Source organism: Mustela erminea, chromosome 7 (assembly GCF_009829155.1).
Source record: "Mustela erminea isolate mMusErm1 chromosome 7, mMusErm1.Pri, whole genome shotgun sequence".
Classification (NCBI taxonomy): domain Eukaryota; kingdom Metazoa; phylum Chordata; class Mammalia; order Carnivora; family Mustelidae; genus Mustela; species Mustela erminea.
In genome coordinates, this window is record NC_045620.1 from 27338767 (window position 1) to 27408849 (window position 70083).

The 70083-nt window shown below is 52.1% G+C and overlaps 1 protein-coding gene and 1 long non-coding RNA gene across 3 annotated transcripts; one reads left to right on the forward strand and one right to left on the reverse strand.

Moving 5' to 3' along the window:
- The first annotated feature begins 4902 nt into the window (after nucleotides 1-4902).
- LOC116595133 lies at nucleotides 4903-8068 on the forward strand. Its single transcript, XR_004287530.1, has 2 exons — nucleotides 4903-6320; nucleotides 6363-8068. It is a non-coding gene; the product is annotated as an uncharacterized LOC116595133 (long non-coding RNA).
- A 5605-nt stretch (nucleotides 8069-13673) lies between these two features.
- Nucleotides 13674-55582, reverse strand: ANGPT4 (angiopoietin 4). Of its 2 annotated transcripts, XM_032351134.1 has the most exons (9): nucleotides 54721-55579; nucleotides 31913-32068; nucleotides 30332-30453; nucleotides 27437-27669; nucleotides 25052-25167; nucleotides 22566-22667; nucleotides 20923-21089; nucleotides 16481-16611; nucleotides 13674-15667 (listed from the first exon to the last, which is right to left on the reverse strand). In XM_032351134.1, the coding sequence occupies exons 1-9, from the start codon at nucleotides 55027-55029 to the stop codon at nucleotides 15507-15509; spliced, it is 1497 nt and encodes a 498-aa protein (XP_032207025.1). In that variant the 5' UTR covers nucleotides 55030-55579; the 3' UTR covers nucleotides 13674-15506. The 2 variants fall into 2 exon arrangements, with proteins under 2 accessions (XP_032207025.1, XP_032207026.1); XM_032351135.1 differs by lacking the exon at nucleotides 16481-16611 and having other exon boundaries at nucleotides 15552-15667; nucleotides 54721-55582.
- Between the last annotated feature and the right edge of the window lie 14501 nt (nucleotides 55583-70083).

The following is a 70083-nucleotide window of genomic DNA, read 5'->3' on the forward strand; positions in this document are numbered from 1 at the left end:
TTCATGAGATGCAGGTCAGAGACCAAGTTGAGTGCCTCAAAAAACTGTCAGCTGGTTTTACCATCCTCACTGTTGTTCCAAGTGCCTGCTGGAAAGGGCGGCAGGCTAGACACCCCAGGGCGAGGGAAGTTTGGTTTCCTTGGAGACAAACGTTTGTGGGCTGGGCCAGGCCTACATATATTTCTGGTCAAAGCTAGTTTTTTCCACCCAACTCTCTGGCCCTGCACCATCTAAAACCAAGCCCCAGGTATCACAATGCTTCTAAACACTAAACCCACAGGCAAGTTTTGGGAAACAAAAATGTGCATTCATTTCTGTTTGCAGTTCTGGGAACTACCCCCTAGTTTTCTCTAGAGGGATGGCAGTAGCTTTGTGCAAATGCCTGGAGGTGGGAATGTGTGTCATAGGCACAAATGGGTGGCGACAGCGATGTCCCTACTGGCCACATTTGAATTATGCCTGCTGTCCTCTGCACAGACTCGCTGGTGGGAACAGACACCTGCCTGCAGGCTGGACAGCCAGGGTCTCTCCTGGGAAGTTGATACTTGAATGGAGGTCACATAGGCAGAGGGTGGTTGGAGATGTGTTGTCCCTGGCCAGTACCCTAGAGAGGACAGCCATAGGCTCTGTCACTGAGTCCTCTGCGCATGCCTGAGTCCTCATGCTTGGGCTTTGTTCTTTCCCCATCCGGGGGACCCCTTCCCATAAATCTATGGCTGGTCTTCTTGCTTAGTCCCTGTCTGGTGTTTGTCACCCAACTCCCCTTTGCCAATGTGGTGTTGGGGGATGGTGGGGATAGAGCCTTGTTGGGGGTTGAGGGCAGACTGTGAGATGGAGCAGTTACCCTTCTGGTCTGTGAAGGCAGTTTGGGGCGCTTCTGTGCAGAAAGAGCACTGGACTCAGAGTCTGTTTCTGCACATGTGACTTTAGGCCAATCACTTAGCCTCCCCATATGGTCCAGTGGGATGGTACCGGGGAGGGGGGAGAATCTCCATCAGCGGATGGGGAAACTGAGGACCAGAGAGAGGGAGGCTTTATTTAAAGCCACGCAGCAGGTTTGGGACAGACCCTGGAGAGCTCCTGAGTCCCCTAGGTCCTGGCCCTGCGGGGGAGGAGTGGAGTGGGCAGGAGTAGTCTCTAATTACCAGCAGAACCTGTTTCCCCCAGACGAACCTCAGGCCCACCAGCAAGTCACAGATCAGATTCCTTTCCCAATTAATGGTCCCATTTGGCTCCGCAGTACCATCAACATCCCATTTGGGCCCTGAGCAAACTGATTCCAGAGAGGGGCTTGTCCAAGGTCACAGCACAAGTTCATAGCAGAGCAAGTCTGAGCCAGATATGAAACGCCCATGCTTTTTGCTCTAAATCAGTGTTTTCCAAGCTGATGAATGGGGATGTTTGGGGATGGTGGTTAATGAGTTCTTCAGAAGGATTTTTAAATGGTTTGATTTCATTTTGGTGATAACCCTAGAAGGTGAACTCAAACAGCTCATGCATCACCTGCATGACCCCAGGTGAGTCCTGCTGGAGACGGTGCTTAGGATCACACTGGACCACACAACTATGTTTCCTGAGCACTAATTAGGGGCCAGGCACTGTGCTTGGCACTTTTCACAGAGTGTTCATTTAATCCTCGCAACAACTCTCTAAGATAGGAACAATTAACATCCCCATTTCACAGATCAGGACGTTGATGCACAGAAAGGTGAAGTAACTTGCAACGAAGTCAACAGCGAGCAGGGGGTACAGCCAAAATTTGAACTCAGGCTGACTCCAGAGCCTGAGATCTTGACTCCTGTGCTCTCCCACTGTCACCAGCTCTGAGGGATGAGAAGAGGGCAGGAGTGGCTTTGATATGCTAGGACGAGTTTCTGCCAAGTGAAGGACAGGTGATGCAGACGTAGAGGGTGGGAAGGAATTTTCGCCGTGGGTGAAGTAGAGCCCAGTGGTGGGAGAATAATGTCATTAGGACACGGAGTTGGGCAGAAGCGTGTGAGCAACCGACAGAAATGGCAGCTGGATCGAGTGTCCCACATTCTCACTGCTAGTGGCAATTCAGGTTTAGCAAAACAACATCATCCCTATCACCAAATTAATGTTGTTACATTGATGCCATGGCAGCATCCATGCCTCGGTAGTTAGGGCCACAAGCTTCAGAGTTATGGCTTTTGAGGTCAGATCCATCTTCCTCCTTGCTTGGTTCTCAGATCACTGGCAAGTCACTGATTTCTCTCAAGTTCATTTTTTTCTCATCTCTAAATGGAATTCTAATAGCACCCAAAAGGCTGCCAGTTGCCTATGGAATTCCCTTCTTTCCTTAATCTTTGGTGATCAAGCCCTGATTTTATTGTGGTTGCAATGTATGCAGTTAGAAGACTCCATCCTCAATCTCTCTTGCAGCTACTGGTGGCCAATGTGTAGAAGTTGTTAGGTGGGATTTCTGGGAAATATCCTTGGAAGACACAGATGCAGCTGGGATGAAAGCCGATTTGCCCTTCTTTCTGCTTCTTCCTACATGGGACTTGGGCATTATGTCTGGAGCCCCAGTAGCCATTTTGGGTCAATAACTGATCTTGAGGATGAAGCCATAAAGTAAGAATGAAGCAACACAAAACTAGCAGGAAGATGAAATGTTGATGATACCATACAGACTGTACCAGCCCTGGCCTGGATTGATCTTTCAGACTTATTTTTTTTAAATATGCTTTTAATTTTTTTACAACAGCTGTTGATTCACAGAATTGTCACAAAGATAGTGCAACGTTTTTATATAACCCACATCCAGTTGTCTACCTTATTAACATCTTGGTTATTATTATATTATATATATTATATATTATCATATATATTATAATATTAACATACTGGTATGGTACACGTGTCGCAATTAGCAAACCAATACTGTTACATTACTATTAACTAAAAACAATCTATACTTCATTCAGATTTCCTCAGGTTTTCCTAAATGTCCTTTTCCCATTTTAGGATCCCATCCAAGATCCCAAATCACATTTAGTTGTCATGTTTTCTTCGACTTCTCATGGCTGTGACAGTTTCTCAGATTTTTTCGTTTTTGTTTTTCATGACCTAAACAGTTTTGCAGAGGACTGGTCAGATATGTTGTGCCTGACTTGTCTGAAGATTTTATGATTAGACCAGGGGAATATATTTTTCGAGGAAGACCACAGAGATAAAGCGGCTCTTCTCACGTTCCCTCCAGGATAGATACTGGCAATGTGACTTATCCATATAGATCCGAACTTTGATCACTGTCAGATTCTCTACTGTCAAGTTACTCTTTTTTCTTTCTTCCCATGCTGTGCTATTTGGAATCAGGTCACTATATACCACCCACACTTAAGGCGTGGGGACTTATTTTCCCAGTCCTGAAGGGTAGACCATCTTACATAAATTACTTGGAGCTCTTCAGCACAAGAGATTTATTTCTCCTGTCTTATCTGTCTGTCTGTCTATCCATATATCCATCCACTGATTTACTCAATCATTTATTTGATATATTTGATTTGATAAATATTGTATTTGAATATATCCATATTCCAGAAAGGACTCATGGATATTTATATTATTCTTTAAGTTATAACTCAATACAACTTTATATTTTCATTCAAATTGTTCCAACTTTGGTCATTGAGCTTTTCCTGATTGGCTTCCCAGACTATTTTCATTTCTTTCTTTCTTTTTTTTTTTTTTTTTAAGATTTTATTTATTTATTTTACAGAGAGAGAGAGAGATCACAAGTAGGCAGAGAGGCAGGCAGGGGCTGGGGTGGGGTGGGGAAGAAGGCTCCCTGCTGAGCAGAAAGCCTGATGTGGGACTTGATCCCAGGAACTTGAGATCATGACCTGAGTGGAAGGCAGAAGCTTAACCCACTGAGCCACCCCAGCGCCCATCCCCAGACTTTTTGACACGAAAGAAAAACAAACTGAGGTGGGTCTTTTGCAGTCATGATCTCAACTTCCTCCCATTCCTGTATGCTCACCCTTTGCAATGTGATTTTGCAGTTTTCCTCATCAAGACCCGAGTCCCTGGAATCTGGGCTGAGCTGCGTGACTTGTTTTGGTCAATGGGGAAAAGCCAAAGCTTGGAAAGGCCTTGTGCCTGGGGCTTGCTGCCCTAGGGGCTCTGAGACCACCATGGGGGCAGCCCTCCAGCCTGGGGAGATAGAGGGTGTGTGGCCCACTTACCTCCACTGCCCTTGCCCACAGCAGTGGGAGGGAGGCCTTTCACCACAGCTGATAGCAGATGGGAAATGAACTCAGACACAAGCTGTTCCCACTGAGCCCCGTCCAAACTGCTAGGCCGAGGAGTCAGGAACAAAGCCCAGGTTAGTTTAAGCCTGCACATGGTTGGGGGGGAGGGGCACCCACACAAGCCACTTTCTTTCTAAGTCTATGTTGTTTGAGTTTTCTGTTATGTGATGTTGAACCTAATCCTACAGGGACACAAAGTTGATTTCATGGGAGGTGATGGTGAAAGTTGAATGAGTGAGACAGGTCAGTACATAGAACTGCTTGAGTTGATTAATAATAATAATAAAAAAATAACTAATTTTATAGTGTGTTATTATTTAATTTGTAGTTTTATCCCCAAATTTTAGTTTTTTAAGAACCGTGTTCAGATTTCTTCTTCCTTTTTCAAAATTTTAAAAAGATTTACTTATTCATTTTACAGAGAGAGACACAGCAAGAGAGGGACCACAAGCAGGGGGAGTTGGAGAGGGAGAAGCAGGCTTCCTGCCAAGCAGAGGGCCCCATGTGGGGCTCAATCCCAGGCCCCTGGAATCATGACCGGAGCCAAAGGCAGATGCTTAACAACTGAGCCATCCAGATGCCCCTCTTCTTTTCTTTAAGTAGGCTCCACGCCCAGTGTGGGGCTTGAACTCATGACCCTGAGATCGAGTCACGCGCTCTACTGACTGAGCCAGCCAGGTGCCCCTAGTTGTTTGGGAACCACAAGAAGCCCATCTTTATGCATATATACAAACAGTGTTTTTTTGTCCATGCCCTCCAGCCTGAGACCACCAGGAGCGCTGGGAGTCAGACAAGCTGGGCTGATGACTCATTGCATTGGGAGAGAACGCACACCCGAGGGGAACTCTGTGGCATCTCAGTGAGATGCTGTTGGAAAAGGCTTATTATAGGATCTGGGCTTGTGTTGGATGATCTAGAGGAGAGTTTAAGGAAGTAGGTTTTCCTCTAGGTTGTGTGCTGTCAGGAAGCGGGAGTAGTTCCACAGATAGGCTCTTGATAAGCCTGCTCTGCGCAGAAGGCGGACTGGAGCAGGGCAAAGACTCTGAGTGAGTCCTGCAGGGGCCGGGGCACTGGACCAGCCAGGGTGGCAGTCTGTGCCATCATTTTGGTGGCTTGGAAGTTGTTGAGTTTTGTCTTTGTTCAGCCAGATTACAGAGCGTCTTGCTTTTGTCTTGGCTTATCAGGCACAGAACACCTTGTCTTGGTTCGGTTCAGTAGGACATCATCTGTTACCTATGAGTATCCGGCTCCGCCAGTCACATCCAAGCCAGCTCCCCGGATACTGGGACTGCTCTCTCTTTCCTACTTGAAATCAATGCTGGTAGGTCCAGGAGGATTCCTTCTCCCTAAAGATCTCCAGCGATTACTCACCTTGGAGCCACAGGCTCATTCCTGCTCCAATCGGGCAGGCATCTTTAGGTAATATTTTGCCAAAAGTGTTTCCTTTCCCATTTATGTATTCTATTAACAATATCTTAATCTCACTTTCGGTATTGATTATACATAAATGGATTCTATTAGTAACAAGATATGATGATACTAATATTTATCAAGCATTTGCTATGTACCAGGTGCTGTTCTAAGCATCTTATATGTCTTAACTCAAGGATTCTTAACTTGCGGTCCTTCTGGGGTCCATAAATGCCACTTATCTTCATTCATCTATAATTAAATTCAGCATTTCCTTCAATATGAATGCAGGATACAAGCACAGAGTGTCAGCAGTGCTTGGAACTTGGCCACCATTAGAAACCATAGCTACTTGCGTATCCCGCCACAGTAGTTAAGAGTATCTCCAAGTATTGTTGGCACTCATCATTACTTTGCCATTACAGTACTTATGAATCTTAGACGATGAGAGCTTGTTATTTAAGTTTTCACCAAAAAACATGATAATACCATATCACATATCACATACCATATCACAGCTATGTTCTTAAAACTATTTTGAGTACCATGTTTCTAATGAATATAATTGGTTTCCTTCAGAATTCAATGTATTTTATTTCAAGCAGTTGAAAGCCGCTTTCTGAGAAGGGCTCCATGGTTTTACTGGACACCAAAGGGATCCACGGCAGGACACACAAGGAGAACCCTATGCATTGATTCACTCCTCCAGTGACCCCACAGACAGGTCTCATCATCAGCTCGTTAATGGAGGAAACATGAGGCAAGGGAAGGTGTGTAGTGTGCCCAAGATCACACAGATATTGAGTGGTTGTGCTTATTAAATCTGCCGGCTCTTTGCACAGCCTATGGGCTGCTGTGGGGTTGTTCTCTGTATTATGCATGTGTGTGTGATTATCCTGAGGCTGGTGTCAGGCATATGGGCCTGTGGATCTCCATTTCTGCATGTGGGTGTGTGTAATGCGTATGTGTAGCAAAGGGAACCATTCTGGGCCTCCTGACTCCTGGGATTACTTTGAGGAACCACATCCCCATATCATAACTTCATCCTCATATCCGGCTGAAGGGCTGGGCTGAGGAAAGCTCAGGGGCCAGGCTGGGCGTGAGGTGGGCAGCAGGTGAAGCGGGGGTAGGAGGGCCAGCATCGTTTCAGGCTTTGGCCTCTGGCCTGAACCTACTCTTGTGACCTGGGACAGCTTGGGGGCAGGGAATCTGGAGGAAAGAGGATGCAGGTCCCAGAGTGAGACCTTCTGCCCAGGGACATGTGAGTCGAGAACACCTGAGACCATGGTTCTTGTGCCAGGCTGCCTGGTGGGGGTGCTGTGGGCAGCTGGAAGGGAAAGCCACCTTCAGGTAAGGCCCCTGGGCTCTCAGCACTCCACTGCAGCACCCCTTCCCTTCAGAGCCCAGACGTGCGGGTTTTCCCAGGATCAAGGAGTTGTGTGACACTAGCTGGGTGTCCCACCACTTAAGTCCATTCTGACACCCTCCCTCCCTTCAGTTTCAAGTTCAAGTTGTCATCAGATTTGAAAAATCGCTGAAGCAGCTCCCAGAACTCAGGGAAACGGTTTATTTCCTAGATCACCTGTCTGTCATAAAGGGATCCGACTTAGGAATGTGGAAAAGATGCGTGGGGCAAGGTAGGTGGGAAGGGCCCAGAGCTTCCGTGTCCCCTGGGGTGTGTTCCTCAGCCTGCTGTTCCACGTGCTCACCAACCCCGCGGCTCTCAAAGCCCAGCCTCTGGGGTTTGAATGGAGGCTTTTTTATATAAGCACAATCGATGAATTCATTGGCCAAAGAGTCTACCTTCAGTTCCTTGCTGCTGCCCATGGTCCCGGGGGTGCGGGTGGGGTGGGGCCCGAAAGTCTGAGGCTGGTTGGGTCCCCTGACAACCAGTCCCCAGCCATGGGGCTTTCCGAGAGACTCACCTCATGAACAAACACTCAGGTGAGGAAAAGGAAATTCCTTTCACCTTCAGGGCTGGGAGCGTTTTCAGGAACCAATGACAAACCACCAAACCATGATGAAGGCTACTTTCCTGGATCTTATCACTCAGGGAATTCCAAGCATTTAGGAACTGTGTGCCAGGAATGGAGATGAAGACCGAACCGGGGTGTTTCTTATGACAGATCATAACGTCGCAGGAACCTAGGAAAGCCTGCCACCCACACAGGGAATTTGCGGTCCCCAGCCTGAAGGCAATTAGTCCCCAGAAAGGTCTTTGGATGTGGGCCATCGGAGTCACAGAGCGGAGGGCTCCTCCTACCCTGTGGGCCTTGGGACGGGGAGTCACAAAGAAGAGTCCCTTTGATCGCAACTCTGGCCGGTTGTGTGCCTCCCCAAGGTGAAGTGACAGCAGTAAACATAACACATTTTTGTCCCCTGGATTACTTGTGGTCATTATTTGCTAATCCTCATATCTGTGTCATGTTGGATCAATTATTACAGTTTTGTGAGATGCTTTACAAGGAGCGGGGGCAGCATGGAAAAATCACAGTGAGTCACTTTACTTCATTTTCTCGTTTAGAGAACAGGGACAGGGGCGCCTGGGTGGCTTAGTTGGTTAAGCGTCTGACTCTTGGTGTTGGCTCTGGTCATGATCTCAGGGTCCTGAGATCGAGCCCCACATCGGGCTCTGTACTCAGTAAGGAATCTGCTTGTCCTTTTCCCTCTGTTCTGCCCCCCCCCCACCAAATACATAAATAAAATCTTTAAAGAACATGGACAATTACGTGGTAAGCTGTGAGGACTAAATGAAGTATTGCATTTTCTCAATTCTAAATGGTAGCCTCCCTGTCTGGTGGATGCTGTGTCTGAGGAACTTTGGACAGGAAGAGAAAACAGTAGCTTGCCTCTTATCTAGTGTTTAATTCAGTAACTTTTCTTGCTTTATTGAAGTAAAATTGACATGTGATAAACTGCCCATATTTAAAGTGAATCATTTGAGAAGTTTTAACATATATGTGTACCTGTGAAGCCACGCCCATGGTCAAGGTAATGAGCCTGTGCATCCCCCATAAATGCTTCCACATGAATAACTTAGAGGGAAGTGTTGTCTCAAAGCAGGAGCTCTGGAAGCTCTCATTTGTCTGAGTTTTTTTTTTTTAAGATTTATTTATTGGGGGTGCCTGGGTGACTCAGTCATTAAGTGTCTGCCTTTGGCTCAGGTCATGATCCCAGGGCCTTTGCATGTGCTATCACCTCTGCCTGGAACCGTTTTTTTTCCTCTTCACCTAACTCTTCTACATCCTATAAGGATGCCTTCCCCAGCTAGTTGCTGCCTTTGCTCCAATAGTACCATATAGTTCCCCTCTCACATTCATTGTACTTTAGGTGGTTTGGTTAATTTGTATTGAATTTCTGTCTCTTTCTACCCACTCCAGACTATAAGCACCTGAGGACAAGTGTTGGTCTGTCTTGTTCCTGGCCATGTCCCCATTGCCTGGCACAGCTGCTGGCACATAGAAGCAAATACTGAATGAGGGAAGGGGCCATCTTATTTGAATCTCATGACAACCCCATGAAGCAAGCAGAGAGAGTTGGGCTGCTCACTCCCTCTTTACAGATGAGGAGAGGGGGGTCCAGAGAGAGAAGGGGTTGGTCCAGTCTTCTCATTTGTAGACACAGCCAGACCTGGGCAGCTGTGGTCCTAACGCCTCTCCCAGACACCAATGGGCCGGTAGAGGCGGAGGGAAGAGACCTCGGCCAGCCGGGAGGTTTCCAGTCTCCCCAGATTAAAGTGGCCTGTTCCTGTCCCTCCCCTGCCCAGGCCACAGGGGGCAGGTCTAGGAGGTCGACAAGGAAGAAAGCTAAGTCCTACTCGGAAAAGCTTTGGGGCCAGTGAGCCTGTGGCCATGTGTTCTGAAGCCGGGACAGGGAAATCAGGAAGTCAGAAGCAGGAAGGAAGGTCCTATCCCTGCCCTGGGGGTGGGGGTGGGGTGGACGTCAGGCAGGGACAGCAGAACTTTATTTTCCTGTGTGAGCTTCAAGCACTGGCAGCTTGGCAACTGCTTATGCATTTATTTATTTTCCTTGAACCCTGGTCACTGGGAACACGAGACCCAGGTGAAGCAACCCCTATAGCCGGGGATTTGGGTCCTGACCCACCTCGGTAAATTCTTCCTGTGTGACTTTGGCCAAGTGACTTCACCTCTCTGGGTCTCAGTTTCCCCATTGGGAAAGGGGAGAGATGATAATAGTACCTATCCCGTAAGGTCATTAAGGGGCTTCCGTGGAGAGTTTAAGGGAAGCTCTTCATGGGGTGGCTGGCACAGAGAAATAATTGGAGACAATTTGTAGAGCGTTTACTATGTACAGGTTCTCTGCTGGGTGCCTGGCAATTTACTAAGCCGTCACAGGGATTTTGGAGGCTCTTAAGTTATCCTTGTAAGGACCCAGAAGTGGACTTGGCCCAGCTCTTGGCAGAACCAGAGGGTTGAACCAATACATTGTGTTACCTACAAATAGTAGCCACTGCATCCCGGGCCCGGAATTCTGTGCCACGGGGATGTGAAAGTCCAGTGGAAATGGACCATCCTCTAGGACTACTGATGGCTGCCTGGCACCCAAAAGGAATTCCTCAGGCCCAAAGCCTCTGAATTCCAGTGTAAGAACAGAGCAGAGGTGGAGCTGAAGAAATACTTGAGATGGACGGTGAAGAGCCCTGATCGCAGGCTAAGCACCCGGTACTGGGGAGCCACTGAAGGTTTCAGGCAGGGGAAATGACATGACTATAGGCCAGGAGGGAGCAAACCTGGAGAGGGAGCCCTTAGGGAGACTGCTGGGATATTCTGAGCCAAAGATGAGTCTGGAGTAAAGAGGGTAAGTGCTGGAGGGGAAGCGGTGCTGGACGGCCTGTTTCCCTTCCTGCCAGGTATGAAATGGCAACTTTGGCTGCAGCTGCCCTGGCTGGAGAGGGAAGCTCAGGTTGAGGATGGCAGAGCTGCCCACCAGCCATGGACTGCTTAGCTCCAGACTTTACAGAGAAGAAAAATACTTAACCTGCTGAGTTTTGGGGTCCTCTTGGTACAGCAGCTTAGCTTAGACCCTAAGTCACTGTGCAAGTATAGGCAAAGCACTGTATTTCTCTGAGCCTCTGTTTCCACATTTATAAAATGGGGTAATACTAGAACCCATTAGGATTCAGAGGTGGTGCATGTAAACTAGCACAGAGGAGGCAGACAGTGCCCCATGTTCCCACCCAAGCCCCATTGTTGACCACGTGGAGGAGGCACTTCCAACCTCCCATTCAGTGCAAGGGTAAGTCCCTTACTTTCTTTTCCTCCTTTGGACTCCCTCACTGGCACCCAGCGCAGGGCAGTGCACACAATAAGGCCTTTGACTCAGTTTTATACAATAACAGGATCTGGATGGCTTTCAGACGGAGGTGCTCCCTCTCCTGTATTTTACAGAGAAACTGAGGTTTAGTGAGGGGCAGGAACTTGCTTCCAGTCCATAATGACTCAGGCAGAGTGGTGATCAGATTCAGTCCCTGGCAGGCATTGGAATGGGGAGTGATCTCTGATGTAGGTGCTGGGCAGGCACACTGTTCCACCCCTTTCCCCCTTGCTCACTGTGACTGCAGTCACACTGGCCCCCTTATAGTTCCCCGTGATCACCTCAGGGCCTTTGCACCTGCTGTTCCTCCTAATGAACCCACCCTTCCCTGGCTTCCTCACTATATAGTCCTCCAGTTAGGTACTATCTTTTCAGAGAGGACTTCGCCTGATCACCTGAAGTTGGACCTTCTGTAATCGGTCTCTACTTCCTGTTTGTTCTCTTTATTTGCAATATATTGTCAATTTAGTTTTATAAATTAAAAAAAAAATTGGATTGGGCCAGCCTCTCTCTCTGGCCTGTTAAGTTCTGTGAGTATAGGACTGTCTTGTTGGCTCTGTCCCTATCACTTAGCTTAGCCTTGACCCAGACAGATCCTCAGCATATGTGAATGAGTGCATGCATGCATGACTGACTGCACAAGAGAATGTTCCAGGCCTGGATGTCCACCATCATCTGGAATCCACATGATTTCCCTGTGAACCAGCCCCCAGTGCCCCCAGTGTGCAGAGAGGGAAAGGGAGGCTCTGAGTGTCCTCACGGAGTAGTGCAGAAATGTGTCGGGTGTTAAAGGCCATTGGACTTCCCTGACCTCAGAACACACGAGAACCTCTGTTGTGCAACCTCACGTTCATCTAACGCAGGAAAGTAACACATTTATGCTGGGTGTGGCCTGGACCAGCCTCCATTCTCCGAAATGCTGCCCTTCGGAAAATGCTGCTTCTGCTCTTGCCAAGGCAATGCGGTTAGTTTTCAGAAGCATCTTTAAATGGAAGTTGTGAAGGCTTGCATGGACATCAAGGTGGAGGGAAATCTTGAAAATGGACTCAAATCCCCCCAGCCAGCGTGACAGACCATCCTGATGCTGGCTGTTCCCCTACTCCCTGCAAAGGGCCACCTTTGACCTTGGCCGTGGCTCTGGAGTGTGCACAGTGACTCTCTCCCTCAGTGTGGAAGCTGCTTTTGCTGGGGACATGCAGAGACCTTAGGAACAATGTGATCGAGTGCCAGTGGTAAAGGCAGACTGGTCTTGGAGAGCTTTCCAGAATTTTCCTTCAGTCCTTGAGATAAGGAGAGGGGACCCTACTCCAGAACTTTTGTGGTTGGTGCCAAGATGTCCCAGAGAGGCCTGGACAAGCGAGGCAGCTCATAGATACAAGTGCACTGGAGGTGGTGATTGGCTGTGCCACCTTGGCTGAAAGCCTTTCCCTCTCTGAGCTCTGGGCAGACTGCTGGGCTGGTGTAGGGAGAGGTGAAAAGGATTCTGCATAGAAACCTGCAGAGTCACGTATCCCAGAAGCCAGGTCCTACATGCAGGGGCCCAGAAGAGATCCAGCCAGGGCCAAGGCCACACCAACCATGCCCCTACAGGGACATTGTGCCACCCAGAGTCCTTCCACTGGTCTTGTCCGCAGCTGCTGTAGGTCAGCATCACTGTCAGGGGCTTACAGAGGTCAGGAGCTGCTCTGTCCTAATTGCACGGATTGGAAACATAGGCTCAGGGCGGGAGAGGAACTCTGTTTCAGGGACACAGCCAGGACAGCAAACCAGGGTCTGACATCCCTAGACAGGCCACAGCTGTGTCCTTGATAGTTTGAGGCAACCCTGGGATGAGCTGAAGCTTGGGGGCGAGGAGGATGGGAGAGGGTGCAGAGATGGAGAGAAGGGAAATGGGAGGCAGAGAGATGGAAGGAGGAAAAGTGACTGCCAGCCTGGAAATAGTGCCTGCAAACTGCTAGTCCATGTGACTTGGGTGGGATTGACCCCAGCCCTGTTCCAGGCATGATCAGGTGGCCCAGGTCTGGTCAATCAGATGCCCAGTGATAAATGCAGAGATGGGCACAGGAGGACCAGTCCCAGCTGGAGAAAATCATGCCTTTGCCAGAATCACGGAGACAGGGGAACTCTCTGCCTTAGGGATGCTCACCTCGGAGGATGTGAGCCTAGGGCTGCTGGAGCCACCTGTCAGGCGAGTAAAGTCAACATGGTGGATGCAGGGCTGAGAGGTGAAGACAGGTATGGGTTGAGCCCCTGGATCTAACCGTGCCTGAACCCATCCCTGGACTTCCTGGTATGTGAGTCAATCCGTTCCTTAGGATCAGTTCCTTTCTATCTCCTGGGCTAGAAAGTCCTGGCATGGAGGAGGAAGGGAGGTAGGAAGGAAGCATGAATGTTTAACAACAGGCATCTGAGGATAACCCAAATCAGCTTCTCAGCCTTTTGTAGAAAATGAGCACAGACCAGGATTTGGGACTCAGCCCATCCAGAGGGGTCTGTCTCTGGGGCTCGCAGCTCTGCCTTCATCTCCTCTCCAGCACTCAACTGGCCCATACATAAATGCAAACGTAAGTGCCACGGATTCAAAAACAAATGCTCACCTTACTTGGGTTTGGAAGAAGGGGGGCATGCACTTAGGGGTGAATTTCCTCACCCCACTTTCCTCTTTGGGAACTAAACTTTATTAGGCACCTGCTTGTGCCGAGCCCTGTTACAAAGCTGACATACACAGTTTCATCGCCTCCTGCCACGGCCCAGCCAGGAGGGAGCATCATTTCCATTTCACAGACAAGGCAACTGAGGCCTTGAGAGGCTGAGCCACGGGCCTCAAGTCGAGGAGCTGGAGCAGGTCTGTCCAATTCCAGAGCCCCACCCACAGCACGACCGGGCACACAGTAGACGCTAAATAAAAGCCTGGCTAGCAAATGGTGTGCGAGGCCACGTGGGCCTTCTGGGCAGCGCCCTGCCCTTTGGTACTTTCCCCCTCATGCCCGCAAGGCCACCATTGGCAACCACCTCTTTGTTCTTTTCAAAGAGATCAGCGTTAATCTCTGCTGGCTTTGCTTGGGGGACTGTCTGAGGTGAGACTCAAGGACAGGTGGGAAAAGGTGGCCCATTTCCACCACTCCAGCCTTATCCAGGAGAAACCCTCCCGAAGACAGAGGCATACCTAGTGGGAAAGCAGGATGGTCTCGGCTGGTCTAGGTGTTGGCTGAGGACGGCAGGGCAGTGCTGGTCTCATCAGGCCTGAGGAGGGTGACCGTGATGGGAGTGGGTGGCAGAGTGGCTGTGGCCCTTCTCTGACCCTGTCCTCTGATGGAAGCTTATGGGGAGCCCCTGATCTTCCAGACCCAGGCCAAGGCTGGCTCTGCCCCCCACACCTACCTCCCTCGAACCCCCAGCTGTAGCATGACTGTTGGATCAGGTGGGAGGAGAGGGCTAGGGTCCTGGCTTGGAGGCTGGAAGGTTCTGGACACGAAGACTGGCATCCTGCCCAAGGCAGAGTGGATAGTCCCTAACAGTTCCTGAACTTGAGCTGAGGTGAGCTAGGATCGCAGGGTAGCCTCCAGGCAGAGATCTGGCTTCTTAGGGCCAGAAGGAGCCTAGCAGGACCCCAGCCCAAAGCACAGACTGGAAAGTTAGTTCTAGACCCTTCTTCAGGGGTGGCATGTGTCTTCTTTAAACCAAAGCTTCTTCCAGTTGTTTTTAGAGGCTGTTTGAGATCGTCACTCTGTCTCTTGTAGTTAGAAAGGGTGAGTGCAGATGGGGGTGGGGAGAAGCGGCTCCTTCTGGTCACACTTGACCAACTTTTTCCAAGGGCATCTTAGATGTTCTGGGATAAAGAGGACCTGTTTTCAAATAAGGACACTTGGAGAAAGCTGCCCACTTTAAACAAAGGCATATGACCTCTCTAAAGTCTCTGACAAGTCCTCCAGCTAAGAATGCCTGTTCATATTGATTTAACGAGGTGTTTCCCTCCCTCACTTGACCATAGGTAATTTTTGAGGGGAGCCTGAGTTATATTTCTCTCCAGAACATATTCTAGGACATGCTGGGGGTAAAGAAATCCTTGTTAGATCTTCTGACGCCTCCAAGAGACCAGGTCAGAGCTCCAGATGCTGGGGCCTCGGAGGAGTGGACTGTTAGTCATGTATTTCTTCGAACACCTAAAAGAATTCTGTTCTCAGCTCATTCAGTGTGTTGTGACCCTCAAGCTGGCAGGGGACCCGTGTAGGAGACAGAAAGGAAGAGGACAGAGGGGCACTATAGAGGCAGGATCTCCCCATGACCCACCATTTCTCAACTGGAGGGGAACAGGGAGTCAGTGAACCCTCTGACTTTGGGCAAGGAGCTCTGGGCTTGTCCCCCCTGGGGACACAGGGGACCCAGGACAACGCCCAGCACTCTGTCCCATGTTTGGAGTCCAGCTTTTCCAGGAGATGCTCAGTCCCGTCTCTTCCTCTGGGTCCAACCTCCAGGCGCATCTGCTTCTCAGATGCCCACGGGGCGCAGCATCATGCGAGTGGCCCGCAGCGAGTAGCTGGGGCCCTGGAAGTAGTGCCAGCGAATGCCGTTGAGCTTGCGCACGTGGTGGCGAGCTGGGTAGTAGATGCCGTTGAGATTCGAGAGGCCGCAGGCGTCAAACCACCATCCTGGGGGAGGGAGAGGGACGTGCTTGGGGAGGTGGGGGTCAGCCAGTGGGCAAAGGGCAGTCCCCCACCCCAGGGACTCATCAGGGCTGCTGCCTTCTCTGGGAAGCCAGCTCTCAGGGGGTGGGGCCGAGTGTCAAGGGCATGGGGGCAGCAGGGAGACTCCCAAACCCTCTGCTCAGCCTGCAGCCACTGAAGGCAGCACCTCAATAGCCCCCAGCTTGTGACAAGTATCTCTTTGGGGCTCCGTCTGATATCTCTGTCTCTCTCTTTGGTCTGCGTTTCCTTGCCTTTCCTGGTCTGTCTCTCACATACCATGTCCATCTGTCTTTCTCTATCTCCCCCTCTGGACTTCTATTCCCACAGAGCTGTGTCCACTGCTCCATGTCTCTATGTCCTGCTGTTCCTCTCTCTAACCTCTGTCCTTTCCAAGGAACACCACTGGAACCAGGGTTGGTGGAGAGCTGCCCCTTGTTCCCCTGCCCAGATCTCCCCATCCTGGTCCTGCTCGGCCTGGGAAGCAGATTCTTAGGCTTGGGGCTGGGACTGATCAGGCATCATACCCCATCCTCAGTGTTCCCCTAGCCCAGAGGAAGATCCGTGGTGCCTGTAGAATGAGGGGAAACCCCAAGGGAACCTCAAGGACTTGGTAGGGGAAGGGATGGAGGAGTGTGGCCAGGCCAGCATGCAGGTGGGGTACCCACCTGCACACTTTTCCCGACAACACTTGGCCACCCAGGACCTGGATGGGAGATAATAGGGGTGTCCCGCCAGGTGAACTTGGGGACACATGGGGCTTCAGCCCCCCGCACCCACCTCCAGATAGCATCTGGGCACACTTGCAGAGGCAGTTGTCATTGTCTGCGTCACGGGTGCTGAAGTTGGTGCCCTGCAAGACCAGGCTGCTCTGGCGCCCTGCTGACCCGCTGTACCCGCTCAGAGAAAGCCTGGAGGCCACCCGGAGGTGGTGATGGGAGATGGGTCCAGAGTTAGGTCAGGACTGGTTAAAAAAGGTCTCCCCCTGCCCAAGAGGCTTTGCTGAGACTGGGGCTCCCCATCCAGTTGTTCTGGGAGGGGGAGCCCCAGTCTAGGCTGCTTGGGCTGTCCAGGCCCCTGGATTGCCCTCCCTGCCTGCTGCCTCCCAGGGACAGAGCACCCGCTGTGTGCCAGGCCTCCCCATCTCACTGACCCTGAGTCTTGGACAGGAGTGAAAAGGATCAAAATAATAATACTAATAATGAGAGCAATGCCCAACATTTTCTGAACACCTTCTATGTGCTAGGCATTCTGTGGCTTAGCTCCTGCTCCTGGCTTCCTCACAACACCTCTTATTTCCATCTTACAGATGAAGAAACAGAGATCCCAGGAACCAAGGGAGACTGCCCTAGGCCTCGGAATGAAAGACCGTGAGAGCCAGGTCCCAGCCTAGGGTGGCCTGTCTGGAGAGCTGTGTGCATTTTGCTCCCCAGCTGACCACCCTGCGACCCCAGCCTGCCACCTCCAGGAAGCCTTCCCTGACCACACCAGCCCACATGGATCTGCAGCATCCCCAGCCCTGTGCCTTGCACATCTGCAGCCAGTTGGTGGTTTCTCTTTCTCTGCCAGGCTATGAGACCCTGGTGGGCACGGCCAAGGCTGTGTGGCAATTACCACCATGAACTCTGGGGATAGAATGCCTGGATTCGAATCCCAGCTCTGCCACTCGCCAATGGTATGACCGTAGGCAGACTGTGTTGCCTGTCAGCTGCAGTTTCTCCTTCTGTGAAATGGTAACGATAGTCCTGTTACCCGTGACGACTTCATCGCATTATTGTGATCCAAGGCCCCCGGGGTTGCGGAGGGCAGAACTGCACGTTAGTGCTTGTTAGCCATTGTCCCTGCGGTCCCACTTGGGACACACAGCCGCCATGGGCTCTTGTTCAACCTGATGGGAGAGGGTATTGGGTGCTTGCAGCCCTGGGGGTTGAGGGTCCTAAGGGTGGAGAAAAATGGACACCAGATGCAGCCAGAGCAGCTCGAGGCAGCTCTGGTTCCCTCAGGGCAGGGCCTGGGAGATGCCACTGGTGGGATCAAGAGGGAACGTGGGACCTGGGTGTGGGGACTGGCTCAGTCCCTGCTCCTCCCACCGTGGGCTCTGCCTGTCTGTAGTGACGCAGTGGCATGGCCGTTAGGGTCCAGGTGCCCCAACTGGGAAACCCTAACTGTGCCCTTAAACGTGTAGCCCGGGACTTATTGGATTGGTGTCGCAACCTCCCTGTAAAGGGGCCCATCTGGCCAGGAGCTCCCACGGGTGGGGATGGCAGGTTGGCCTGGCTTCTCTCCGTGGCCATTAGAGGCTCCCCTTGATGTTTCAGTAATGTCAGTTCAAGGTCAGTCTTGGAGCTCAGGCTGAGGTTTGGGGGTCCCTTTCAGTCCGAGGTGCGTGGAATCACGGCTGGACAAAGCCAATGGTCTCATGAGATCATTCCAGCAGCAGTGGCCTCCCTAAATGTCTCTAAGTCCTCAGCTTGGGCTCTGCCTCTCTTCCCTTCTCCTGTGGGAACTAGCATGGGGAATCTTGTGACCTTTGGAAAAATTCTTAAGTCGGGGACCAGGAACCCCATGTGACCCATCGTTCAGAGGCACTTTGAACATGTTCACAGCTCAAGCCCAGGGACTTCAAATACACAAGTCTCTGGGTATTCCCAAGTTATTAGACACACAAGGTATGTTTCCACGTGTCTGTGGATCTGTAGGTGGGGTCTGTGTGTCTACTGGTGTGAGCATTTGGGTACAGTTCTTCATGCCTGCACGTGTGTGTGTGTGTGTGTGTGTGTGTGTGTGTGTTTGACGTTTGTGCAGCAAGAGCTATGGTGGGTCCCGGTGTGTGCCCTGGAATCTGCCTCTATGTCTGATGGTGTGTATGTCTGTTTGTGTAGCTGTGAGCTTATAGCCCGGGCACTCTGTAGGCCCAGTGCCCCCCCATCACCCTCCACATGGGCATGTATGTCTCTGCATGCCCCTGGGTACCTCTGTGTGGGTTTCTATGTGGATCCTGCCTTTGTAAGCAAATCTGGCTGTGTGGGCACCTCTGGGGGGCACACACCTGGCATCTGTGTGTGTGCGTGCCTGTCCGTGCCTCTTCTCCCTTGCTCTGTGGGCCACTTCCTCTTGCGGGCTAATGCGTGTGCTTCAGCCATGCTCCAGAAGGCCCCCATTATTGTGTCTGATACCTAGAGGCACCCCTCCTGTCCCTGACCCCGAGGCCCCAGGGCTGAATCGGCTTCCCTGCGGGGGATGCTCCCCATCTCACCAGCCAGCTGACTCTATGGTGGGGGCACAGAGGCTGGCCTCTGTTCTGTCACCATCTCCTTGGCTCTTCTCTGGCAGTTTCCAGGTTTGTGTCTTCTAGGATCTCTACCCCCTCTGCCCCCCTCCCCCTGCCCCGGCTCCCAAGCTTTTCCTGAATGAGTGGGGGATTCTTCCTTATGATCTTGATAGAGACTTGCTCAGGTTTGGGGTATCTGTCACCAGTTGGATGTAACTATCCCTCTGCCTGGGATGCCCTTCCTTGTCTCTCTTTGTCTGGAGGATACCTACCATTTATAGGCCTTACCTCCTCCCAGGAGTTCTCCCTGTTTGCATGAGCATCTCTGTGCCCCTGCATTATCCCCATAGGCAGCTACTGTCTTCCTGGGATTGTGGGACTGCCTGTGGACCTGCTCACCCCCAGACACACAGAACACAATGGACTGTGAACCAGGCACTGGGAATAAGAACAGCAGTGAACTCACACAGAGCAGGCCTGCTGAGTGTGTTAAGGCTGCCTTGGGGACAGCAATTACAACATTATTTGCTGAGCACTTACTAAGTGCCAGGCACTGTGTTAATGCTCTATGGGCAGTATCTCATTTGAGCTTCATAACATGTTGAATGAAGCAGATGTATGCAGGGCACCCATTTTACAGATGAGAAGGTGGAGGTAGTCCTTTGGGGTTGCTCAGGGAGGTCGCTAAGGTCACTCAGGGAGTCAGGACTTAAACCTTGGCTTTGGTGGCTTAAAGGGGAGTCAGCAGGGTGTTGTGGTGACTCATTGGTCACCTTGAGGAGTACAGGGGCATCCAGCTTTGCCCTGCCTAGCCCGAACCCAGGGCATGGTCCATTCAGCTCTGAAGCTTGCAGTTTAAGGAGGACTATTATCAGATTGGGGTGGGTCCCCATAAAGAGGATGTCAGGACAATGTAGCTGGAGGATCCGGGAGCATTTTAAAAGACCAGAGAAGGGCAGGGCACTCATTGAAAAGCTCCCAAGTTGGAATTAGACGTAAAGTGTAGGAGGACAGAGAGCCTCCAGAGATTCCTTTGGAGGAAGTGACCTTCCTGTCAGTGGAGGGATTCCTGGCTGGCTGATGACTATGGCTGTGGAGGAGATTCTAGCATCATGGGAAGACCCAGATGACACCGTGAGGTCCTTTGCAGACCCATGAGTGTGAGTCTATGATTTCAATCCTCTCCTGTTCAAAGAGAACTTTGAGTTTCTCAAAGAGGCAACATCACGTAGTGGAAACACCCCAAGTTTTGGTAGCAGTGAGATCTGAGTTCAAGTCCTAGCTCTATCTAACTTGTAACTTTGGGCAGAGGACTTAAGCTCTGTGCCTGCTCCCAATTCCCTAGAGCAAGTACAGCAATGCTTACCTCAGAGTGTTGTAGAAAGACTAAATGGAATAATGTGCTTTGGGAACACAGTAGGTGCTCAATAAATGCTCTTTTCTTTTCCTAAACAGAGCTAAGAACCAAGCCAAGGGAGGTGTGGGAGACCTTGCTGGTTTTACATTATACCTATTTAAGCCCATCCTGCAGTTAACAAGCAGAGGTACAGAGAAGCCAGAACATTGACTTGCTCAAGTTCACAAAGTGAGCTGAAACAGAGCCAGAATGAGCTCAGGTCCCCTGATTCCCTTCCCTTTCCACGTCACCCCACAGCATGGATAGCCTGGACTCCCTGCTCTGGGCCTCAGTAATATGGCTGACTCGGGATGACTGACCTTAGAAGGCCCTTTCCTGCTCCTAGGCCGGCAACATCAGCGACATGCTCTCCACCCCGCCCAGTGGCTAGGAGGTGTTGAGTGTTAACCAGCCGCCTCCAGAACCCGTGACGTGTGCCCAAATGGGGGACAGATGGTAGGAACAGGAGACGCCCAGGGACTGACCCATAGTGCAGACTCTACAGCCACTAGCCCAGGACCCTGGCCCGCCCACCAGCCTGGGCCCCAAGCCCACCTGTACAGCTGCCCCTCACTGCCCAGCTGGAAATGCTCATACTGGGCATAGGCCTCATTGCCCTCCCAGTCTTGCAGCTCCACGCGCAGAGAATAGGCTGTCCTGCTGGTGAGCTGGTGCACCACCTCATTGCCCAGCCAGTGCTCCCCCGCCAGGTCACCGAAGCCCTATGGAGAGGGAAGCGTAGGGGTGGGTTTCGTGCTGTGATGGGAGGCTGCCCCGCTGGCTAAGGAGCTGGGCTGGGCCAGGCTCCAGGGCCACTTAATCCAAAACCACTTTGCCTGATGATCAAGTCCATAAAGTACAGTGTGGGCAGGCCTAGGGATGGGAGTTCCCCACCTCCTGGAGCAAAAAGACTAAGATTTTTGTAAATGTAAATTTCTGTTCAAAATAATTGAAATCACATTTCTACAGAGTTTGAGAACAAACAAAATAAATATGTGGTGATAGAAGTCAGAATAGCTTCTTGACCGGGACGCACAGAGGCAGAGGGGAGCACAGGGAGGGCTTCCGTGGTGCCAGGAGTGTTGTATACCTAAATTTGACTGGTGGTCACATTGGTGAATACGTATGTAAAAATCCACTAAATATCTTACACCTAAGATCTGTGCCTTTAGCGGCAAAAATTTAAAGATTTAATCAGCTGCATACATTTTAGAGAAAACTTTGTTTAGTGACATGGCAGCTGCTGCAAAATTTCAGCAACATAGAAATACAAAGCTAAGCATGTTAGGAGTTACCAGTGTCCCTGAGCGAGGAGAAACCAATGCCCTGGGCAGAGCCACAATTCAGCACCAAGGACAGGGACACACCTAAGCCCCACTCCCCATTTTAGTCACGCAGCGCTGCTGATTAGCCTAATGATTAATAATCATTGCCCTTGTGTGTTTCTGCGTCTGCGCACTTATTCCTTTTTGTCCTTTCAATAATTGTTTAAAACCCAACTGGCTCAAGAACACTCCTATCTTAATTTGGTATTTCTTTTTTAAGTATTTATCAAATGAACAGTAAGCAGACACAACTAATGACACTGTTGCATTTCCACGTATCCTTTTCTATTTCTTTTGTTTGTGGAAACTTTAAGAGCTTTTAAGTCAGCTTGCCAAAGGTCCTTTATTCAAAATTTAATTAAAAAATTGGAAGACAATCTAGCACTATGTCTCATCTTGTAAAATGCATGGGGTCTTTTTGAGCCAACAATTCCATGTTAAGAATCTCTCTTGCAGATGTAATGATATTAGTATGTGCGAAGACAAGGACATTGACTTAAGCAATGCAGCCAGGGGTGGGCAGGGGAGATTATTTTCTTCTGTTCCATTTTTTTTTGTATTCTTAAAAAAAATTTCTAAGCAACATGTATATATGATCTTTCCACAAATAAAGAAATAAAGTTAAACTTTTATTTTTAGGGTCTGTCTTAGAACTTGCAAAAAGAAGGTTTGATTTTCAATGACAGGGTCCCTGACAGCGAATGTGCACTGGGAAAATTTGTTTGAGGGTAATTGGTCTTAGGTGGGTTTCTGTTTTTTGTTTTTTTGTTTTTTCTTTCTGGGAAAGGCTGAGGGTAAACCAGTGCCCTGCCTCCGATCCATCTCCACCAGGCTTCAGGGTGGAGAAGCCCCTTCCCAGGGTAGTAGTGTTACCTGTTTGTAATCTCTCCAGTTCCGCTGGAAATTCACGCTGCCATTCTCACGGCGCTGAATGAGAGTCCACCCACCTCCATTGGCCTCCATGTCACAGAACACCTGGAAGGAGTTGGGTGATGGTTGGTAGGGATTCAGAAGCCCCTGGGAGTGTCAGAGACAGGTCTGGGCCAGCCCGATTTTGATCTGGCTGACATTCTCACAGAACAACAAGTGAGCCTGGTGCTTGAGGACATCAGAAATATCCAGGTTCACATTTCCCACTTATCGTCATCATTTTTCTAAAGTCATGGGCAAGTGATGCCCCCCTCAGAGCCTTCCTTTCCTCATTCATAAAATGCAAGTATTAAGACCATAACCTCTTTGTGCCTCAGTTTCTCATCTGCAGATGGGCTTGATGTAAGAACTATATAAGCTGAGCCATCTGAAGAACAGAGCCTGGGTGTACTGGGCACTCAGTAAGTGGAGGCTTTTCCCTTGTTGGTATTGTGATGTTGTTGTAAGGATTAAATGCAGAGAGGCGTAAAGCACTTGGCCCACAGTGCAGATTCAGGAATTGCTCTTACGTTCGGCAGACAAATGTTTTCTGAGCACTGCTACATACTAAGCTCTATTCAGGACAAGGAGGGTTGCCAGTATGGATAAGACAGAAAAAGTCTTTCTCTCAAAGGCTCACCATCCGTCATATCATAATCTTCTCTTTCAGCCTAATCTTTGTTCACATAACCCTTTTCCAGCCAGTTCAGTATAAGTTCGGTGTTCAGTGAGAGATAAATCAACCCTCAAGGCTGGCTTGGTCTGGAGGAGGCCATGATGAGGTAGGCAGACTGTGGATTATGAACATTTGGGTAGCTAGAAGGAGAGCTTCTAAGGAGTCACTGGGAAACCCTGGAAGTCTTCTCAGAGGAGATAGCATTAGAACAGGGCCTTGGCATGTGCCTGACAGGCAGACAAGGGGAATGGCCCCTCCAGGGGAGGGAGCAGCTCTGACAAGGTAGAGGCCAGCTCAGGGAGAGAAGACAGTTGCTTTTGTTGTGGAAGTAGCAGAAGGTGCAAGAAGGGAAATTGAGGTCCAGAGAGGAGAAGGGACTTGCTCAAGGCAAGCGAGACAAGAAAAGCTGAGGGGCGCTGAGTGGCTCAGTGGGTTAAGTCTCTGCCTTCAGCTCAGGTCATGGTCTCAGGGTCCTGGGATCGAGCCCCACATCGGGCTCTCTGCTCAATGGGGAGCCTGCTTCCCCCTCTCTCTCTCTGCCTGTCTCTCTGCCTACTTGTGATCTCTGTCAAATAAATAAGTAAAATCTTAAAAAAAAAAAAAAAAGAAAAGAAAAGAAAAAAAGAAAAGCTGAGGTGTGAGCTCAGAACTTGGGTCTCCCAGAATTCTACGATAGCTGAACTTACTTGTTTCATGTAGAATATTTACTTAAAAAGTCATGTCCCTTAAAAAAAAAAAAAAAAAAAACCTTAAATACTTAGATTAACTGCATTTTAAAAGGAAATCTTATAGTACTATAAGTTGAAAACTAGTAACCCTTGTTTTTATTCAGATAATTATAAAAATAAACAAAAACGTGAAATTCTAGCTAAAAATTAAGGGCTTGATCTCTGTGTCAAAAGAAGAGTTGAGCAGGTATACATGAAGTGGTAAACAAAGTCTGGAGACAAAATGATATGGAATCCAAAGGAATTCAAACAGAATTAGGAAGAGCAAAGACTGGTTAGTTGTTCCCCATAGTCTTTCATTTCTGGGCCTGGTCCCCAAACCCTCTCTCCTGATAGCCCCCCTTTTCCCTTGACCCTTCATCTACCTGCTAACTGGAGCTCAAAGCCCAGGGCAAACTTGGAAACATTCACTGGGGTCTCTGTTGGTCCTGGTCCCTAATTTCCCACGTGGAGCAGAGCCCCCACACCTGCATTCAATTGGGCTATATGTAAATTGGAAATAATCTTCTTTTGAGATGCCTGGGTGGTGTAGTTGCTTAGGTGTCTGGTCTGCCTTTGGCTCAGGTCTTGATCCTAGGGTCCTGGGGTGGTCCTGGGGTGGAGTCTGGCATTGGGATCCTTGCTTAGGGGGAAGCCTGCTTCTCCCTTTGCCTGCTGCTCCCCCACTTGTGTTCTCTCTCTCTCTCTCTGACAAATAAATAAAATCAGAAAGAAAGAAAAAAAGAAGGAAAGAAAGAAAGAAAGAAAGAAAGAAACTTCTTTGTGTTAAGCCCCTGGATTTTCAGGGTTGATTTACTGAATCAGCTAACATTACTTTAAGCAACACAGGACTATTTTCTGCCCTTCCAACTGAAAGCATTCTGGGAACTTCTCTACCCCCACATTCTGACCTCTGATTGGATGGGGGCTCCAGAAGGTAGGGTCCGCCCACCTTCTCTGACAGGTCAGATGTTGTAGAAAGCCTGAAGCTGATGGGGGATTGCCTGCCAGGGACGCCCTTGACTCAACACCCTTGGATAGTCTCAGCCCCCAGGGAGTCCCCTAACCTTCCTGGGCTCAGTCATATTGGCCACATGGATGGTGTAGATGCCGCTGGCATTGGCCCCGAAGCGCTGGATCTCTGCACAGTCCTGGAACACGTGCTCAGCGGCCCTCACAGAGGCTGCAATGGGACAAAGTAGAAGCAATTGGAGGTAATCTAAGGAGAGAGGGAAGGGGCCAGGTGGGCACTACTTCCTGCCAGCTTCTGGGTTGGGAGATGCTGGGCACAGGGAGAGGTGTCAGACCTGGGAAAATTTCTTAGGGGAGGTGACCATGAGCTGGGATGTGGATACAGGGCAGGAGTGACCTAGGAGAAGGGGAAAATGTTGCAAGCAGAGGGAACGGCAAGTTTAAGGGCTCTAAGGTGGGAACAGTCCTGGTGTGTGCAGTGATGGGAAGTGGTGGAGGCCAAGGAAGGAAAAGATCCACCATCCATGAGAGCAGAGCTGAGGCCAGAGAGAACTCTGGCTGTCTGATGAACTTGATAGGAGTAGGGCAAACCCAGCACAGGCATGGTCACCAAAGAAGGAGAGACGACGCTGAGTTTCAGCAAGGGGCCAAGTCAGCCTTGTGAGCCAGGATGAGGAGCCTGGGCTGTGCCAAGGAGGAGTGCTCTGGCTAGAGTGTGGAACAGGGACCTGAGGGGATGAGACTCAAAGCAGGGTGGCCACGGACCAGGCTTCTAGAGTCTTCCAGGACTTCCAGGAGAGGTAACTGGGGTCTGAACTCCAAGGAGATCTTTCCCCCTTTCATACACCAGGAATCCAAGGCCCAAGAGTAAGGTCACTGACTCAAGGGCGCATTGCTGGGGGCACAGGCAAAGCCTCCCCTCTCTCTAGGTCATACGAAGGAGTCCTTAGAGCCTTGGGCTGGAGGCACAAATCGACAATGCCCTTCTTTGGTGACAGTGGGGCAGGGGGACAGGGTGTTTGGGCAAAGTGTGCCTGAGGCGAGGTGCCCAAAGCAACCTGCTCTCCAGACTGGGGAGCAGACACTGGGTCACAGCTGGAGACCGGGCTAGCTGTGGGGAGAGGCCTTGGGGAAAGGTCTTGGGCCGGGGCCTGCAACGGGGGCTGAGCTACAATACCCCACACATGGGACTCATTTAGGCGGCTTCCCTGCCAGGGTTACGCACAAGCCAGTGATGGGTTCGGGTCACTCCATATCGCATGGTTTGGAAGGCATCCACTTCTTCTGCCTGTGGCTTCCTTGGGGCCTCAAATCTCTTAACCCAGCAGGGCCTGCCCGACTTAGACAAGCCCCTGGTGCCATCCTCTGGCCCCAAATCCTTGCCAGCCATCGTACCTGGAACCCATCACTATTGCTTGATTCCTTGTAACTTAAAGGCTTCCCAGGCTCCGCTATGGCAATCCTAGAAACCCCTTCCTATGTCTTTCTCTCACCCAGCCATTCTCCACTGCCCAGTTCCAGTTAGGCTTCCCCAAATATAGTCCCACTTGATGCAAAACCCTCATGTGGCTTTTGGCTGTCCTCAAGTTCATGTTCTCTCTCCTCATCACAGCCTTTAAAGGCCTTCAGTGGCTTGGAAATTTCAAACACACAGCTAGCACATAGTGGCACATACTGAAAAAATTCACTTCCTGCTTCTTCACTTAGAGACCCAGAGATGGGCAGGTGGGTATTTTTGCAAGACTAGGCTGTTCACTGCTGCATTCCCAGAACCCGGCATTGGGCCTGGCACATAGTGGGTGCTCAGTAAGGGCTTTGCTGACTGAGTGAAGCTGAAACCAGCAATGCCTTGGCCACCCTAAATGGACTCCATCAGAAGGAGTCAGTGAGAGTTGGTGGTGGTGTGTGTGTGGGGGGCACCAGGCATTGTTCCCCCTTCTCAGAAGCTAGGGCCAGAGTCACCTCCTCACTTCTGTTTGGCTCTCCTGGGCTTAGGGACAAGGGCAACAGGGTGACCCAGGAGTCTTTGGGGGAGCGGTGAGTCTAACCTCTCCATTCTACAGAGAGGGAAACTGAGGACAGGGGAGGGGTGGGGCAAGTCTGAGCAAGCGAGGATGGAGCATGTGGATCCTGGAACCCAAACTTGTCTGGGCCGGTGGTATCCTTATTAGCTTCACTTCCTTTAAACAGATGGGGAAACTGAGGCCAAGAGACGGACGGGGGCCTGCCCAAGGTCACTCACGGAGTCAAGAGGTAGAGTCTGGATTGGTTCCTCCTGGCACACTCGTCCTCACCACTATCATTACTGGTGGTTATTTCTGTTTCACAGGCGCTGGGAGAGGGGCCGGGCCCTTCCCCGCCCCACAGTGGCTTCTGGGCGACCCCTACCCCCACCTCGAAAGCGAGTGGGCAGGGTAAGCAGGATCTCCCTCTCCGCTCCTGCCCTCCTCCCACACCGCGCAGGCGCCCCGCTCGCTCACCCGGGCCCTGGGCCACGACGCGCACCAGGCGCTGTACGGATTCCAGCAGCTGCCGCTGCTGCCGCTGCAGGAGACTGGAGTTGCCGCTGGCGGCGCGCAGGCTGCGCTCCAGGCCCGCGAGGGCGCCGCTCTGGCGCCCCAGCAGACGCCGCAGCCGCTCCTTCTCGCCACGGAGGGAAGCCAGCTCCGCCTGCTGCTGTGTCTCCAGGGCCTGCACCCGCGTCTCCAGCGCGCTGCGGGGCGGGGGTGCACGCGGGTCATCCCGCGGGTCCCCACACACGGCCACATTCGCGCGCTTGCCTCTGGGGCTTGGGGCGGGGGGCACTCCGCGGAACAGATCCGCACGGAGGCCCAGAGAGGCAGAGCGTGCTGTCCTGGATTACACAGCGGAGGGGATGGAGGGGAAGAAGTGCACCGGTGGCAGAGAGTGAGGAGGGGAGGAAATACCCCGCCCTGGAAGAAGATAGATTGGGATCCATAGAAGAAAGAGGTGCGGGTGGGGGGACATGCCAGTAATCTGGGCAGTGGTTACCGGATCCCCAGTATGCCTGCCCTTGGAGCCAGCAGTCCGCTCTCAGGAGATAAGCTCCAGGGAGCAGGCCCGAGAGTGCCCCTTGGGGGATTAGTTATACTAGAGAAAAAGGAAACAGCTTCGACGTCCAACAGCCAGAGCTGGCTGAGTCTGTTTGCTTTCCGTGTCCCTGGAAATGTTCTGGAGCCGCGAAGAGGAAGGAGGCAGAGCGCATCTGCACGAAACTGGAAAGACGCCCAGGGCGCGGAGGGAACTGCGCCGGCACATTAGTGCCTCTAGTGCAGCCCCACGTGTGGGAAGACAAAACAAGAGAAAGAAAAAAGGTCTACAGGGAAATGGAGAGGGAAACCGGGGAACTGATAGGAAAAGGCATGGAAAGACACGTGGAAGGACACAGCGGAGCCTGAGCGCATCCTCCTGATGAGGTGGTTCTGGAGGTGAGCGATGGACAGGGAGGAAGAAGATGGAGGCAGTTGGAGGGAACCCACCTTCCCTTTCGTTTTATAGGTCCTTATGGTCTGGTGATACAGTAAACATGGAGCATATTTGTCATGAATTTTTTAAAAAAGTTTTAGAAAAAGCAAAAAAAAAAAAATCTTTTGACTCAGCAATCCACTTTTGGCATTTTATCTTGGTTTGTTCCTGCGTGTGTGCGAGGAGGTATGGGGACATAATTAGGGGCTTGGTGTTGAACAGGAGTAAGAGACAGGAGGCAACCTTAATCCCCCAAATGGGGGACTGGGGATATAAGCGTAGGCGCAGCCATAGGGTGCAACATGATACAATTAGAGAGAAGAATGGACAAGTGTGTCGTGCAATTATGGAACAGTTTTTAGGATACTTGGAAAATAGAGGTGCAGAGTGGTACGCTCCATTTGGGTTCAAGAAGGGCAACAAAAGGACTATGCGCAGGTATTTGTTTACATATTCATAGGAAACCCTCAAATGTCAGCTTGTAGAATGTCTGCTGTGGGATAGGGATTTTTATCTCTGTGTTCACTTTGTCAAAACAATGTCTCCCATGTGGTAAAGCTCAAAAAAGTGATTGTTGGTTGAATGACTGGAAGAGGACAAGACACCAGGAAGAGGGGTCACCTCTGCTGTGGGCAGGTGTGTGGCCAAGGGATAGGATGGGAGGGAGACATCCTCCTATTTATGAGGTTATGCTGACCCATTCTCCAGACAAGAACAACGAGTCTAGCCAGGGCACAAGGAATTTCCCCTGAGCCCCGAATTCTGTGGCAGGAAGAGAAAAAGTTGGGGGCACACTTGGGTTCTAGAATTTTAGCTTTCTCCATGGGCCAAGTGCTTATTGATGACATCGTCTGTCTTCTGTGACTTCTAGGCACCTGGTGACAATTCAGACTGTCCCAGTCCCTGCTCTCCCCCACCTCGGGGTGGGGACACAAAAATAAGGACGTGGACAAACTATCATTAGCTGCACATAGATCAGAGGGAGCTGGGCGGGCCTGATGGCCTGATCTTGACCCAGCACGTGAGCGACAATGACATCTCCCCTTGCACCCGGGCCGGTGGCTGCTTCAGAGCGTGGGTTTTGCCTCCCCTAACACCTTGACCTTGACAGTTTTTCTCCACTCAGCTCGAAACCAAGATGAAATCAGCCTCAGAAGTCCATTTCTCTGCCTTATCTGTACCCCATGACTTTTTTATTCTTTGTAATTTGCAGGGTGTTCCCCTCAAGTGTATTTGCTTACAAATGCTGAGACTCTCTCTTCTCTGCCTGTGTAGGCGAGAGGCTGGCAATGTGGTTGCTTCTGGGAAAGGCAACTAGTGGATAAGATCAGATTTACTTATTTACAAGCAAGTAAATCAAATAGAAATTTACAGGGTGAATTGCACAGCATATAAACTAAACTGGAGCTCAATAAAACTGTTAAAAATTTATAAAATAAAGGAACAAAGAAGGAAAGGAGGAAAAAAAAAAAGAGAGAAAGAATGGAGAAAGAATCAGGGTGTCCCGAACTCCCGGGGGACATGTCTGTCTCCTGTCTCCACCCAGCGATGCCTGTCTGACCCCCAGCCCTGCCCCAGGGCCCACCTTCACTCCCAGCTTGAGTCTGGACTCTAGCCCTGGTTTTAGTCCTTACCCCAGCTCTGGCTCCAGCCTGAGACCCCCCTGTAAATGGTCCTTCACTTCAGTCCTAAGCCGGGCCCCCAGCTCTGACCCCAGCCCTGGGCCCAGGCACTAGCCCCCAGTCCAATTCCCAACCCTGGCCCCAGCCTCAGTCCAGCCCTGGCTCTGGTGCCCCCCAGCCCCACCCCATCCTGAGTCCCAGCCGACTTGGGTCCCAGGCTGGCCCTCTCCCCCAGGTCTGGCCTGGTGCCAGGGCACTAGCACCCACCTGTTGCGGCCGTGCAGCCTGTGGAGCTCGTGGCCCTGCAAGAGTAGCTGTTTCTCCAGCTTGTTGGTGGACAGTGAGGTCTCCAGTAGCTGGATCTCCATTCGGGATGTCTGGTTCAGGACCTGTCCCAGCAAACAAGAAGGGGAAGGGGGCGACGACACAGACCCTGCAGGAGCCCTGATTGGCAGCCGCCCCCCTCTCTGGGGGCTCTGCCATTCTAGCAAGGTGCTGATCTATTTCCCTCCTCCTAGAAGTTAGATCCTATAGTCGTTCATTTATCCCTTCCTTTCTTTACTCACTCACAGGCCCTTGCTGAGTTTATGGTCTGTTTCTTGACAGCAGTTCCATTTTTCCTGATGCTCAGGCTCCAGGAGGAGTCCCCTTGACCAGCCCCCCTCCTACCCCATCTGATCTTGTCAGATCCAGCTTCCACTCCCCTCCCATGGCCCATACCCGGCTCTTGGCCTCTGTCATCTCTTGCCCTGTGTCCTGTGCCATTCTCCTCAAGGACTCCCTGTCTCCACCCTTGTCCCTTACACTCCTTCCTCTGCGGAGCAGCCCCAGGCATCCTTTTAAAATGTGGCCCATCTGCTCAGAATCTTCCTGTGGCTCCCACAGCACGTAGTGGAAAAGTCCCAGCCCTCGCCATGGCCTGCCACGTCCTGTGATGTCCTCTGCCCCAGTGGCTCTGTGAACCCTTGCCCACCCTCTCCCCCTGGTTGCTCCAGCTACACTGACCTCCTCGATGTTCCTGGAGCTTGCCAGCACGGTCCTGCTGCTGGGCCTTTGCACATGCTGTTCTCCCTGTTCCCGGAAGGCCCTCCTGGTGAGCCTGGCTCTGATCCTGCCTCCTCGGAGGTGCCTTCCCTGCCTAAACTTGTAGGCCCTCCGTTTACCACTCCTAGCACATACTCCCTCCCTTCTGTCCATGCCGGTTTCTCCTGAGACTCTCACCCTCTCCCATATACAAGGGGTTTATCATGTTCATTCTCCTGGGGGCCATTAGAAAGGAGATGCTTGAGGGTAGGGATGCATGCCTGTTTCATTTACTGCTCTAAACTAGAACCAGGCACCTCCCGCCGTGCCTGGCACACAGTAGGGTTTCAACAGACATGTGCCTATTTGTCATTCAGTCCTTTTGTCCATTCCTTTACTCGCCTTCCTCTTTATACGTTTGTTCCCTCCCTCCCCTTCTGTCGCTCCTCCCGCCTCCCATCTCAGAGCTGCTGGCCCCATGAGGTTGAATGAATTCGTCAAGATCCATCTTTCCCTGGAGCTCTCGGAGCCCCCTGAGTGCTGCTACCCTCTCTCATGCCAGTGCCCAGCACAGACGCCGAGTCACTGGAGTCACAGAGGCAGAAGACCCAAGCCCAGGGCCCGCCCCCAGGGGCACTGCCTGGTGGTCAGAGTGGTTCGTGATGGGGGTCATTGGGGAAGGGCCCCAGGGTGCTACAGGCCCAGAGGAGGCCCAGACTTTATCCAGGGACAGAGGTCAAGGCCAGATGGTCCAGGCTGTAAGTCAGCCAGGCTGGCCACAGCCCTTCCCCCCACCCCCCAATGCCACAGACTTGGCCTCCGTACCTGAGCCTCCACGTCAGTCAGCTTGCGGGTCTGGGCGGTGGTCTGGTTCAAGAGGCTGGTGCCTAGCTCCAGCATGGTGGCCGTCTGGTTCTGGACCATGTGCTGTTGGACCTGGGCCAGCTCTGACCTCAAGTTCATCTGGATGTACCTTTCTAGCTGTGGGGAGACCGTGGGCTGGTGTCATGTGTAGGGGCTGGAGGAAGGCTCGCGTCCCTTCCTGTGCCTTCATGAAGGACATAGAGCAACGAGCACAGGCCTTCCTGTCAGGCCAGGCCACCATTACCTCTCACCTGGACTATTCCAGTAGCTTCCTCCCTGGCTTCTCTGCCTCCATCCTTGTCCCATGTACAATCCATCCTCTACTCAGCAGCCAGAGGGAACTTGTTAAACTTAAGTCAAATAAAATTCCTCCTTTGCTAGAAAGAAACCCTCCCAGGATTCCTATCTTAGAGGAAAAGCCAAATTCTTCCCTCCATGACCTAGCTTTCTGCTCCCACTCTGATTTCTTCTCCCAGTCCTCTCCCACACTCTGCTCCAGATGCACTGGCATCTGCCATATCCCTCCAACACAGCAAGCAGACACCTACCTCAGGGCCTTTGCACATGCTGTTCCCTCTGCCTGGAAACTCCCTCCTTCCCACCTCCATCTAAATGGCTCACTCCCTCATGTCATTTCAGGTCTCTTCCTATCTCTTTTCACTCCTCGAGTTTATATTACATATTTATTGTCTGCTTTACCACTGGAATGTCAATTCCATGAAGACAGAGACTGGGTCTTATGTCTTTAGCTCTGTATCTAGCACAATGCTTAGTGCTTAGTGGATACTCAATACATACATGATCAATGAATCGATGGAAAAGGGGGAGCAGCAAGGGTCGGAGAATAGCCCCCAGTGTCAGGCCCATTGTAAGAGTTTGCAGGTCTGTCCACCCCGCTGGACTTTCTATTTTCCGGCCCCCTCCAACTGCCAGACAGACTGAACCGGACAGTCTCCAACGGTTCTCTGAGCTCGGATGTTCTGGGATCCCACGAACTAACATTCATATCTTTGACAGGGCTGCTCTCTTTCCCAAGGGCAGTTGAAACTTGTCTGGCATGAGACCAGGATCAAGTTGCAAAGGTGAACAGAGTGTTCTCAGGGATCTGCGCCTGCAGGCAGAGAGCCGGTGCCCCTCCTCCACTCCCTCTCCATTCTGCACACACACTGGCTTCCAGCCATCACCCCCACCCCCCACCCCAGCCCTGGCTCCTTCCCTTGCCCTCTTGCTCAGTCTTCCAGGAGGTCTGACAGACAAGGCAGCTCCCAGGGTCCCTGGGAAGACCAGCGCTCCCCAGGGAGAGGTGGTGACCTTGGCTGGGGGGGAGGGTGATGGGGTAGACTCTGGCTGTTTCCTCCTTGGTCTCTTCTCCCCTTTGCCATTCTTTTTTTTTTTCTTTTCCTTTTAAAAAGATTTATTTATTTTAGAGAGAGAGAGAGGACATGAGCGCGTGGGGGCAGAGGCAGAGGCAGAGGGAGGGAGCATCTCAAGTGGAGATTCTGTGCTCACTGCGGAGCCTGACATGGGGCTTAAAGTGGGGTTCCATCTCAGGACCTTGACATCACGATCTGAGCCAAAACCGACAGTCAGAGTTTAATGGATTGTGCTACCTGGGCACCCCTCCCTTCTTCTGTCTTAACAGTCTGTTCCTGTCCCTTCCTCCTATCCCTGTTTTTGAAGGACGGCAACGTGCAACGTCAGATCCTGGAGGGGGCGCATGTGGGTCGTGCCATATTGACTACAGCGGTGGTTCTCGAAGTGGGTACCCTGCTGCAGTGTCTGGGGAGCTTGTTAAAAATGCAGATTTCTACCTCCCGCCGTACACCTCCTGAAACAGAAATTCTGGGGTGGTGCCCAGCCATGCAGGTGAATCTGATGCTCACTCAAGGGTGAGAACTCCCAGGGAGGCAGTCACAAAAGGGACTGAGGACTAGGGAGACTGGCCCATTGGAGCTTCTCAAGTCTTTGTCATGTGGGCCCCTCAGTCCTCTCCTGCACCATCAGCTCCCCGCCCCGCTGTCTCAGCCACTCCCATCTAAGAACAAATTCTTGACCCCGCAGTCCCTCCAGCTGTGCTGCAATTTCCTTGGTCCCCTCAAAGGCAAAACTTCTTCAACTTGCCTCCAGTTTCTCACCTGTATCCCCACCTTTGCCTCTAAAAACATTAACAGTATTATTTGGTGTATGGTCCGCATACAAAGAAGCATAAGGAACGATATAATGAGGTCTGTGTCTTTACCCCGTTCAAGAAAAAAGTATAACCCATACTGGAGTGCTTGGGCGGCTCAGCGGGCTGAGCAGCTGACCTGACTTTTGGTTTCAGCTCAGTGTGTGGTCTTGGGTCGTGAGACACCCCCAACCCCTGCATCAAGCTCTGCACTCAGCAGGAAGTCTGCTTCTCTTCTCTCCCTGCTCACTCTCTCAAATCAATCAGTCTATATCATCTATATCTATATCTATATCTATATCTATATCTATATCTAATCTATAACCCATCCTGTTGAATCCTGTGTCCTGCCTGCCTCCCCAGCCCTGGGAGCCCCTTCTCTCCTTAACTTGCCTCGTTGTTATCTTCTCCTGAACAAGGGAGGCCCAGGGACCCTTCCATGTCCTCTTACTCGTCCCCTAGTAGCACTCAGGGCAGATGGCCACTCCCGAGTTCTGGAAGCACTTCCCAGATGCTCCTTCTCCTATTTGTCCATCCACCCGTGGTCACCCCCTCTCTGCCTCCTCCTTTACTAGGCTCCTACATGTCAGGGGGCTCTTGGCCCAGTTCTGTGCCCTTGTCTCTCTGTACGTTCTCTCCCTAGGTCAGAGGTCCTCAGTGGGGACCACAGGGTCTGCAGAAAGAATTCAGGGAGTCCATGACCTTGGGTGAGAAAAAACTCTTTTGTTTGCTAACCTGTAAGGAAAGTTTGGCATTGCCTTCTATTATGAGCGTAGGCCACACACAGCATTATTAGCGGATCCTGCAACTTCATTACCAATAGAAATCACCAATATTTCCACACCATAGTGCAAGTGTTATAGAACCTTTTTTTTTTTTTTTAAATCTTTCATCTATTTATTTGAGAGAGAGAGTGAGCGAGCATGAGTGGTGGCAGGGGAGGCCCGAGGGAAAGGAAGAAGCAGGCTCTCCGCTAAGCCGGGAGCCCAATGCAGGACTCCATCCGAGATCATGACCTGAGCTGAAGGCAGATGCTTAACCGACAGAGCCACCCAGGCGCCCCCTTACAGCATCTTAAATACTGGTTTTACTCATCGTGACCTGAGAATGATGAACCTTCTCAAACCCACCCTGGGGACGGCTTTCCCACTAGAGCGCAGACTTGCTATATGCTGGTTTTGATGACAGCGGCGGCAACAACATCGCTGGGTGGTCTTGGGCTTTTGTTTTACGCATTTAAAAGCGTTGCTCTGAAAACGGATCTACTAGCTTCACCCAGGACCAGAGGACAAAGTGTTCGGATCTACTAGCTTCACCCAGGACCAGAGGACAAAGTGTTCGGGGCTCCAAATGCATCAGGCCCCGCGCTGCAGGTGGTCCTGTTGGTCCTACGACTGTCAAGTGCTGACGGTGCCGCCTCTGCCTCCCACCGCCCTTCTCCCCTCCACAGCCGCCAACCTGACAGCCTCACGTGGGCTTCCAACAAGCGTCTTCAGGCAAAAATATCCAACGTGGACCCCTTGGTTCCTCCGCGCTCACTGCCCTGTCTGCATCCCCACCGACTCTCCCTCATTCCACCATCTTTCCCATCTCCGCAACTGGCCCCAAACCGAGACCTTATCCTTGATGCTTTTTATTTTTCTCATCTGCTGCGCTCCATCCCCCTAGGGAGTTCCGACCACTAAGATCCCAATGCCAGTTTCGAATCTGCTCTCTTCCCTGGGACCTGGGCCAGGCTACTGCTGTCCCCCGGGGTTGGCTTCAGGTGCGCTGGACACCATGCCTCTGTCAGCTCCCTGGGATTGCTAATGTGTGGTTGCCGGGGTGCCCAGGGGGGATAGGGGAGGCAGAGCTATAAGGAGGCTGCTCTTGCTCACTCTCAGGAGTCACAGACCTCCTGGAGTCTGGCTTAAAATGCAGCAAATGCAGACTCCCAGACCCTAAGCAGACAAATAGTAAGTGCGTTCAGGAGATGAGACTCTCGTGCATCTCCCCCAAGCCTCTCATTTGCAGATGGACAAACTGAGGCCCAGAAGACTTGCCCAAGGTCACTGCCTGGTAGGCTAGGTTCCCCAACTCCTTGTCCAGGGTTCTTTTCAGGTCTGCAGAGCTGGGTTGGGGACTCAGGGTAGCTTAGGGGTCATCTCAAGTGACAGGAGTTCCCTAAGTACCCTCATTCGTCCCCCACTTGTCCTGTGGCTGTGAGTGGCTGGGTGGGACCCAGGCCACCCACAGCTGGGGCCCATCACCCAATTTGCCACACCCGCCCACCAGCATGGGTCCTGGGATGGGTAATTTGGGCCAGATGGACCCATTTTGGCCATGCTGGGCTCTGGTGAGTAATGCTGGCCTGCTTGGTGGGGATTGGGTCTGGTCCAGGGTTCAGGCACAGGCTGGAAGGATGGGGGAAGGGTCCTAATGAAGGAGCCAGCCCAGGATGAGATCTGCCAAAGTCCCCTCCCCACCCCCACCCTCAACCTTAGGACTGGACCTGCCTCTTCCCGGTCACCGTCATGCTGGCAGATTCTCAGGGTTGAGATGGAGGACAGGGGCCTTGACCTGTGATGATGACAGGTCCCTGTCCTCCATCTCTCCAGCCCACAAAGAGGCTGATCTCTGGCCTTGGGGCTACCAACCCCCCCACTTTGTCACGGGTTTTAGTTTGGCTCTACGACATTCCAACTGTGGGCCTCTAGTAATTGAGGGCTACAATTCTCTGAGCCTCACTTTATTGATCTGTGACACGGGGACAGGAGACCTTGCTCCTTGTTGGGTAGGGGGCAGCTGAAAAGGGCCTTGAAGGAAAGGAAAGGAGTTTAGACTCCAGGGGCTGGGTAAGGAAGGAAGGTGTTCTGGACAGATCACAGATGGGCATCCCCTCAAGCCTGCTTTTCTCCCACGTTATTTGTACAAAAAAAGTTTACAACTAGAGAATGGAGAAGCAACCGTCTACGGATAAGTAACCATCCTTGACTCCATCCAGGGAGCTAGCGATGTGTGCAAACAAAAAGGATGAACTACACAGAGTGAAGTAAGCCAGACTTAAAAGCCTACATACTGTAGGACTCCATTGATGTGACTTCTGGAGAAGTCGGAATCCATGGTGTTGTCAGGAACGGGAGTCTGGGGTTGGGAATTGACTGCAAAAGGTCATAGAAATTTCTGAGGTGTTGGCAGTGTTCTGTGTCATGATTGTGGTTGTGGTTGCATGTCTTTAAACATTCGTCATACTCATGAAACCATATGTTAGACGGGTGTGCCTCACCTTGTGTCTACACCTCGGTAAAAAACAAACCCACTGAAACAAGATTCTAGAAAATGTCCCATATGAAAGCACGTATTACAATGATAAATACAGTTTTTCAAACGAATCCCTCTGAGTGCTATGATGTATTCACTCAGGAATTTTTTGAGCACCTATTGTGTGCTCGGCCCTATGCTAGGGACTAGGAAATCAGGAATGAACAAAATTGGCAACAAAATTCTGATTCCAGCCCATGGTCCCTAAGTCATCAGTTAAATTCCAATAGTGACCAGTGCGCTGAAGGAGATGAGCCAGGGCAGTGAGTGAGGTCAGGGTAGAGCTTGGCTGGAATGGCAGGAAACCCCTCACTGGAGCTGAGAGGCTTGCCCACTGTGCCAGATTCAGGAGGAAGGGAGTTCTAGACAGAGGGAAAGGCAAAGGCACAAGCCCTGAGGTGTGAGTGCATCTCACAGGTTCGAGAATCAGAAAGAAGGTCAATGACGGTGACCTGCCCTGCCTGTCTCTTCCTTGGAAAACGGTGCCCGAGGTTCATATTTGGGGAAAGCATTTTGTCAATGACAGATAAAATCCAATGAGGAAAGAGTAGTTAGTTCTTTGTATCTGATGACCCTGGGTTCGAATCAAAGCTCTCAACCTAGAGGTGGTGTGACCTTGGGCAGGTGCCTCTATCTGGCTGGGCCTCTTCTCTAGAATGAGGGTAATCATGGCTCCTCTATCTCTGGGTTGTGGGGAGGAGGAAGATTCCTGACACGACCTACCTGAAGGGCTTGGGGTGTGGTTATATAACCAGCACAGGACAAATTCCAGTATGGCTGTGTCATGGATGACCAGCCAGCTGTTAAAAAGAAGGAGGCTGACCTTCATCGGAGGCTGGTCTAAAAAGAAGTCCCAGTTATACTCTTGAGTGAAATCAGCAAGATGCAGAACATTTCCCACAGTGAGCCTGCTAATCTCTAATTGAACCGAGCTCCGCCCACGGTATGGACTATGGGCCACAGATTGCTACCATGGTGGTAGCAATGCCCATGACTTTGTTACCGGGAGACATCCCAGACGTCCCTGTGTCTCACCACAGTGACTGCGGACATACAGGACATCCTGTTTACACGCATCATGACGGCAAAATGATGGAAAGTACTAGATTGTCAGATTTTGTTATTTACTGTATTAATACAGGAGCCATAGGGGTCAGTATTGCAAATCTGTTTAAAAAGTATTGGGATACCTGTCTCTCAAGGCAATGTGTTTCCTCTGTCAATCTATGCATTTAAATTTACATTTGAAAAAGTCTGCTTCAGAGAGAGGGTCCAGAGCTTTGCCAGATGCCAGAGAGGCCCAGGGCACGGGGAAAGTGAACACAGATGTCCTCACTGGTGCTCCCTGACTGGAGCATGTGCCCCAGAGTGCATGTGGGGCTCGGCCCCCCTTGGCTTCTGGAGCCTCAGGGAGTGACTGGCAATTCGTAGCTCCATGGATGCTCGTTTATTTGAATGAATGAATGGATTGGACACCTCCCCTCCTGGAAGAATTGCCTTTGGAAGAAATACCACTGCGTGGCTCTGTGGGGCAGCCTCTGGGAAACAGAACAATGGCTAAGGACGGAATCGCACTTAAAAAAAATTAAAAATTAAAATTAAATTAAATCCCTGCCCAAGCTGCCTCTTGTCCCTTCTGGCCTTTGTGCCAGGAAGCCAGTAAGGGAGAGCCCACCATCATGACCCCCACTGGCCAAAGCTGTTCTGGAATGGGCGGCTGGGGTCCCCCACAACCTTTGTGGGACCCCTTGGAAGTCAAGGCCATCTCTGTACGGTGTCTAGCTCTGAGTCACTGCGGGCGGGATCTCGTAGGAGGGTGTAGGACTGGCCCCCTGGGGTGGGAAGGACACTGGAAGAGAATGAGGCCTCGTAGCAAACCTTCCAGAGGCTGGCGAGACTTCTAATGTCAGAACTCTAGGCTCTGGGTGTGAATCCCACCTGCTCCACACACTGGCGATAGGAACTGAGTGGAATGTCTTCCCTCTGAGTCTCGATTTCCTTATCTGTCAGATGGGAAATGGGGGAACCAAGAAACCCCCTTTTGGGATTAGCATGAAGGCTAAACGAGACCCCTGGACAAAGAACCCAAGGATGTCTGGCCCATAGCAGATGCTCCCTGCATCTCCCCTTAGGAGACTCTGGAACCTTCAACTTCCATTAACCGGACTTCTTTTCTACAGGCCTGGAGAAAGCCTCTGTTTATATCTAGCTTTGAGGCCTCCTGGCTGTGTGGTCTCTCAGAGTCTCAGTTTCCCCAGCTGTAAAATGGACACAGTAGTGGGGTCTATCACATGAGACTTGGGGGTGAGGGAAGGGTTCAGCGAACCCGTACCTGGCGCGTGCCAGGTGCACAGTGACTTTCGCTGTTACTGTTGTTGTCATCGTGGGGGCTTGGCACCCCTCCACCTGCAGCACCCCAGGAAGGCTGGAGACTCTGTCCTTATGGAGAACATATGTCTCAGCCTCTGGTCCTTCTGTCCTTTGCTGGTGGGACTTTGCCAGGAGTGAGAGTGGGGACAGGAGTTGGGGGCCCTTGGGGGATAGATGTCCCGGTAACTCATTATGGCACCCCATGATTGCCGGTTGTGCTTGGGCACCTTAGAAATCGCCTCTCCTCCCCCTGCGTGGGGCCTCTGCTATTGACCCCATTTTATGGATGAGCAAATGAAGGCTCACTTTCCTGAGGTCACCTGTCAAGCTAGCAGATCCTGGAGTCATCCCCAGATCTGCTGATTCTGGAAGCCAGGAGGTCAGGTCCGGCGGGCACAGGAGGTTTGGGGCAGGAGCTAAGCAAGTGGAAGCCATGTCCCCCTCACCTGGTGCAGGAGTGGGGTGTAGCCCTCCTGCCAGGGAGCACCAAGGACAAGTGAGCCAGGCGAGCCCTGATGTTGGCTTCTGCCTGTCGCCCGAGTTTCTGGGTCCCCTGCTCAGGCTTATGCCTGAATCAGATCAAAAGAGAACCAGGGGCTTCCAAGAGCTGAGATGTCTGTTAAGGTACAGAAAGGCCAGGGATTCGCCCCAAAACAACCCCCGTGAAACTTCAGGGAAGCAGTGGGGAGCTCGGTTTCTCGTCTCAGCTCCCCAGCTCTGAGCTACGTGACTTTGGTGAAATGATTTCATCTCTGAGCAAATGCCATCCTTCCCATGGCTCAGGCCCAAACTCTTTGAGCCCTTCTTCACTCCTCCTCCCCCAAGCCCACATCTGATCTGTGGTCCCTACTCTGCAATCACGTGCAGAAACTGACCACTTTCCCCAGCCCCACCACCTCTACCTGCACCCGGCCTCCATCATCTCCTGTGCGGCTTCCCAGCCTCGCCACCCCAAACTGCTGTTCGTGTCCCCCAGCCCCCAGTCTGTGCCCCACCCAGCAGCCAGAGAGAGCGCAGCATGCCTAAGCCCGGTCATAGCACCTTCTGCTCAAAAGCCTGCTGGGGGAGTCCCACGTTAATAGAGGAAACCATGCTTCTTTGCAAATTCCTTTCCAGGAGAAAAAAAAAAAAAAAAAAGTCTGTGCTTTGGAAACAGGCAAAACTACCCCAAAGAGCAGGATCTGAACTGGGCTGCATTGGAGGTGAGGGAGGGGGGAATTAGGGTCAAGCCAGCCAGGCTGAACCCAGGCCCAAGGTACAGGGTAGGGGGAGATGAAAGTCTGGCCTGATGACAAAGAGGAAAGCAGCACCACCCCCACTCCCACCCCCACCAACCAGAGATCTGAGCCCAGGCAGGAGGGATATGGGAATCTGAAAGACCTGCAGGGACCACACAGCCAGCTCTATTTCCTATGTGGGGAATCTGAAGCCCTGATCAGGAAAGTACTTTATAGGAGGCTGCACACAGGAGCTAACGGCCCAAGGTAGCCAGACCATGAAAATCTGGAAGAACAGAACTTTGATATCTGTGTGTGTGTGTGTGTGTGTGTGTGTGTGTGTGTTTCAATTTAAATGTGTATTTTTATAATTTTAATTTTTTTTCTTTTTGGGTGGGGAATGGGTGATATGAGCACATTGTCAGAAGTCCAAGGACTCAAAGGACAAGGAAGGCTAACGCCTCTCGCAGCCCTGCCCTGGTTCCCCTCCCACAAGCCACTGAAGGACGTGCGGGGATCACTTCCAGGGAGACTCCATGTCCATGCTGGTGTCCCCAGCGAGTGCGCTCACATCTCCCGCACTTTGGGCTCGTAAAGGTTCTGCACCCCCTTCTGCACCTGCCACTTCTCTCTGAGAACACGGTGTGGAGCCTGCATCCAGAGCCATCGAGACAGCCCTGCCTCATGGCTTTAACAGCTCACTGCCCTCCGTCCGCCGCCACCGCTATTTGTGCAACTGGTCCCCGACAGCTGCGGTCATCTCCAGGCTTTTGCCATCACGCCGGGGCTGCTAGGAGCATCCTTACCCACAGGTCACCTAGCTCTCCTGCACTGCTGTGTCAGGCATGAGGTCTTTGATGCAGAACTGCCAAGTCCAAGAGCATGGACACTTGTGATGTGAACAAACGGCCCTTGGCAGAGGTCCTGTCTGCGGTTTCCACACTCGTATCGGAGGAGGAGGGGCCCTGGGGCTGCGGCAGGCGCCACAGGAGCTAGAGTGTTGCCTGACCGAGTCCTCCGGACACACATCCACAGCCCCGAGCTCAGGAGCACCCTGTCAGCCTCCTTCTGACTCTCGGGTCTCCCCCCAAATGGCACCACTCCGGAGACAGGTTCCCTGGCTACCCCATCAAAGGTAAACACGGAGCCCCTCTCCCTCCTCCTCCCACTGCAGCCACCTGGTTTCTTCACGGCACTCCACACATCTGAGATCACGGCCGGGATCTCCTAGCTGTCCGTTTTCTCCCCAGGAATACCAGCCCCAGGCATGCAGGACTGCCATGGTCACGGCCACATCCTCTAGGCTCAACACGTCCCAGGCCCCCGAGAGGCACTTAGTAAATATTTGTTGAAAGGACAAATAGTCGTTGTTATGTCAGGAGTGGCAGATTTCCACGGAATAATTGGCTGCTGGAAATCAGTTTGGAGACACCTGGAGAGAGGCGGACGGACAGGAGCAGAAACGCTGGCGAAGCTGCTGTGGGCTCCTCAACAGCTGGAGCTCGGGGAGGTCCCCAGCAAGGCAGGGAGCCAGCCGGGGTTGCCTTCAGGAGACATGTTCTAGAAATGATATGACACTCATTCATCTGTTCAACAGATTTGCTCAGATGTGGCGGGACCGGTGCATGGACCCTGGGGAGAGCGCAGAGACCAGAGTAGGCCTTTTTCCCGCTTGAAGGGTGGGCCGGGCTCTGCCCTGCAGCTAGGCACCTCAGAAGGCCATCAGGTCTCCAAAGCACTAGGTGTGTGTGGGCCTGGCTTGGCCTCGAGGACCTGACACACAGAGCCTCTCTTGTCCTTGGCTCTCTCATCATCCCCATTTTATAGGTGAAGAAAAGAAGCACAAGAAGATGGGCCCATCGCCCGTGTCACACAGCCTCTGAGCGGCAGAGGTGACTCAGAACTCGGGCCTGCAGCTGTGGAGAGCACAACCTTCACTGCTCAGGGGGCACCTGGAGGCAGCCAGACTCCAAGACTCCAGGCTCCAAGGGTCCCACCTCCTGGTATGTGCTCCAGGTGCCGTGCGTCCCTCACTGGGCCAGGACTGGCCACGATGACCATGGCACCTTGTAGAAATGTCTGAGTGAGGCTTTCTGCTTTGCACCCTTTTGGGCCTCTGGTTTGGCGGGGGGCTACTGGCCGCCTTGTCCTGAGGACCCGCCAGCAGCCCGACTACAGGAGTGGAGCCTCCCCACCCCCACCCCGCGGGCCGGCACCCACCTACAAGCCCTGGGAGTGGGCCGCCCAGAGCCTGGTCCTCCAGCTCCAGGGGTGCCTCCAGAGGACCCCAGCTCCAGCTGGCATGAGTACAGCGCATGAAGAAAACCCGTGTCAGAGCTACCTTGTCAAGCTGCGCCTGAATTCTGGACTCTCAGAGGCCGAGGGATGGTAACTGTGTTTGTTTCTTTTAAGCTGTGACATGTTGGAGGGGAATGTGTTGTGCCACAGTTGTGAAGGAACGCGCTCCTTTTGCTGTGGTTGCCAGAGTCAGACCCTCTTGTTCCCAGGTGCTCCCCCTACCAGGCTGAGTGCGTCACACCCCTGCCCCATTGTCTCATTGCCTCATGACTCAGTTTCCTCATTTTTGCAACAAGGCTGACTTTGTGGCTCTGAGCCTGATGGCCAAGGGTTGGCCCTTCCTCCTCTGCCTTGCTCCAGCCCCCTCCCTTTCCCCTTGGGGCCCACACAGACCCTGACCCTGCAGTTCTGAGCCGCCAGGACCGGCCCTCCTGGCTGCTTTCCCCTCCGTTGTTCTTCTTCTGGGCCAGGGCTCAGAGAGTGTAGAGCAAGTGGGCAGGGGGCCAGAGGTGGAGTATGTCAGGGACCAGTGGGCTGTTGTGGAGGGAGGCGCTGTTCCGCCCAGCGCACGATTCCCGGCACAGGCCGGCCTTCTCCAAACTTCGCGCTGCAGCCCTGAGTCTAGCAGGGACCCGGAGCACCGAGTCGGGCACTGGTCCAGTCACAGTTTTGCCATTTCGTTTCTGTGCCAGTGATGGAGCTTCTCTGGGCCTCAGTGGCCTTGTCAGAAAATGAGGCTCATTGTTTCCACTTGGCAGACGGGCCAGTGGAATAAAGGCGGCTAGTGCTGGAATCTGTGCCCAACAGGGGCTGGGTTTCTTTCATCTTGTTCACTGGTATAGCCCGGGACCTAGTGCGAAGCCTAGTATGTGGAGGGGTTTATCAATATCTGTTGAATATTCATGGCTGTCCCACTCTTGGAGCCTTAAGTCGAATGAGGTGCGTGTCTGTGTGTCTGTGTGTGTGTGTGTCTTTGGGCTGCCCAGTGTCTGTTCAAGCAAAGGAAGCTACAGGGAGAAGAGAAGGGGAGTGGGGAAGGGAGAGCAGGGGGAGGGGAGGCTAGGCCTACATTTGCTCTCTGAAGTTGGGGTGCTTCTCAGAAGATGGAAACAGGCTGCCGGGGCCATTGGCCTTCCAAGGTTCCACTCTCCTTTTGTAGCTGTCTGAGTCTCAACCTTGATCTTGGAAGGTTTGTCTAAAAGGGGGCCCGTTAGATGAGTCCTCCTTATTCTCCCTTGTGCAGAGATTGAGAATTTAATGGGGAGAAAGTGAAGAAGCACGTTTCTCCTAATTGCTCACCTCGCTGCCACCTGGGGAACAGCTTCTACATAGGACGGGGTAGTGTGTCCATTTTGCTTAGCATACATAGTATGTGCTGGGCACTGTTCTAGCCACTGTGCTTATTAGATCTTTGTCCCCACTCTCTGTGCTATCAGCCCATTTTACGGATGAGCCCCAGCGTGGTTAAGCAACTTATCCAAGGTCAGGCAGCTTGTCATGGGCAAACCCAGGCTGTCTGGGAGCAGATCGACCAGGTCACACTCCTGCAAAGTCTCCTTGACTGAGTGATCATTTGGCAGCACCCCCCACCCCTGCCTCCCAACCCAGCTCTACCTTGGGCCCCAGGCTTTCCTGCAGCAAAACTCTGGTGTGTGACTGTTCTTGTCTGATTCCCAGCAGCCTGAAGGAAAAGAGGGATTGCTCCCCCACTCGACAAAGGAATAAGCAGAGGCCTGGAGAGGCCGAGCAGTACCCACAGCTTGTACATTCAGATCTGAATCCAGTGGCTGAGCTCTTGCCACTCACCCGTCTTGCATCTTTGGTGTCTGAGGCTGACCCTGAAAACAGGGTGATGGAGGAGGGATCAGGGAAGAGCAGGTTCAGAAGTCCATAGCTCATTACAAAGCAACTTTGCAGAGCAACCCTCACTAGGCACAGGGCAGAAAAGTGCCCAGCACCCAAGATCCCTGACAGCAGGATCGGGACCAGGGGGGTGTGGTCTGGCCCCTGATGAGCACTCCAGTCTCAGCTTGACCACACGTCTCCTGGCTCTCTATGCTTTAGCCACAAGGAATTCTTTTCCCTTCCTCTAAATCACTTGTTCATTCTACCCCAGGGCCTTTGCATTGGCTATTCCCTGTGCCTGGAATGCTTTTCCTTTCTCTTCCTCTTTCCTTTCCCTTCCTTTCTCCAGGTCTGTCCTTCCTCCTAGAGCCCTTCCTCCATCAAGGTCGGGTCCCACGTTATCTACTCCTAGAACAGGTGGGGTCTTCCTCACAGCGTGTATCATGGTTGATCATTACACATGAGAAATTACTAGGTTGGTGTCTCTCCTGCTGCTGCAGAGGGGAGGGATTGAGTCTCCCTTGCTTACTGCGGGATCTGCATCCCCGGCACAGTGCCTAACAATGCAAGCTCTTAATAAACCTCTGTGGAAGGGGTTTCTATCTGTGGACTGAGTGGATGGAGAAGAACATTTTCACCTGTGTGAAAGCGCGCCTGCACACGAGCCCAGAACTTAGTAACTGTAAGGACGCATTAATTTTTCATGAGGTTTGTGACATGCAGTGTGTCATGTTGCTATAGGGAAGGAGGGGCAAGATGCCCTCAGCTAGGTGTCAGGAGCCCTGAGTTCTGATCTAACCCCTGTCACTGACCTCAGGGTGAGGATAGTTGAGTCACTCCCCATGCCCAGGGGCAGTGTTCCCATCTGTAAGATGGGGGGGCCTAGAGAGGCCATCCATGGTGTTTGCGTGTGAGGTCTGGACCCCACTTGGGTTCAAATCCACCACTTTCCCTTCCTAGCTATGTGAACACCCTGGGCCTCAGTGTCCCCTTAATTAAAGTAGATCGTGGGCGCCTGGGTGGCTCAGTCATTAAGCGTCTGCCTTCGGCTCAGGTCATGATCCCAGGGTCCTAAGATCAAGCCCCAAGTTGGGCTCCCTGCTCAGCAGGAAGCCTGCTCTCCCTTTCCCAATCCCCCTGCTTGTGTTCCCTCTTTCGCTGTGTCTCTCCCTGTCAAATAAATAAAATCTTAAAAAAAAAAAAAAAATATATATATATATATATATGTAAAAAAAATCAACGGGGATTGTAACCATCCTCAGCATTGAGGATGCTGTGATGTTTAATGGATCGATCTTTGTGTCACACGATAGGCAGCCAGTGCCTGGCACAGAGGAAGTCTGTGGCCATCACACACCCCAGAAAGGAGGAGAAACTTCCCTGACAGCTGAAGCTGCATCAGGTTCGTGCCCGGACCTTGGCATGCGCTGGGCGTCTGGGCCTCGTGGTAAACCCAGACAGAAGCGTACCACCGCTCCCAGTTTACAGCTGGAAAGACTGAAGCTCAGGCCTTTCCCACATTTGCAGAGTTACACATCTCACAGCTGTGAGGTTGAGTGGACAAAAGTGAGTTGTAGAAAGATCTAGATCGTGCAACACCGTTTATAGAGGAAATAAATATTATACATTGGTTAGGGAGGGTGAGCCATGGGGTAAGAGATGACTGACACCGAATTCACAGTGACTCTCTCTGATCGGGAAGGAAGAGGGAGGGGCAGGAGCTGAGACGCATCGGGAAGCTTTTGCTTCTTAAGCTGGGTTGTGGGAACGAGAGCTTTATCTGATTTTTCTATCTTTTCGTACTTCTGAAACATTTCTGTGGATATTTAACAAGTAGAGAATACACTGAAAGGGAATTAACTGGGAGGTGACCAGGGAATTGGGATGACAGGTGATTTTTTTCCCTCTGTGTCCTACCCAGCCCTGCACATGTGTTAACTCATGTAATCACGATACCCGCAAAGTGGCTTCTATTAGCTCTCCCAATTCACAGATCAGGAAACTGAGGCACAGAAGGGGCAAAGTAATTGAGAACACGCAGCCAACAAGCAGTGGAGCAGCTGGGGTTCAAACTGCGTGCGTGGGAGGGGAGGAGGCTTCAAGGTCCACACTCTGTCTGCCTCTGTGGGATTTAGTGTGGGCTCTGGCCAAGGATGGGGGATACCATGGTGTTCTGGGTCCCCTTGGCTTTCAAGAGCTGCTGAGGCTTGCTGAGATGCTTATCAAATCTTCTCTGGCACAGAGTCTTCCAGAAGCCCTCGGTGGTTGAGGGGCTCGTGGGGAAGGGAAAAATCTAGCATCGGTGAGTTTCTCTCGGGTGGCCAGGGTTCTCTCCGTTCTGCAGACCCCAGCTGGGTATCCGGGGACCAGGCCACAATGGACACGTCTGATTTATTAGCCAGGAAACTGGTCTTAGTGCCCAGAGTGTGGGTTCAGGCAGCAGATAGCTCAAGGGTTAGATCTGATCTCCTCCTTTCTGGCCATGTGACCTGGGGCAAGCCCCCGAACCTCTGGGTGCCTCAGTTTCCTCATCTGTGAAGGGGCAAACAGTCTGGTTTCAGAGGCTCGCTGTGAGACTCCAATGCAGGAACTCTCACGAGGCATGTAGGACGGTGTGTGGCACATGGTAAATGCTCCATGAACCCTGCGCTTGAATTCTGTTCTCTTTCCTTTGTCTTGTGTGCTCTCCAGGAGGCAATGAGTGTTTTGATTTCCACTTTACAGGGACCAAGTGATGCTGGTGGCTTCCCCAGGGTCCCACAGCTGGTCAGTAGCCCCACTGGGACATGACCACCCCCACACTCACCCCCCCGCATCTGGGTCCATTCCAGACATTTCAGAGCTGACTCTGAGGTTAAGCAAACGCTCCAAGGCCAGAGGTGCAGACGTAGGGGCTGACCTGGGGCCTGTCTTCTCACATTTCCTGCCCTAGTTGACGATGGGGGGAGAGGGTCTGTGTGAGTCCCAGCCCAGCTTAGCTGTTGAGCCCCAGAGGAGAGAGCCAGAAAAGCAAGGCCCTGCCCCCATGGGATGGCCTGGCCCAGGAGCTTGAACAAATAAACCTGTCCTTCGCTAGGGGGAAGCTGCTTGGGGGGCCACTGCCCCTGTGGCGCCCTCGGTCATCCCTAGGCCAAGGGCATCTGTGCCAGCCATTTCTAGTTTCCCTTCTTGGAAAAATAGCCCCATTTCTCCAAGAAGCAGATGCTGTTCTCTCTCCCCGCCCCCCAGCCCCAAACTGCTTAGAAAGCAGCCAGCGGTGAGGTTAGGAAACCAAACCCCAAGACATTCTGTTCGGCAACTGAGATTCATTTCTTGTTTGGATAACCGAAGGCCGAAAATGCCAAGAATTTACGGGCAGCCTGGGGAGGCTGGGGCAGCTGGGAGTCCTGGGCCAGTTTGGGAGGGTCTTGGGCTGGGCCAGGAACCCACGCTGCGCTCTGCTGGATGTGCTTTTGACCCACATCCAGCCGGGCAGGGCTTTGCAAGCGCTGAGCTGAGGTCTGGAGCTCTTCTGAGGTTTGGCGTCAGGGATCTGGAGTGAGTAGCAGAGGCTGGGGCAGTGCCAGGTTGGGAGGCTGCTGTCCAGCCCCTCTTCCCTCCCCACTTGGCTTTGGGGTGCAGAGAGGGAAGAGAAAGAGGCCCCAGATGAGCGCCCTGGCTGAAGGGTGGGCACTGGGCCATTGGCTTGTGGGTCCTGTGTGTTCTGGGGTGGACAGAGCCTGTGGACACCCAGGAAGGTAGAGATGGGAGGGCTGGCCCATCTAGGGGGGGAGGGAAAGAGGGTCTGAGAGAGAGGCAGGTAGAGACCAGTGGCAGAGACACACACAGAGATAGAGGCAATGTCAGGGCCAAGGTGAAGGTCTCAGGAGAGAGACCCCACGAGAGGCAAAGAGACACAGAGATAAAAAGGGAGAGGCAGAGATACATGAAGAGGTGAGCAGAGAGGGCCCACTGTCACTGGGACCCGGGAGAGAGCAGAAGGCCCCATGGTTTTGGGGTCTGACACCTGCCCTGCCCCTGGGACTCCAGCAGCTCAGAGGAAGTTGGGCTGCCCTTGTGTCTGGCCTGGGTTTCCCTGCTCTCCTCATCTGTAGAATGGATCCTGCAACGGGAAAAGACAGAGTGGGGCACTTTCTGGCAGAGACTCGGGTCAGCTCAGGGAATGACAATAACAAGAGGGACCCTTCCCTGAGCACCTGTTGCAGGCAGATGCTTTCCCAGTTCTGCTTCTCTTTGGCCCACATCAAACTCTCTTATCACACGGACGAGGCATGGAACGCAGGGCCAGCGCGAGGTTGCCCAGGCAGTGGACCCAGGAGGCCCCACCATGCTGCACAGCCTGCTGGGGAAGCCTGCCCACCCCCGCCCCCTCTGGCTCTGTCCACTCACCCCCTCAACATTCCTGGCTGGAGCTTTCCACCCACATGAGAGGGTGGAGCAGAGCCAGGAGCTGATGCGCAACCGACCCAGACCACCGAGAGAAGACTCCAGACGTGAGTCATTAGGGCAGAGGCGGTCCAGGGGGAGGGGGGAGGAGGAGGAGAAGAGTAGAGGTGGAGAAAGGGGAGAAGAGTAGAAGGAAGAAGCGGAGGGGAGTGAGGAAAGGGGAGAGGGAGTAGCCCCCACCCCATGCACCCCAGCACAGGCAGGAGGACACCAGCCAGGGGGCGGGTGTGCTGGGACAAGGGAGTGAGTGTCAGGGATTCGGGAATTCTGAGGCACTACGGAACACCCCCGCCCCCCCATACCATCTTTCGGATCTTGCCTCACCCACCTCCCTGGCACCCTCCAGAGTCAGGAGAAGGACCTGGAGTTTGGAGTGAGACTGCAGGCTTGCTGTCACTGCAGGTGCCTCCCGGATGTCCCCTTCCCCTGTTTCCTCACCTGTGTACTGGGCGGGTGGTGGGGGGGTGGGCAGGGGACAGGGGCTGGAGTCGGAGGCATGGGCCGAGCAGGTGCTGGCCACTGACAACTGGCAGCAGGGAGGGTCTCTTCTACGTCCACCCTGATGATTGGAATCTTTTTTTTTTTTTTAAGATTTTATTTATTTATTTGACAGAGAGAGATCACAAGTAGGCAGAGAGGCAGGCAGAGAGAGAGAGAGGAGGAAGCAGGTTCCCCGCTAAGCAGAGAGCCCGATGCCAGTCTTGATCTCAGGACCCTGAGATCATGACCTGAGCTGAAGACAGAGCTTTAACCCACTGAGCCACCCAAGCACCCTGATGATTGGAATCTTGCCAAGAGCTTGATCTGGGGAGGCCAGACCTCTCTGCTCATCCCCAAGAATCCCTAATGGCGATGGTGGTGATGATGATGCTTCTACAACAGCATATTGTGAATCTCATTTTTTTTTTTTCTTCTCTGGGGTGTTAACACAGAAACCAAGAAGAGGTCTTTGGGTTTCAAAGACTCTGAGATAGGCCCAGCCCAAAGGGCATGAAGGGGGCATTCAACCAAGAGCACACAGCTACTTGGACCCCAGCAGAGATCAGGCAGGACTGGGAAGCCCTAGAGGACACCAGCAGGGACGAGTGACATTGCCAGCCCCCAGGTGATTGGGCTCGGGCCCTTAGACTGACTTGTCCAAGGGCTGAGCCGCCCTCACCCAGCAGTGCCGGGCTCGAACTAGTGATGCGGCTGAATGAAGTAAGAGCCCATTGATCCTTCCCATCTGGCTGGGTCTTACGGAGCACACGCTCTGCCCGGGGGGCAGCGGGCTGAGAGCAGCGTGGGAGCCATCTCAGTGGTCCTCCCGGCCATCCCCCAGCATGTTGCCATTTGCTCCATTTTGCAGATGGGGAAACTGAGACTTGCTTGCTCATCCACAACCACGTGGCAAGTGTCAGACCAGGATGTGAACTCAGGTTGGCCTGACTCCAACACTGGCATTCTCTGCTCCATGGACATCTAGAGAAGACATTGCTCTTCAGGCTGAAGAGGTGGCCGGGGGGACCTCACCTGAGAGCCTCTGGTCTAAATTCATCCTTCGGCTCAGTCCATGTTGCCTGAGCACCAGGTACCCAGGGGAATCAAAGAGGGATGAGTGGGTGATGCTCGGAGTAGAGAAGCCAGTGGGGAGGTGACAAGGCCTGCGTGGGGTGGCAGCTGGGGAGATAGGACAATGAACCACAAGGAGAGAGGCCAAGGCCACAAGGCGGGTGGGACCTGCTGCCTGGGGACAGGTGGGCGTGAAGGACAGCCCAGAGCTGCAGAAGGCCTTAACAGAGACAGGTAGGCAGGGAGGGAAGAGCTGAGAGTCAGGCATCTTCGGGGTTGAGGCACCATGACCTCTCAGAGGAGAGACACCTGCGGGGTCACGGTCATGGATTTGGGGCTCAGGAGACTGTCAGATGCCGATTCTGTGTCATCAGGGGGCAGGTGGGAGACAGTGCCACAGGAGTTCTGGGGGCAGCCTTGGGGACAGTGTCATGAAGTGTGAGAGGAAAGGAAGAGTGGGGACAGAGTCCTGGGCAACACTAGCATGTCGGGGGGTGGGGGAGGGGGCCCGGAGCGACTGGAGGGACTCAGGGATGTTCACGCATCCGTGCGTTCGTTCCCTCCGCAGACATGTAAGGAGCACCTGCTCTGCCAGGCGCTGTGCCAGGCTCTGGGCACTCAGTCATGAACAAAGCAGCTATGATCCTTGCTCTTCTGGAGCACAAAGACCCACAGAAGTGCTTTAAGAATGGGTAGTGGGACGTGCAAAGACAGAAAACCAAAGTCAGGTTGAGAGGATGCAGAAACGGAGGCAGGGCGGCTGTTTTAAATGGAGCAGACAGGGAGAGCCTCCCTATGGAGGTGACATTTAAGCAGAGACCCGAGGGGGGCTGGGTGAGCCATGTGGGCATCTGGGAGAAGGGGTGTCCTAGGGACTAAGGATTTTTGCTTTCATTCCAAAGAGATGGGAGCCCCAAGAGGGTTTTATGCAGAGGACGGACAGGATCTAACTTAGGATCCCTCTGTCTGCTAAGAGAATGGACTGTGGGGGCCAGGGTGGAAATAGGGAGCCCAGGGCGGCTGCAGAGGGAGGGAAAGTGGTTGGGAGGTAGGTCAGGGGAGGCGTGTTTTGTGGCTGAGGACTTGCTGATGGAGACCGTTTCTGGAAGGATAGTCCTGGCCAGCAACATTATATTTGTCATGAGATCAAGTATGATGAAGACTGAGTCGTGGCCTTGGGATGTGGGAGGTGGCATGTGGGAGGTGACTTTTGGGGGAAGGAGTACATGGGAGGTGAGGAAATGGAGGCAGGTTGTGCGGACTTCTGAGAGCCAGGCCAGAAGTCCGAGAGGGTGGGGGCTGGACAGGAGGCTTGTTTCTTCTACTCCTCCTCTGTCTTCTACTTCTACTTCTTTTTTTTTTCCTTCCTTTTTTTTTTTTTTTTTTTTTTTTAAATGGATGATGCTTAGATGGGATCAAACCCTGAGGGGAAGAATCAGCAGAGAGGGAGCACAGGAGGGGATAGTCGGCCTGGGGAAGTTCAGGGGCTGTAGGGGTTGGGGATGGGATCTGTATCCTAGGAGGGAACAGTGGCCTTGGCCCCTGAAGGAACCTCTTCCTTCTGAGCTGAAGAAAACTCCTGGGGACTAATGGATGCGTGGGTGAACGTGCAGGTGTGGGAGAGGCAGCTGAAGGGTAGCTCTTCCTTTGTCCCCATCTTTCACTGAAGCAGGGCATCATTGTTCTGGTGAGAGGAGGGGCGACAGTAAGGATGGAGGCTTGAGGAGGAGGCAAGGTTTGGAATGACCCTCATGGAACAGGAAACACACAGACTTCAAGGCTGCATGGAGCTCCCACTCCAGCATGGGAGGGCAAGAACCTTCTCGAGGGGACCTTGGGGTGGGATTGTGGCAGGCTGGCAATGTGGCAGAGTGGGGGCGGGGTGGTGAGAGGGCAGGTAGGCAAGGGCCTATGGGGAGATGGTGAATGAGGGGGCTGAGATCAGGGCAGGAGCAAGACAGGCGGTTAAGTGTGCGTGCCCGTAAGTGATATGCGAGTGTGTGCAAAGCGGGTTGGTTAGTCTCACGTAGGTCAGTCTCCCCACCTTGGGGACAGATAAACCCAGGTGTGCTCAAGGCAATTGTTTGGAAAACAGAGGAAACCGTCAGAACTTCAACTGAAATGATGATTTCGTAGGTCACCTTTTTGAAAATGGAGGGTTCCTTTTCATTTTATTCCCTGTACTTGCATTAATATGGGTACATGTGCAAAAATTATTAACTAAATGTGCATGGACGCTCTTTGGTGATTGGGTGCACGATCTGAACAGTTTGGAAAGCAAGGAGTGAGAAGGCACTGCTCCTTGGAGAAGTTCCCTGTTGGTTGCTGTGTGCTGTTTAATACACCCGAAGGCTCTAGGAGTCGGGCCACTTCCCTCCATCATATGTCGCTGCTCAGGCCATCCTCTGCCCGGCGGCCTGGGTCTCACTCTCTCCCTCCATTGCTCCTACTTAGGGCCTCCTGCAACCCGGCTTTGTTCATCTCTGTGCTCAGTGCCTTGTCGCGGGCCGACACACAACGGGAGCTCACTGTTTGCTGGAAGAATGAGAACAGAGGACTCTGGAGCGGCTCTGGCCGTGGGCCAGAGCAGCCGGGGGTGTCCTCAGCTCCTCATCCACGGGGCTGAGTGGCCCCCTGCAGAATAAAGCAGGATCTGCCCAGCCCCGTCCCGCTCCATCCAGGCCTCCATCTCTGCTTGCCTGGCAGCTGAGCAGCCCCCTCCTTGGGCTCCCAGAATGCACCCTGCTCCCTGCAGGGTATTTTGTTCAGAACAAATCAGCTGTGTCTCCCCTGTTCCAAGGTCTGCGCTGGCTCCTGCGAAGTTCAGAGCAAGAGCCAGAGTCCTCCCAGTGGCCCCCCCAAGGCACGACATGGCCTGCCTCCCCTCACCTCTCTGATCAGCTCCAGCTCGAGCAGCGAGCAGCCCTCTCTTCCCTCCTTTGCCCCACCGAGGTCCCCGAGGTTCCGCAGGCACCCTGACTGCATTCCCTTTGCACTCACAGCCTTTGCACCTGCTGGTCCCTTTGTAGCAAACGGCTTCCCAGCAGGTATCCGCATGTATCCGCATGGGCTGCTACATTACCTTACTTGTTCTCTGGGTTTAAACATCACCTCCTCTGAGAAGTCCTCTCAGATGATCTGACCTCAAATAGCCGCCCTGTCACTGCTCTCCCTCTTTCCGCCTTCATCTTGCTTCACCATCTGTCACCATCTGACATAGCTCTTTATGGCCCCCACCAGGCCAGCAGGGGTCATATTGTTCTGTGTACAGTTATATCCCTGGTACTTAGGATGGGCCAGGCCCCGGATCAGAGCTCAGTGGATTTTGCTCAGATAAGGGAATGAATGAGGGAGCCAGGTTTCCAGCTCTGAGCCTGCCTCGTTTTGCTGTGTGGCATCAGGGCCATCGCTGTCCCTCTCTGTTCCCCATTAGCCCAGTCTGTACAAATCAGAGACACGGGTCCGATCAGCCTGGCCTTTGCACTGGGGAAGGCTTCTGGGGAGGACCCCCCACCTATCCACCGGACAGGCCCCTGTGCCTCCCCACACCACGCCCCTGCAGGCCCAGCCCTTACCTTCTGCAACCACTGAGTGTTGTTCTCCAGCACCTTCTCCAGCTGTCGCACTCGCTGGGCAGGCCAGTCCCCTAGGTTCAGGGTGGCAGCTGGCGAGTCCCTCTGGAGGCTGTTGGAGCCCCCGAAAGGCTCCGGCTCCGGCGGGCAGGGCTCCGGCTCGGGCAGCACGAAGGTGTAGCTGCACTGGCCGTGCTGGACACGGTGTGCCCGGCGGCGCCCGCCTGCCTCCTGCCCCCTCCGCTGGGCCACGGTCACGGCGGCCACGACGAGGAGGAGGCCACCCAGCAGCATGGCCAGCCGGGAGAGCATCAGGAGAAGCGGCAAGGGCGAGGGCTGTGGGCTCAGAGCCCCCCCCAGCGCTCCGCCTGCCCCCCGCCTTGCTCTGCACCCGGGATGTGCTGCCGTGGCCAGCCGCGGGCGGACAGGCCTGCCCCCCGAGCCCTGCAGCGGCAAACCCCTGCTTGGCCGATCTCTGTCCAGGCAGCTATTTATACTTGCTCCAAATACCACAGCTGCTCGGCTTCCTCCCACCGCCCGTGCTCCCGCCCGCAGACACCCCCTCACCTCCAATCTCCCCCTCTCCCTTCCTTCCTCCTCGCGCTCCTGCCCACGGCTGCCCTGTCCCCACACCGGCCCTGCTCCCCCGGCTTGGCCTGGTCCCTAAGTTCTTTTATTATCCAGTGGAAGCTTGGCCTCCCTGTGAGAAAGAAAACAACACACACACACACACACACACACTCACATGCACCAAACCCCCAAAGCTGCCTGCTTCAGAAAACCAAGCCCAACTGAACCCTCTCTTCCTGTCTCTCTCTCTCTCTCTCTCTCTCTCTCTCTCTCTCTGTGTCTCTCCAAACTCCCCCCACCAAGGCTGGGATCTCAAGTTTCAGCTCCCCTTCCCCTTCCCACTCCCCCCCACCTTCCCCCTCTGATTCCATGTCAGCGCTTGGAACATGAGTGAAGTGACCCCAGAGAGAGCAAGGGGGGGCAGAGGGGTGAGGCTGGGGAGGAGGCTGTGAGTCCAAACTGTTCCTAGAGACGGAGAAGATCCTTTCGAGGCCAGGGAAGTGGGTGCTTTAGCCGGGAGCTGGCTCCAGCGCTCCCTTCTCCCTTGGGGCCTGGGGAGATGTTGTGACCTAGGGTGGCTCTGGTTCAGCGGCTGGGACACTAATGAGAGGCTGTCCTGTCCTGGGGCAGATTGTTCTAGAACTGCCTTTGGCCGGAGTGGGGAAATGGATTGCAAAGAGAATAGCTTGGGGTAAAGAAGTGTCTCTGCCAGCCCTGGAGCCAGAGGGGGCTGCCTCTAAATTCTTCTCCCCAGCCCCTGGCCCTTGAGTAGGCAGCTGAATTTCTCTGTGTCCCCATATCCTGCTTTGTCAGCAGGGCCACTCCCTTCTCTTACAGGATGAATGTATGTGAGTCCTCTGCCTGGAAACTGAGGAATGTTTGATTTACTCGCTTACCTGTTTACTGGTCTAAATCCTGGCTATGCCAGCTGTGTGACTTTGGGCAAGTCACTTAACCTCTCTGTGCCACTGTTTCCTCTTGGCGAACTGAGGAAAATACTACCACCCACTTCACAGAGTGTGAAAATTCAGTAAGTTGGAGCAGGGATGGCAGCAGGTGAGCACCAAATAAATACTTTGTACGGCTGTGATCGGCGTCATAGTTACTGTGTATCTGTTCCCTGAGCTCTTGGGAATGTAAACCCCACGAGGGCAGAACTTATTTTGGGGGGACACAGTCACTGGGCAGGAGGTACCTAGGAGTGCTGGCTCCTCTACTGGGTGTGCTGCCTTCTGTCTTCTTCTGCTGCTTTTCCCAGAGCTGGGGGCGGGGTGGGGGGGTAGGGTGGGGAGTGCATCCAGCTGTTTGGTATTGTTTTTTATTTTTTCCCTTTGTTTTCCCAAATCCTACGGAGTTTTGAATGGGGAAGCCTGCTTGGGGGCAGCAGGAACCAGGGGGCTCATCCGGCCAATTGAGAACTTTAAACCAGGTGTGTGGGGCTTTGGCAGGAAAAGGAAAGACAGCTGGTTATCAGCTACCGGCATTCGCTGAACTTCCTGTGTGCTCAGGACCCTGCTTGCCCACCTCTGCCTCAATTGTCTCGACTGTAAATGGGGTCATACCATCCCCGACCTTGTGAGGAAGAAGTGTGCTAACTCAAGTGAGGTGTCTGTCCTGGTGCCTGGCACAGATGAGCCCAGAGTAAGGGGCGACTCTCATGAGGATGTAATGATTAAGTCACACGGTATCTAGTGTCATTATCATCCCCATTAACAGAGGAGAAACCCAAACCCAGAGCAGGTGGGTGATTCGCCCGAAGCCTGGAGACGGCTTGACCTGGAGCTGGGGCAGGAAGGCAAGCTCTGCTGCCACGTGGGTCTGGAGCCCATCTCACTTCCTCCCACTTATCCCTCTGGGCAGTGCAGGAGCCTGCCTGGCCTCCACCTGTTCCCCGCCCACCTCCAGCCCCAGGCCCCTCCTCGGTGCACAGCAGGGAGCATCTATACCACCTCTGAGAGCATTGGAGCTCTCCCTTCCTCCCCACCCACAGACACCCAGGCCATGCATTTAATCTTAAAGAATGAATGTAATTTTCTTCCCAAGGTCCCATTATTATGTGAATGGCTCTCTGCACAGAAGAGGAAACGAGATTACCTGTTCATGGGAGAAATGTGGATAGGACCAAAAGAAGAGCTCTGGAAAGCTTGGGAGATGATGACCCTGGCAGCCTCAGCACCTTCATTTCAGCACCTCTTTCTCACCTCAGGGCCTTTGCACATGCTGCTTGCTCTGTCCAGAGCACTGCTGTTTGCCCATCCCCACCTTTCAGAAGTGTTTCTGTTACTGTGGCTGTCAACCAATTACCCCAACACTTGGTGGCTTAAAACAAAAATAACCATTTCTTATCTCTCAGGGTTTCTGTGGGTCAGGAATTCAGGAGTAGCGCAGCCGGGCCATCGAGAGGTTGCAGTTGGATGGTGGCTGAATGACAGTCATCCCGAAGTCTTCTTCCATCACCTGTCAGCACCTCAGCCTTCCACCCGCTGCCCTGGCTCCCTCATGGTCTCCTTAGATGGTGTCTCCAGCACGCCAGCTTCAGGTTTTACAAGGTTTCTGAGGGCTACAAAGGTTCTTGTCTCCAGAGAGCCAGGTGGAAGTGATATAGTACTTCATGGCTTGGAACTTCTGCCTCTGTCTGTTCATCAGGGTCTGCCCAGTTCAAGGCTGGGAACATGGACCCCACCTTTTGATGGAAGTCATTGTCCCAAAAAGAGCATACAGGACGGGAGTTACATTGACATAGCCATCTCTGGGAAATGCTACAGGCAAGGGAACTGATGCATGCTCAGCCCGGGCTTGGAGCCCTGTTCCTGTCATAGTTCAGAATCCCCTCTCATAGTCCCACCCTTTATTGTAACCCTCTTCAAGGTGTTAAGAGATGAATTACTTATGTAATTACTCAGCTTTCTCTATTTGGCCCCAGCATTTGATATGTAGTATGTTCTCAATATCTGCCAATGAATGAATGAATGAGTGAATGAATGAATGAGTCTGTGAATGAATGAGTGAATGAATGAATGAGTAAATGAGTGAGTGAATGAGTGGATGAATGAGTGAGTGAGTGAATGCAGTGCTTGACCAAGGCTCTCCCAGATGGGCTGCTGTGGAGCAGGAGGCGGGGGCGGCACCAACAGAGCAAGACCGGCTGACACAGACATGACAGTGGCCTTGGGCAGATGGCTGACGTCTTTGGCCTGCAGATTCCTCTTCCTCAGTCAAAGGGAGGGTCAAACAGACTCTACGAACGCCTCCAGGAGATCTCTCAGAGGTGAGCTCTAGGCAGAGTTTACAAACTCTCAGGCTGGTGAGGATCTTCAAATATGGGTCCTTAAGGCCAGTGTCCAAGGTAGTTGGGGGCAAAATCTAGACCAGAGGCAGAGGGTTTGCAAAAAACCTCCCTGCCCTCAGGGAAATGGGAATCAGCCAATCCCTGGAGGAGCAGCTGGAACCCAGGTGGTAGCAGGGACAGGCTGGCGGCAGGACCCAGAGAAGGAACCTGAGAAGCATCATTGGGGATCAGTTGGCAATGTCAGGGAGCACATGTGCTGGTGTTGAACTCAACATTGAACTTGGTAACCTGGTGCTCTGTGCGGACTTGTGGCCCCCACCTCACTTCTGAGCGCTAAACCCAGAGCCATCCACCCAGATGCAAACCTCAGAGTCTCAAACAGAACTCCCCACTTTCTATTCCCCCACTCTGCCCTAAGCAAACTTCTGGATTTTTCCATCACTAGTAACTGCCCAACCTTCTCCAGGACAGAAACCAGGGAGCAGGCCTGTTATGGGGGGAGTTCTGGCTTTCTTGCTTCCAGACGTATGCTTCATCTGCTTGGAGCTGAGTTTCCACTTCCGTCGAACGGGGTTGATGCTGTTGATGACCTGATAGGGTTGTTCAAAGGATGAGAAAGCTGATTGCTGTAAAAGGCTTAACACAGAGCCTGGCACATACTAAGGGCTCAATAAATGACAGCCCAATAATGTCATCATTCCTCCCTGTTGTCACTCTCCGAGGCCAGGCTGATTCATCTCTTGCTGAGGGGAGAACAAGAGCCTCAGAACTGAACTCTTGTTAATCCGTCTTTGCTGCTGCAGCCAGAGTGATTTTTCCAAGACACGAATCCAGCCCCTGACCTCTTTGCTTCAACCCTTCAGTTTTAAATGCCAAACTTTTTAGTGGTTTACAGATCCCTGCAGAATCTGGCCTCCAGCCTCATCGCTCTTTCCCTAAGTCTTTGCACCTCATGACGAGGAGCTGGTTTTCCTTTCCAGCACCCTCTCTGCTCTCTCCAGCCTCTGGAACTTTGCTCTGATAGTTACCTCTACGTGGATAAATCCTTTCCACCGGTATTCCTTGGCTTACTACTACTTGTCCTTTGGGTCTTATTTCGGACATCACCTCCTCCGGGAAGCCTTCCTTTATTGCCTCCCCACTGTAGTGGGAATAGACCCTCTCTGGTAGAGCTACTCTCTCTGCACCGCCTCTACCTCTGGGATCCAAATGCTCCTTGCCTGTGTGTCCCCCACCAAAGCATCAAACTGCATTATAAAGGCTTGTTTGCAGATCTTTGTCCCCCTGAATCTCAAAACCCTTCCAGGGCGTTGACCATCTTTCCATTTCTGTGTCTGTGGTATGTCCTAGGGTCAGGCTCATCCTAGATTCTCACCAGTGTTTGTTGAATGAATAGTCACCACTCTGGGGTGGGAGCTGGACTGGTAGTCCCAAAGTGGAGACTAAGGAAGCCTTTCTAAGGCAGAGGCAGCGGGAAGTTTCTGTCCAGGGTATTTCTATTTGGGTCCTGCCCAAACATGTAAAACAACACCCCCCCCCCCCCGGCCCAGTTTATTCTCCCTCTGCTAGCCTCTTGTTACCATGGCACCAGAACATGGAGAAAATACTTATATCCACCTGGAGAATTTGGCTTTTGCTCAAATGGCTTAGGCAAAAAGAGAACTTGTTGGCCGATGTAACTGAAGAGTGTAGGGGTTTCTAGCTTCAGGCATAGCTGGATCCAGATGCTTAAATGATATCAGGAATTTTCTGGGCCCCTGTTTTCCTTTTGGCTTAAATCTCTGAGAGTTCCCACCACTGTTCCCTCCACCACTGGTGGCAACAGTTCCAATCTATCCACTTAGCAACCCCTCCCGAAACAGAGTGCCCCTTTCCTGAAAGTTCTTGGGAAAGTTCTGGCTCGGGTCACAAGGACATTCCTGAATCAAACACTGTAGCCAGAGGGATGGGGTACTCTGGTCGGTCAGGCTGGGCCATTTGCCCAGCCCTGGAGCGCTGGAGTAGGGGCAACCCCGTGGGACCAAGAGGGATTGAGGGAAGGGTAGGAAACCTGGGATAGAATGACCAGAGGAAGATGGATGTTGAGGGTGCAAAGCATCCGCCCACTTGCCTCCCCATCCTGGCCACTCACCAGGTGAACTGGCTCCCCTGCTGCCACTGCCACCTCCAGCCAGTGGAGCCCGGACATCACCAGGGATGCCGTGGGTCCTTACCTCCCATTTAGCTTATGAGAAAACACACCCAGAGGGGGAGGCAACTTGCCCAAATTCACACCCTGTAATCTATTTTCTTGGAAGCACTGATCTTCCTGTTCTTGGGAACAGAGGCAGGGGAATCGAGATCATTCCTGGAGAACCATGTGCTGCTTTGGGGCTCCTTAAGTATTTGGATCTGAAGAAGGAGATGAAACCACAAGCCTGGGTCTCCCACCCCGGACCTCATCTCCACAACCCAGCACTTCTCCCAGCCCCCTTCCTCTTCAGCTCCCCGCATTTCAGCACCCAGGATGATAACCGAGGCTCGCAAGCGGAGCAGCATGGTGGGCCCCCAAATCTTCTTGTATGCGCTGGGCGTGGCCCGGAGGACATCACCCAGGGCATCTCAGGGGGCCGCGGTGTCGGCGTGGCAAGTCCTGGCATGAGGCTCAGGGGCTGCCGACCACCTTGGGGATGGCCTGTCAGTGTCCTCAGGAGGTTGAGGGGCAGCTCTCGTGCAGCAAGAATCACGATGTCTTGGTGAGACTTTCTGCTCAGGACCACCGCCTGTCTGTCAGTTGCTCTCTGCATCCCCTTTCCGCCACCCCAAACCCAGAACCACCACACAGTTCACAGATCAGAAGACACCCAAGGCTGGGTTTTGAGGTCACTCCTATGACCCAGGCCTATCAGTTAAGAGTCCTTCACTCCGGGCACTGAAACTTGATTCCTTGATACCCCTTTAGTCAGTGAGACACTGCTTCCTCATCTCTGAGAAGGGATAACAGTCCCTGGTTTAGTAAGTTACAGTCTAGTAAGTCTAGTAACTTCCAGTTACCAGTGCTGCGGAGCAAAGCACTCCAACACTTAATGGTTTTCAACATAGGCAACGTGACGTTACTCATATATGCACAGTTTTGACCAGATTCACTGAGGATGGCTTAACTCGACTCCATCAGAAAGCAGCTGGAGCAGCTTGAAGGCCTGGAATCATCTGGAAGCTCATGCGTTCACATATCTGTGACTCAGCTGGGGCCATCAGCGAGAATAGCTACACGGGGGGCTTCCTTGCGGCCTAGGGGGCTCGGTTCCCAGGGCCCAGATCTTATGGCCTAGCCTCACAAGTCACTCAGGGTCAGTCTTCTCCATGCTATTCATAGAGGCAGTAACGAAGGCCCACCCAAGTTCAAGGGGAGCGGGAAGAGACTCCCTCTAGGTGGGGAGAGGTAAGGTTTCAGAAGATCACATAGGTTGGGAGAGATTGCTTGTGTTAGAAAACACAGCTGGCCACAAGAGGCTAGGATGAGAAGATGTCATTTAAGAATTTAGCACGTAGGTGCTCAAGAGTCAGTAGTGTTGTTATCCTTGCTATTATTGGAAAGATCCAGCATCTCTTGGCATGAAAATATCCTTTAGACCCTCTGATAGTGAAAGGTGCAGTAGGAAGTGGCTTTATTTCCATCGGGGCTGCCAGAGAAATTGACCTAGAGGTGTTCCGGGATTTGTCCAAAGTCACCGAGCATACCCGCACCTAGCAAGATGGGCTCCCTTACAGCTGCCTCTGTGGTTAGCATCACTTGTCTCTCCGGGGGCAACCACCCTGGCCTCAGTTTCCCCTCTGAACAGGGGGAGAGTCCGGGCTCTGCCACCCCAGAAGCTGAGGGGTCCAGTGTGGAAGATATTCTTGGCTGTGCCTCTAAGCCTGGGTCACAAGCCTGCCCATCCTTTCCCAGGCCAGGGGAGCTCGGCTGCCTCTAAGCCCGCCTCTGAGCCCGAGTCTGGCACTCACTCCAGGATGTGAAGAATGAGCCTGCCAGGTCGGAGGGCAGATCTATTTTTGAACCTGGGACCCCGAGGAGGTCCAGAAGAGCCTGTGACCCAGGGAACCAGCATACCCCTATATATTTTGTTTGTTTTTCTTAGAGAAGCACAGCATGTCCTTCAGAGAAAAGTTAGAAAATGCATGTTAGCATGAGGGAAAAATAAACGGAGCTTGAATTGTCACCAGCCGGAGGCAAAGACAGTTGCTCACATTTTTGGAGTATGACCTCCTCTCCTCCCAATCATTTCCCTCTATGTATAGATGCATGTATTTTGAGGTTGGGTTTTCTAACACACACACACACACACTGGAAAATTCTCTAAATGGTGTTTTATTGTATTTTACTTATTTTTGGATTTACCTTTTGAAAAAAGAAATCAGAGATGTGCACAGGATCATATGATTTGATCCTATATATCCATCACTGTAAATGGGCACGTGCTAGCATTTTGCGTATCTGTTCTGGAGTTTTTAACCCACTGAGCTACCCAGGCACCCCTGTTCTGGAGTTTTTAAAGAAATAAAATATTATTCCACCTTAGGTCGGCCTCTCTCCCGTCCTGCGTCCCAGTCTCATTTTTCTCTCCCTTCCCACACACAGGTCCCTAAACATGTATCCATAAACAATGTATACTGTTTTGTGCCTTCAAAATTCAAATATATGCTATGAAGATGTAAACAATGTTCTGGGTGCACGCTGTTTTCCAGCTCTACCTAAATGACACATACAGATCAAGAGCCTAGGTCACTTTCTCGTCACTGCTATGCAGCTTTGCACCGTGTAATTACGTGACTCTTGATTTATCCAGCCCCGGGCTGACGGGCAGTGGGGCTGATCTAGTTCTTCTCTCACTCCTAAGGAGGCTCCTCTGGCTATCTTATCCACGAGCCCTTGTGCCCGGGAATAGATTGCCAAATTGTGCTTCTAGCAGCTGCTGCGCCTGGTTACCTTCCGCCCGTGGGCACCAGGGTTTCTTTGCTCCATGTTCTTTGCTGTCCTTTGGTATCACAGGCTTTACTCTGTGGAATCCGATGGCTATGAAATGGTACATGTATCTCATGGCTTACTTTTCCTACTTTTTTTTTTTTTGGAAGGTTTTATTTATTTATTTGACAGAGATCACAAGTAGGCAGAGAGGCAGGCTGGAGAGGAAGGGGGAACCAGGCTCCCTGCCGAGCAGAGAGTCCGATGCTGGGCTCCATCCCAGGATCCCGGGATCATGACCTGAGCCCAGGGCAGAGGCTTTAACCCACTGAGCCACCCAGGCGCTCCTGCTTTTCCTACTTAACAATATGCTATGAACTCCTGTCCTCTGCAGACGTTTCTTCTATAAGCGCATGTTTAATGGCGGCAAAAATCTCCACTGGGGCCCTGCCAGGATTTTCTGAACTGATTCCCTGTTGTTGGACACTGGGCTTGTTTTCTCGGTAGACCACAAAACTGACCACAACTGCCTCCCATCCCTGTGAGCACGGGCCTTTGCAAGGTGACTTCTCAGCTCCTCCCACCAAGAGGCGGAGTCTATTTCTCCATCCCAGTGAATGGGGGTTTGCCCATGTGACTTGCTTTGGCCAATGAAACAGTTTCACATGTGAGGCTCTGGCCTGTGCGCTGGGGCTTGCTCTCTCGCTCCCCGGGACACGGGGACCAGGGTGGGAACAAGCCTTGCTCCTCTGTTCGATGAAGAAACACCTGTGGTCGTGTCATCCTGTCACCCCAGCTGACATTGGACCAACCCCAGATCGGCAGTGTGAGGCCATCCTAGACCAGCCGGCACGAGAAGAATCGTCCAATTGACCCACCGAAACGTGGGGGAATAATACACGTTTGCTGTTGGAAGCTACCAAAGTTTGAGAACGGTTTGTCAGGCAAACTCCATGGTGATACAGCACCGTCAGCTCTTTACTTCTTTACTAATTGCTGTGGACATTGGGCTCAAAGCCCGTGCAAAATAGAATGAGATGACATTTGTCAGTATCATAGGACAGGACTCAATATCCGAGGGGATCCTCTTTCACATTCTGGTGGGCTGAGATGGGACTTGTGGCCTACCTTATTTCCCCTTGGTTCTCCCTCTGCACCTCCTTATCTCAAGTGGACTCATTCCTCCAGGTTTTTCTGGATGGTACCAATACATAAATGGAAATGTGACCATGCGGACTAAAGTATTTAATGACGTTTGTAGGAACATCTCTAGTACTGGATTTCCAGGTGTCCTGTCCTTCTAGACACTCTCCCTTAAAGTCAGGCATGGCCACATGACTTGTTTTGCCCACTGAATGTGCAAGGTAACATTTAGGAAACATTGCGTGATGCTCTGTGCTTCCCTCCCCGACTGCAGAGAACCAGGAGCCTTGTGTTAAGAGAGCTGCAGCACCAAATGGCCGAAATCTTGGTCCCTGTGAGGTTTCGATGAGCTCACCTGATGATCTCCACTGGACAAGAAGCATGAGAAAGAATAACATTCTTTCCTGTGTTGTGCTGTTTGTCATGGCAGCATTGCTTATTTTGGGTTGAACTCTGTTCCCCCCCAAATATATGTTGAAATCCTAACCCCCCAGACTGTGACCTTATTTGGGGAAAAGGGTAATTGGTTAAGATGAGGTCATACTGGAGTAGGTTTGCCCTTAATCCAATAGGCCTGTTGTCCATATAAGAAGATGGTGTGGAGATGTGAGGGCAGGACACCATGTGAGGACAGAGGCAGAGATTGGAGCGATGCAGCCACAAGCCAACGAACTGCAAGGATCTGGGGCGATCACCAGAAGCCAGGGAGAGGCAAGGGAACATTCTATCCAGAGTCTTAGAGGGAACATGGCCCCACCTCCAGAGCTCTGAGACAATCCATTTCCATGGTTTTCAGCCACCCAGTCTGCTGGACTTGGTTACAGCGGGCCCCAGGAAATGAATACCCTGACACTCCGGGCCAGATAAAACTATCAGTGAAGGCAGCCTCTTTCAGTCCAGGCATCCCCCTGTCTGCTTAGTGACACTTTCCGTGCACCAGGCGCATGCTCCGGGCTCAGCATGAGTACCCATTCATTCATTGTGTTATTTATGGTTCACCTGTTTATGTTATTTACTATGTGCCTACAGTGTGCCTGGTTCTTCTCTCTAGGCACTGGGGAAGCCCAGCAAAGGCCCTCGCTGTCACAGAGCTGGCCGACTAGAGGGGTAGACACTGAGCAGGATGACTAAGTGGGTATGTGTTTGGCTTTACTGAGGAGGTGGCCCTTGGACAGGGACCAGAAGGAGACCCCCTAGGTCCAGCCTTGAAGATTTAGTGGCTCTCTGCCTGGCTCCTCTTCCAGAAGGGGAATGGGAAACTGTAGCAAGTTCATGGGCTAGAAAACCAAGGTGCTATTAAAAGTGAAGTTGTAGGAGAAAGATTTATGATGCACTGTTAACTTAAAAAAACACTTGAGCCAAGATTTCTTAGATAGGACACAAAACCAGAGATTATAAAATAAAAAGACGGGTGAATTGAATTTCATTGAAATGGTTGGCTTTTATCTTCCCAAAGGCATGATTAAGAATGAGAAGGCAAGTCACAGACTAGGAGAGAATATCTGCAAAACATATCTAGGGGTACCTGACTGGCTCAGTGGGTGAAGTTCATGACTCTTGATCTCAGGGTTGTGAGTTTGAGCCCCATGTTGGGTGTAGAGATTACTTAAAAATAATAAAAATTCTTTAAAAAAACCACTTATATTTAATAAAGGACTTCTATCCAGGATACATAAAGAAGTCCCAAAAGTCACTAACAAGAAAACAAACAACCCAAGAAAAACATGGGCAAAATTTTTGAATAATTTCTCACCGAAAGACGGAAATGGCACATAAGCACATGAAAAGGTATTTGGGATGACCCATCATTCCGGAAATGCAAAAGCCACAGTGAGACACCAATACACGTTCATAGAAATGACTATCATCAAAAAGTTTGACCATGAGTCTTGGTAAGGATTCGAAGCAGGTAGATCTCTGATTCATTGCGAGTGGGAATGCAGAATGCTACAGCCATTTTGGAAAACAGCTTGGTGGTTTCTTTTAAAATTAAACATATATTTAACCTAACTCATTAATTCCCTTCCTAGGCATTTTTCCAAAAGAGATGAAAATGTATGTCCATTTGTATGTATGCTAAAATTCTTATGAACAACATTATTCATAATTGCACCAAACAGGAAACAACCCAAATGTCCATTAACAGGTGAATGGGTAAACCATTTGGTATATCCACACAATGGGGTCCTACTCAACAATGAAAAGGAATGAACCACAGATACACAGAACAACACAGATGGATCTCAAAAGCCTTATATTCAGCAAAGGAAGCAAAACTATGGAAGAGTTCTTACTGAGCGATTCCCTAGAAAAGGCAGATCTAATCTATGGTGACAGAAAGCAGATCACTGGTTACGGGGGCCAGGGCAGGGGGCTGAAGGGCAGGGATTGACTGGGAAGAGACACACAGGAAGTTTCTGGGATGACAGAAGCATTCTTTACTGGATCAGACAGGTAGCAGCACAGGTGTACAAATTTGTTAAAATGCAACAAACTACAAATATAAAATGGGTAAAGTTTACCGTACGCAAATGATACCTTAACAGAGCTCATTAAAGTAGTAACAGGTCTTAGGGAAATGGTCGACTCAGTGATCACCAAAGTGTTTGACCACTGCCTGCTTGTAAAGACTGGGTCCAGGGTGCCTGGGTGGCTCGGTTGGCTAAGCGGGTGCCTTCAGCTTAGGTCATGATTCTGGAGTCCTGGAATCGAGTCCTGCATTGGGCTCCCTGCTTGGTGGGGAGTCTGCTTCTCCCTCTGACCTTCTCCCCTCTCATGCTCTCTCTCTCTCAAATAAATAAATAAAATCTTAAAAAAAAAAAAAAGATTAGCTCCAAGTCACTGTGCCTCATCAGCAAATAAGAAATATCACCCACCTCATCGTGCCATCCCTTGTGAGCATTAGAGGTGATTCAGGGGAAGACCCCAAAAGACTGTAGTACATGGTAGTTAATGATTGTTACCTTTCATAATCATAGGAGGGGTAAAGTTCCGTAAGGGGTCTTAGCATCCCCCCCCCCTCGGTCTACTGAGAATCATGAATCCAGTCACACACCCATCCATGCCCCCAAGCACCTGTTTATTGAGCATTTGCTATGTAACGAGCACTGTGATCCATCCTATGGGTTCAGCAACAAAGAAGAAATGCTGTCCCCTCCATTTGTATTTTATGGCAAGAAAATGATACCAAGCAGGGGCACCTGGGTGACTCAGTCAGTTAAGCGGCTGACTCTTGATTTTGGTTCAGGTCATGATCTTGGGGTTGTGAGATTGAGCCCCATGTCGGGCTCCTCTGTGCTCAGCAGGAAGTCTACCGGAGATTCTTTCCCTCTCCCCTTTTCTCTACTCCTCTTTGAACAGGTTCTCTCTCTCTAAAAATAAATAAAATATTAAAAGAAAGAAATAGAGAAGGATACCAAGCAAAGAATGGACAGAAGATGAATTCCAGTGTGACAAATGCTGGGAAGGAGGCTCCAAGGACCCCTGGTCTTAACCTAATCACGGTCAGAAGATGCTTCCTTAATAAAGGAGCATTTTAGACAGATCTCAGGGGTGGTGTAGAGTTACTCAGGAACTGGCTCAGGGGGCAGCTTCTAGCAGAGAGTATAGCACAGGCCCTGAGTAGGGAAGGAGCCCTAAGAAGGAGCAATTTGTCTGCTCGCCTTTCGTGAATGAGTTGCTTATCTGCCCATGGCTCTCGCCCTGGAGGTGGGGATGAGAGCAGGGCAAGCCCAGCCTCGACTGGAAGTTCCAGGTGTTTGGTCATCTTGGCCTTTGGGGACTCCAACCTTACCTCTCTGTCCTAGACCCTGACCTCCCCCACCGCCCCGCATTGTAATGTGACACTCCCCCGGGGCCCTCCGAAATCTGTACAGGCCTGGGAACAGCCCAGTTGGAATCTCTTTTGTTTGAGGCCCTCCTCAAGCTCAAAGCATGTTGTACTTCCTGACACAGAGCTTCCTGCATCCAGCTCAGGTGAACTTGGCAGCTGTCCTTGGCTGGAAACCTGCTTTTCACAAGTCCATTGTCCCTGTGGTGCCGCAGCTCCTGGGAGGCTGGCTGGGGGCAGCTGTGTGGAGGGGCCGAGGGGCCAGGGGCCGCAGCTGACCAGGAGGTGTTCGAGCAGCCCCCATCCTCCTCCGGGAGGCCATTCCTGACCCCCAATCCCTGCCCTCTGCAGCTGCTCCCATCCCCCCTTGCCCACGCTGTTCCTCATTTGCCATCAGGCACACTGCCACTAAGCTGGGGTGATGTTGCTGCTGATAAGAAGTAGTGTCAGCATTGACAAGAATAACAGCAGCAGCCAGGAGCTAGAGAGGCTAAGAGAATAGACTCTGGGGTTAGCTGGATCTGGTCATGCTGAGTCTCAGTGTCCTCACCTGGAAAATGGGTTCAAGATGGCATCTGTCTACTTCACGTAGTTGCTGGGGATGACACTGTCCCTAGCACGAGAGCAAGGGCTCAATCCAGGCCATGGATTGCTGCTCTTCTCATGGTTGTGGCTCCAAGGACCTTTCAGGAAGGACTTCCCTAGGTCCAGAGCCTGCACCACTGCCTCTGAGATCACACAAGCCAACAGGGTGTCGTGGCACCACAATAGGACAACTGAGTTTCAGCAAAACTAAGGCATGAGCTCGAGGTACCACAGTTGGGACCCACAAAACCAGCCCTGCGTGGAAGATGCCCCAGCAGACTCTGAGCCCCCAAGGACGTGCTCCTGCACACACTGGCCGCTGGAGGGCGCTGGGCTCACTAGTCTCTTTCCTGGGCTCTTTCCTCCTTCACCCTGAGAGATCCTGTGCTAGGTCCTTCACCTGCTTGAGCTCAGCGTCTGTCTTTGGAAGATGAGATAATTGTCCCTACCTCGCAGGGGCTGTGTGGGAGGATGAAAGAGTGAGTGGATAGGAAGACAGAGCCCGAGGCTTGGCGCACAGTGGAACTGATGGGGCAGGTGAAGCAAGGCCAGGCCTGGAAATTCTGGAGCGCAGGCACATTTTTCCCCCAAGATATCATCTCTTTGGCAGAAACCGTTCTCAGAGGGTTTGGCAGCAAGATGAAGTTCTATGGGTGACAGAAAATCTCAAACTGGCCTATTTTCCTAAGTAGGGTATTTTTTTCATTTCACGTTGGTGTGAGCGGAATGTTCTTGGCCTAGGAGTTGCTGTATTAGGTTCATTCATTTATTTAGGCATTCCCCGTGCGTAGGTCATGTAAGACCAACCTGGAGGGCTCTGTATTTGCTATTCCTTCCATCTGGATCACTGTTCCCCCTGTGGGCATCTTAGCATTCTAGCTAAGCTCAAATATCTGCCTTCAGAGAGGTCTTCCATGGGCACCCTATAAAACAAACTCTATCCCTTCCCCACTGTGGTTTCTTGATGGCCCTTTTACTATCTGACATTGCGTTTAAATATATTTGTCT

What these genes read in the sequence shown, in the direction of transcription:
- ANGPT4 (XM_032351134.1), bottom strand. Translation starts at nt 55,029, where the DNA reads ATGCTCTCCCGGCTGGCCATGCTGCTGGGTGGCCTCCTCCTCGTCGTG. An exon ending in AGGCTGCACGGCCGCAACAG is followed by an intron (nt 27,670 to 30,331) that starts GTGGGTGCTAGT and finishes CCCGCCCCGCAG; the next exon opens with CGCGCTGGAGACGCGGGTGC. An exon ending in ATATGACTGAGCCCAGGAAG is followed by an intron (nt 22,668 to 25,051) that starts GTTAGGGGACTC and finishes AACTCCTTCCAG; the next exon opens with GTGTTCTGTGACATGGAGGC.